Source organism: Helianthus annuus, chromosome 1 (assembly GCF_002127325.2).
Source record: "Helianthus annuus cultivar XRQ/B chromosome 1, HanXRQr2.0-SUNRISE, whole genome shotgun sequence".
In the NCBI taxonomy this organism is placed as follows: Eukaryota; Viridiplantae; Streptophyta; class Magnoliopsida; order Asterales; family Asteraceae; genus Helianthus; species Helianthus annuus.
Genome location: NC_035433.2, coordinates 115,336,662 through 115,408,496, shown reverse-complemented (window position 1 = coordinate 115,408,496; position 71,835 = coordinate 115,336,662). Strand labels below are relative to the sequence as shown.

The window sequence follows — 71,835 nt, the reverse complement described above, 5'->3', positions numbered from 1 at the left end:
TTTGTTAGGAGGTTAGATGTCACTTTCATGGTGACGTCAGCTAAGATGCTCAGTAGTTTTGCAAGTGCCTATAAATAGTTCAGTACTTTGTACTGTTCTATTAGCTCTTTGCATCATTCGTCTTCTTTGCACGAACAAACTATTGAGCTCTGGCTGAGGGGGAGTTTGCAATCATTCATCAATCATTGTAATCGTGTTTGAAATAAATTCAATCTTTCGGTTCATTGTGTAAAGATGTTTGATAAAAGTATTACTCTCGTTTGATTGTATGCAAAGTTTGTGTTCATTATAATTTCCGCTGCACACTCGTCCATTTTCATCTTATTTACAAACATAAAATACAATCAAAAACAAACTCAGATCCAACAACAGCAACAACCGCAGTTTCAGTCAGTCTTCTTCAGTTAATGAAGGCCAGGGCAGCAATTAGAATCAGGGCGCTTATGTTGGAAAGAAGCCACAGTGCAACAAGTGTGGCTATCATCACTATGGACAGTGTGTCCGGACATGCCGTAGATGCGAGAAAGTGGGCCATGAGGCCAAGGACTGTAGAGCCCCACAGCCAAAGCAGCAACAACAGCAAAATCAGCAGCACCTGCGACAGCAAAGGCAACAACCTCAGTAGAATCAGGGTTTTAAGAAAGGGTGTTCCCAGTGCAGGGACGAGGGCCACACCAAGCGGGATTGCCCTCAGCTGAATCAGAATGCCAATAACAACAACAATGCTGGGAACAATAACAACAGGAACAACAACAATGGGGGCAATGGGGGAAATGGTGCACGCGGGAGGGTGTTCAGTATTGGAGATGGGGAAGCCAGGAATGATGGCAACGTAGTTGTTTTAGTCAAAAATTACCGAAGCAATTAAGTGATCAAATTAGTTAAGTGAGGTAGTGTGCTAAAAAAAATGTGTTGAAAATATGTTGGTTAAGTTATTTAGAAAAACAGTATTCAGGATACGGCTCAGGAATGTAGGGCTCAGGATGTAGAGCAGTATCAATGATCAAACAATGAGCAAAAAAAGTAAAGGTTGACACGTGATGTACGAGGAAAGCCCTTGATCAATCTAGATCGCCGGCATAAAACCTCGGGAGCTGACAATCTCAGCTGCCTTGTTCTTCTTATTGCTTCAAACTTCAGGATACAGTGCAGGATGTGGTGCGGATCGACTAAGTGTTACAATGTAATTTGAATACAAGTGTTTGAGTGTGGTGTTTGCGGTGAGCTAGAGAGTAAAAGTGTTCGAGAGCGTAAGTGTAAAATTGTGTGCCTTAAACTGATCCGCCCCCATCTATTTATAGTAAAGATAATGTAACAAACTATCCTAAACTTCCGGGATCCAGCGAATATTCCCACTCGAACGTTGAGGACCAAGTCTTTCGGGTTCAACGGCTTCCTCATAACAAATACGCCCGAGTCTTGAGGAGAAGAAGTCCTGATGACCGTTAGTAGCTTACAGCCATTAACACGTGTTTAATTCACTCAACCTTAGGATATCGCCCAGGATGTTAGCAATATCCCCGTCCAGTATCCTGGTCACAAATAAACAATTAAAAGCGGGATATTAGTCAGGATATGTATACTCAGAAAATGACCCATAACAGTAGTGACTGGTACGTTTTCGATAAATGATTTATCGACTCGGGTGCCGATTGGAGTTACGTGTCCTTGAAATTCAGTCGTCAGTTAGGGTTGACTCCCACACCTCTTGTAAATAAGCATGTAGTAGAATTAGCTGATGGTAAATCGATAGAGGTTCTCATCTTCTGGTTGGTTGTAAACTTGATCTCATGGGTCAAGTGTTTGACATTGACCTACTCCCTATTACTCTTGGAAGTTTTGATGTGGTCATTGGTATGGGTTGGTTGTCCAAGCACCGGGCGGAAATTCTCTGCAAGGAGAAAATCGTGCGTATTCCTCTCCCTAGCGGAGAATCTTTATCGGTTCAGGGTCATCATAGTGGTGCTATGGTTGGTATTATCTTAGTTATGCAAGCCCAGAAGTGCCTACGAAAGGGCTACCCTGCCATTCTAGCTCTCGTCACCGATTCGCAACCTGAAGAAAGGAAGATCGAGGATCTTCCAGTTGTTCGAGAATTTCCCGATGTATTTCGTGAATAACTCCCAGGTTTACCTCCACATCGTTAGGTGGAATTTCAGATTGACCTCGTACCAGGAGCAGCCCCGATTGCTCGTGCTCCTTATCGTCTCACACCAGGGGAGTTGCAGGAGTTGTCCAACCAACTCCAAGAGTTGTTGGAAAGAGGTTTTATACGACCTAGCTCTTCACCTTGGGGAGCCCCAGTACTATTTGTGAAGAAGAAGAATGGGTCCTTTCGGATGTGTATAGATTATCGCGAGCTCAACAAGGTGACGGTCAAGAACCGTTATCCTTTACCCTGTCTCGATGACCTGTTTGACCAGCTGCAAGGGTCAAGTTTTTATTCCAAGATTGACTTAAGGTCGGGTTATCATCAGGTACGAGTCCGCGAGGAGGATGTACCCAGAACGGCTTTTCGAACACGGTATGGCTACTACGAGTTTTTGGTTATGCCGTTTGGGATGACTAACGCACCAGCAGTCTTCATGGATCTCATGAATCGCGTGTGCAAACCGTATCTCGACGACTTTGTCATTGTTTTCATCGACGAAATCTTGATCTACTCAAAGAGCGAGGAGGACCATGAGCGAAATCTACATCTTATCTTGGAGCTCCTGAGGAAGGAGCAACTTTACGCGAAGTTTTCTAAGTGTGATTTCTGGATTCGAGAAGTACACTTTCTTGGGCATATTGTTAACGAAAAGGGGATACACGTGGATCCTGCTAAGATCGATGATATTAGGAATTGGGCGGCACCGAAGAATCCTTCGGAGGTGCGACAATTTCTTGGTCTTGCAGGGTACTATCGTCAGTTTATTCAGGATTTCTTGAAAATCGCTCAACCTCTTACCTCCTTGACACAGAAGAACGTAGTTTATTCTTGGGGAACGAAGCAGGGGGATGCTTTCCAGCTTTTGAAGCAGAAACTATGTAGTGCGCCGATTTAATCTCTACCTGAGGGTACTGAGGATTTTGTGGTTTATTGTGATGCATCGATTCAGGGTCTCGGTTGCGTATTGATGCAATGCGACAAGGTGATAGCATATGCTTCTCGACAGTTGAAAGTACATGAGAAGAATTATACGACTCACGACTTGGAGTTAGGAGCCGTGGTTTTCGCGTTGAAGATTTGGAGGCATTATCTGTACGGTACCAAATGCACTATCTACACCGATCACAGGAGTCTCCAGCATATCTTCGATCAGAAGGAATTGAATATGCGTCAACGTCGTTGGATAGAGCGTTTGAACGATTATGAATGTGCCATCAAGTATCATCGTAGCTGATGCCTAAAGCCGAAAGGAGACGAAGCCTAAGCGTGTTCGCGCTCTACAGCTTACTATTCACTCTGGTTTACCTGCTCAGATTCTTTCCGCTCAGATCGAGGCATTGAAGGAAGAGAACATCGAGGCTGAGTACTTGCAGGGCATGGAAAAACAACTTGTGGAGAGATCTGATGGCATTCGTTATTTTATGGAGCGAGTATGGGTTCCTCTGTATGGTAATCTTCGAGAGCTTGTGATGGACGAAGCGCACAAGTCTCGGTATTCTGTTCACCCGGGCTCAGACAAAATGTATCAGGATCTAAGGGTCATGTATTGGAGGCCGAAGATGAAGGCTCACATAGCGACATACGTGAATAAGTGTTTGACTTGTGCTAAAGTCAAGGTGGAATATCAGAAACCCTCGGGTCTACTTCAGCAGCCAGAGATACCCATGTGGAAATGGGAGCAGATTGCTATGGATTTTGTCACAGGGCTACCAAGAACTCAGGCCGGAAACGATACTATGTGGGTGATTGTTGACCGTCTCACGAAGTCAGCGCATTTTCTAGCGATTAAAGAAACAGATAAGTTCTCACAGCTTGCGGCAGTTTATCTGAAAGAAGTGGTTTCTAGGCATGGAGCGCCAACTTCTATTATCTCTGATCGTGATCCGCGTTTCATATCTGATTTATGGCAGTCGATGCATAAATCGTTCGGCTCCCATCTTGACATGAGTACTACATATCACCCACAGACGGATGGTCAGAGCGAGCGGACTATCCAGACACTTGAAGACATGCTACGAGTGTGTGTGATTGATTTTGGTAAGGGCTGGGAGAAACATCTGCCGTTGATCGAGTTCTCCTACAACAACAGTTACCACACTAGCATTCAGGCAGCTCCGTTTGAAGCATTGTACGGACGGAAATGTCGTTCTCCTCTCTGTTGGGTTGAGGTGGGTGCCAGATTACAGGTCCGGAACTTGTTCTTGAAACTTCAGAAAAGATTATTCAAATAAGGAATCGTATGGCAGCAGCGCGTGATCGCCAGAAAAGCTACGCCGACAAGCGTAGAAAGCCTTTGGAATTCGAAGTTAATGATCGTGTCATGTTGAAGGTCTCACCCTGGAAGGGTGTGGTGCGTTTTGGGAAACGCGGCAAGCTTAATCCACGTTACGTTGGGCCATTCAAAATTTTGGAGCGGAGCGGTAAAGTGGCTTAAAAGCTTGAGTTACCTGCTAAGTTGGGTAATGTTCACGATGTCTTTCACGTCTCGTAGTTGAAGAAGTGTTTGTCTGATGAAACACTGGTTGTACCGTTCCAAGAGCTAAAGATTGACGATAAGTTGCAGTTTGTCGAAGAGCCGATAGAGATCATGGACCGGGAGGTCAAGGTGCGTAAACATAGTCGTATCCCGATTGGGAGAGTTCGTTGGAACTCAAGACGTGGACCGGAGTTCACGTGGGAGCGTGAGGACCAGATGAAGCTTAAGTATCCTCAACTTTTTTCCTGATGACCAATCTAATTCTGGTAAAACTAGTGAATTTCGGGACGAAATTCCTCTTCAAGTTGGGGATGATATGGCACCTGAGAAAGATCCGCAACACTCTTGATTTATCACTTCACTCTGCTGTGCTTATTCGTCAAATTTCGTGACGAAATTTCTTTCAAGTTGGGGATGATGTGACAACCCGAACTTTCAAGGTCCGTATTTCTTAGTCACGCAATCCTGTTTCTCGTTATTCTTCTTTCATATTCATTGCGACGATAAAATTAGTAAACATTTGTGACGATAATGATATTACTAAATGTTAATACGTACGAGTATGTGGATGAGTGTGTATAGTGGGCCGATTAGTTAGATTAGTTGTTACTTAAACACATGGGTTGATTACTACAAATGTTTTATTTATCCACATACCAAAATCAGATTGGGCAGAGTGAAGCCCAAGTAAGCCAATGGGTTGTTTTGTTTGGGGGGTCGGTTCTTGTAGGATATAAACACACATAAGGAATTACGTAGATTATTAGCACAACACTAACAAACCCTATAGCTCTCATAATTTACAAACGACAACTGAAGAAACCCCCCACGGACGCAACATCCCATTTAATCAACGTCTGAATCAAGTCAAAATCTCGGTTTGTATATGCTTTATATTAATATGAGTTTATCCCTTGCTAAACATGGATTGCATGATAAAGTAATGGTGTGGTTAATTGTTTAAGTGTATAGAATTCGTATATGATAAGCTGTTGATTCATGGTATATAATATTGCACAAGTTCATGATGTTTAAGTGTTAGAAGGAATGGTATGATAATATTAGCCAATGCTTAGAATAAATTGTTTGTATACATGATTGGGGATTAGCCTGTTATATGTAATAAAGAACCTATTTAAGAATCTTGAACCGATTTATTATTGATGAGAAATTAGAGGGGTTTTGTTAATTGTTTTTGATTGTTAGTAGTATTATAATTGGTCATTGTTAATAAAAAGAAGGGGATACATGGCTGGCATGTTAATCAGGTGTACAGTTAATTAGTTGGGCTTTAAGGGGCTGGGAGTTAATAATTAAACTAATCTAATTGATATGATGGGCTGATGGGTGGCCTGTTACGCATATGCACATGATATGGGCCCAAGGGAGTGTTGGGCCACCCAGTGAACACTTAGGAATATGGGGCATTGGTTCATGTACTGAACATGGGCTGTGAAATAGAAATTTGGCAAACTAATTATAGGCTTAGGTGTAACAGTGGCCGAACCAACTAAAAAGGGGCCACACTTGGTTGAGGGTTTAGGCTCGGTTGGTTGGGCACCAATTAATGAACCACAAACAGATATGAACTATAAGTTCGATTCTTGGGTCGAGCACTTCCGGGTGGACCACTAACCTGTTTAGATCGCACATGGTGTGAATAACGAAATGATATATTAACTGATATGAGATTCCATGATGATAACCGGCGGACATGCTGCATGATAAACTTTTATGGTTTATAGGACATGTGTGATTCTTGTATGTCACTACGTATACGTGATGAAAGCTATGAATACGTGAATTACTGTTATGACACGTGAAACGATGAGTGTAAATGCGTGTACGATCCGTGTTTATTGCATGTGTGGTTAATTACATGTAAAACTGATTTAATGGTAACCATATTAGGACTTGATTGACCAACTGTGAACGTAAACGAATATCTAGTCATACCGAGCAACCTAAGGTGAGTTCACTGCCTTTTTCCAAGCATGCATCCCAGGGAGGGATGTCGGGTAACGTTCCGGGGAGGAACGCTAGTTTATTGGGATGTTTGTTATTACACTCATTTTCTATCACATAAGACCCCTTACATCTACCGACAGTTGCCGGGGAGGCAACGAGGTTATTAGTTGATAGCGCTATTAGGTTTGGCACCCTCACACCATACCGGGGAGGACAGGCATGAACTAATTTCCTTAAAGCATGACCAATGTTTTGATAGAGACATTGGGGTTGGGCAAATACATCTTGTAGCCATTTTGGTAATCGAGTTAATTACAACATCAAAGCAAATTGTTAAACTATTTTATACATATATCTGGTAACTAAACTCGGTAACAAAACTTTGAACTCACCAGCGTCATCTGACACACTTGTTTGCATGCTTGTAGGTCGTTAGATGTCTTGCATTGGAACCTGCTATCTGGAGTAGCTGGAGTAGTCATGGGTCGACTGGAGGGATTTATGTTATTGATTTCTTGATACTATATATTGGTTTGAAACTGTTTAACTTTGGTTTGTCATTTGCTTCCGCTGAACATGTTGGTTTTCATTTAAACTCGTTGATGGTACTTTTCATTAATAATTAAGAATCTTATTTGAAACTTGTACGCGTTCAAAGTAATTAGTGGCTCGTTATTGGTATGTCACACGCCTAACAGGGACATTCCCTAGGCGGTATTTTGGGGGTGTGACAAGTTCTGATTAAAAATAAATTCTCCCCCAGATCGAAGTCCATGGACTGATCCTTGAACCTCCACGCCATATCAGCCGGAAGACAAAGATCGTCCAGCCAAAAGAAGTTATCCTTCCAGTATTTCAAATTGGACTTCTCATCTTTGGATGGACCAGGGATACCCTTTCGGTGGGCAAAGGTATACCAATCTCCGGCGGTAATAAACTCGTAAAAATATCTAAACACGTTCAGGTCTGGTTTCTGAACTTGATAATCTGGGGGACTTCCTAATATAGATATCCCATTCAAGTACAAAACTTCGTCCTACTTTCTCTCTCTATCAAATACTTATTCTCACGCCGGAGGGTGATCGCAGAGAGACCCTCTCATCTCTGCGGCGAGCCTAACGGTTTTTTCTTTTGTAGGTTCAGATCCTCGATCATAATTAAGACCCAAACTAAGATTACAGGTTTCGGCCCTAATCTTTGGATCTTCAGGTACCGTTAGGGTAATGGATAGCTAATAAAACATAAATAATGTATGCCTAATAATCAACGGAAAATAAGTTGAGATTGTTTGTTTGACTTCTCCATATTAGTTTCTCCGGTCAAACTGCAAAGTGGGCACCGTATCGGGTCATGGTGGGACCGTATCACTGCACGTCAGTCGGTGATTCCAGATCGGTTTTTTATAGTTTCCAAACGAATTTTGATACTATATACCAGTTGAATGGTTTAATAAAGCATACATGTTGATGCCTGATTAGTTTTGCTAGTACATGTGTGGGTTTTAACCAGTTCGATTTAATACTTCTTCGACTTTGCGTGTACACATATGATAGTTGATAGGGCAAATTAGATGAAACGATATGCTTCTTTTGTTTTTATTTTAATAGATGGTTGATTATTAATGCTACTATGAATACCGACTCTTTCAATTTAACCTGAATGTGATATATGTATTTTAAATTTTCATGTGCCTAAAATCTTAATACATTTTAATTTTTAATCAAGCAAAGTAGTGTTGTAGATTTGGATATTAGAATCTTATTTGTTTTATTATGAACTCGTCTTCTCGTTGTCCCAACTTGCATCAATCCGGAGTGTACAAGCATTTGATGAATGAGGAGGAAGTTAAAAACTTGAAATGGTGTCAATTCTTCAAGTAATCTTGATTAATTAATCGTGATTAGTAAACGAATATTTGTATTCTAAAGACGTGTAATCAAAAAATGAACAAATGGCTGCAAGAAGTATGATCTTTAGATTAAAAGCAAAGTCTGGGATGATGAGTGTGAATTGTATTTTGTATAATTGTTACTCCAAAAGCTCGATATAAAGAAGAGTATATTAAACTTAGACGAAAAGATAAAAAAAGGCATTAGCCGAAACAAAAAAAAAAACATTAAAAAATAAAGTTGTTTAAAAAAAAAAACAAACTACTTAAAATAAGAAAAATTCAAAGTTTTTGTGAAGTTAAGAGTAAAATAGTCATTTTATATTTTAGTTTAATAAAATAAATTAAAATGAATAAATTTGTAATTGTTTTGTTTAGGAAGTAGATATATGCAATTTTGGTTTTTGATTGGATAAATATGCAATTGATGAAAGAGGAAATATACAATTGGTCCTTTTATTAAGTGATTGAAATCTTTATTAAAAGTGATTGAAATCTTTAATGACACTAAGTGTCAAAGGCGTAATGCGTTACAAAAAGTTATTATAAATAATTTAAGCGTAACTTGTTTCGAGTCTCATTTAACATGGGAAGGGGAAATGGAAAGAAAATGAATTCACAGAGAAAAGAAAGGAAAAGATGTGATATTTTCCGTGTTCCGAAGTTTAATGAAAAGTAAAGGAAAAGAGAAGAAATCAAACATTTTATGTGTTCCCGATTTAGGAGGAAAAGAAAAGGAAGAAACAATTTTACCATTATACCCTTTAACATAAAATATTTTAATTAGATATGAGGGTAATTTAGTAATTAATAAGTTTTTCTCTCCTAATCTCTCTGATTTAGAAGGATAAATATACGTACAAATTTTCTTCCATTTTCCATCTTTTCCCCTCCCTTCTATCCTTAAAATATCTAGGAAACATGGTTTTTTCATATTTTCATCTTTTTTCTTTCATTTCCTCTTGTTAAATAAAACTTAGAACAGAAAGACCAAGGAAATGGAAGAAAATAGAAGGTACATAAAAGTATGTTTTTTCTTGTCTACTGCTATCTTTCATATGTCGGTATTGGATTCATTTTAGACTAAATTTGGTAAAACGAGCTTGGCGGGGACGGGCAACCGGTCAGTTTGATTCGGGTCAGAAAAGGTTCTGATTAAATTGGGTAAGGGCCGAACCAGGTAGGGCATGCCCAATGTTTTACTGGCTGTGTTTGTAAGGATTTTTGAGAGTTTTCTTCCACTTTTTTTAATTCTGATTTATTAAATTTTATTGGTTCACTTTCTTCATGTTACGCAAGCTACAAATCACTGAATCTTCTTCAACAATGGTATCAGGCTCGGATTTTGGGTCTGTCATTTGTCTCGGGTGATAGATAGAAAGGGTTTCCAAAACCTTAGTTTGTTCATATTTCTGTGTGGCAACGAAGTTCTTGGTTCCCGTGGACATGTTTTGTGATTTCTTGTAGTGTGTGAGGAGTTTAGATACGTCTCTTGTTGATTTAGGAGATTTTCATTATCAACTTGTTCTCTGGTTTCGGGTCTTGCAATTCCTCCGCATTTCGTCACATCATCTTTTTCCATCCATTCTTGCTCCATCTCTAAACCCTGGAAATGGATCTTTCTCATCCTTCCCATCTCCAACTCAAGGTGGTACAAGTAATAAAGCAATAGGTACAACAAGATTGAAAGATGGGCCTGACCGCCACCGTTTTTTTCCTTGTCAACATCGCCTGAACATTCCAATCAGCCCTGTAGAGTTGGTTTTTGGTTCTAAGCAAGGTTGGAGACTCTTTAGTTACTAGTCGGCCGGTGAGGTGGGAACTGGCGATTACTCGAGGTTACTCGGAATTAATCGGATCGGAAATTTTATATGTAAATTTATTATTTTTATAAATATGTATATATATACTCACACATCCATATCAATATAATACTTAAAAAGATAACAGTAGTTCAAAATACAAACTAAAGTTACATATAAGTCATAACATAACAAGTCTCGATACTTAAAATTCAAACATTAACAAATAGCTCAAATGTAGTCGTCATCTCCGCAGTGTTCAATGATTTCGACACCATCCGACTCGTATTCAATCTCCTTGTCTACTTCATCCTCTTTGTCCGACTCAAATTCTTCGTCATATTAGGGTAAGGGATAAGGAAAATGGGCTAAAGTTGTAATCTTGGGCCTGTTTTGTAAGGGTTTTAAATGGGCCGACTAGGGCGACTAGGGCCAACTAGGGCGGCTTGGACCGGCTTTTACCAACTAGCGAATTTTTGACTGATTAGTGAAAAATTACTCAGTAGGAGGCCGACTAGCGACTAGTCAGCAATTAATCGCCGAGTAATCGCGATTTTTGCAACACTGGTTCTAGGTAGGGTGAGCGGATTTCGGGTAAACCCAGACAGAACCTACACAAAAGCCAGACCGTGTAAATTTGATTTGGATAATCAAGGTTACTAACTTCAAACAAAATTTGCTCTCGGGTCAGTCCTCGTCCATCCATACCCAAGGGTACCCAAAATAGCAGGTCATCTAGCTAACATAGATGGCAACAATAAAAGTAATGTCAATCTCACCTATGATGTTATTTTAAATTTAGATCGATTATCAAATCAATCATACAAAACCATATTTCATTACCATTTAAATTAAATGAATATGGATTTTATGTCAAATCCAACAAAATATCGATATATGCTTAACCTAGTTTATTGCTATAACGACCAATCATCATGTACTATAATCGTAAAAACAAACATGAGGAAAATAAAGAAAAAAAAAAAAACAGTGGTTCCTTTGTAAATTCAATCTCCCAAAAGCTACCAAATCAAGTCCGTTTTGATCATCAGGGCTACCCTGCTGCTGAGAGATGTCTCTTGAGGACCCTTAGTGCTCATGGTAACTCCTGCCACCGAAGAACCTCTGTTCCGCGAGTGGGTATAGATTCTTACCCAACATCTACAATATCCACAAGTCACACATATATCAAAAACACAATAATATTTGTTTTCAAAGAAGGTAAGATGAAAAGGACTTACAGTCCTTTGCTCTGTTGGGAAAGCATTTGCAAGTGCAGAGCTTCCACCAGCATCACTTAATTGCATCACATTCCCAGCATCATATCGATAAGACATTGGTGCGTGATGAGACATTCGTCCATATGGCACCGTCTATTATTCCCAAAAATTAGTTATTAATTTTAGGGTTAAGTTATTATAAAAATCGGTGTTAACATACACTATATACCCTTAACGTGAGAAGTGAGGACTTTTTTTTGAAAATTTTCCCCCATCTTATTAAGCACGTATTTTAGTCCCAAAATCCAAAAAAATCTCTATTTTTTATAATTACTCTACAATAATTACTTTACTACTATAAAATCTCGATTTTTTTTTTTTTAACATTTTGGAATTAAACATCATCCATAACGAGTAGGGAAAAAAAGTTCAAAAAAAAAGCTTCCTTCACTTCATACGTTACGGCATTTTTTATGTTAAGACCCATTTATATTTGATCTTTAAACATTAATTTTAGCCTTCGATAAAACATAGCAAGAGCAAAATACAACAAACCTGTTGCTGCATAAGAAAAACAGGATGTTGCTGAATCTGCAGCCCAGGAACACCAACACGGCTTCCACGTGGACGCGGTCCATGCTGACCTGGTTGAATCATTGGCATGTAAAAGTTTGGCATTGGGCTTCCATTTGGGCTCATACCTGGAACAAGTTGATGCTGGTGCTATCCAAGTATTACCAAAAAAATATAAATAACTCCAAAGTAATTTTCAGTCTTTTAAAAGTGTTATAGATAATAACAGAAAAAATCCAAGTATTAGAGCATTCACATCCAATCCACTAAAAATATACATACATTCCACTAAAAAACAACTCAGATAAACTTGGTAATCAGTAATTGTATTACGTATTGAATTGTATAATTACATGGTATATATAAAGACTAGAATAATACATTCTAGACCCTATACAATTAGATACTAATTAAATATGAACTAATGTTTGTCTAATATCCCCCCGCAAGCTAAGGCCGGGGAGCGACTCTTAGCTTGGACCGTAGAAAGAGAAATTTTGGAGAAGGCAAAGGCTTTGTAAAGACATCTGCGATCTGATCATCTGTAGTAATAAACTGAACTGATAGCTGACCCCGAGCCACCTTTTCTCGAACAAAGTGATAATCTACCTCGACATGTTTTGTACGGGCATGGAAGACGGGATTAGCTAATAGATATGTTGCACCCAGATTATCACACCATAATTTAGGGGCAGATCGTGTAGGGACATGTAGCTCACGAAGGAGAGTTTGCAGCCATGTCAATTCAGCAACAGCATCTGCGAGTGCTTTGTATTCGGACTCTGTGGATGACCGAGAGACAGTCTTCTGTTTTCGTGCAGACCATGAGACAAGGTTCGAACCCAAATAGATAGCATAGCCCCCCGTGGAACGACGGTCATCCGGACACCCGGCCCAGTCCGCATCCGAGAAGGCCGAGAGATTGGGATGTGTGGAGTCCGCATAGGCATGTAACGCTGACTCGGAGTGCTGTTGTATGAGAAGCCCGTGGGAGATAGAACCTTTTAGATAGCGCAAGATACGTTTGACAGCGGACCAGTGATTTTCGGTGGGAGAATGCATAAATTGGCATACTTTGTTAACCGCATAGGCAATGTCAGGTCTTGACAAGGTGGCATATTGAAGGCCACCAACGAGCTGTCGATATTTTGCGGGGTTGTCAAATGGTGGGCTGTCTCCCAAGGCTAAGTTAGCCGTTGTGGCGATAGGAGACGAAACAGGTTTGGCATCGGATAGGCCTGCTTTCTGTAACAGCTCAGAGATGTATTTCTGTTGTGACAGTACAATGTCCGTGCCTTTGGAGGCAACCTCAATACCCAAGAAATAAGATAGACGACCCATGTCTTGTACGGGAAAAACGCGGCTCAGGTGATGAATGACAGAGTCAATAGCCTGTGGATCATTACCTGTCAAAATTATATCATCAACATAGACAGGCATGTAGAGTAGTGTGCGCCCTGATGAGAGAATAAATAAGGAAGGGTCGGTCTTAGAACCATGAAACCCAAGCTTGTTGAGTGTTGTAGATAACTGATGAAACCACGCCCGGGGTGCTTGTTTTAACCCGTAGAGGGATTTGTGTAGAAGACAAACATGGTCCGGTTTAGTCGGGTCAAGGAAACCTGGGGGTTGCTGTAGGTAAACGGTCTCCTTGAGGTCACCATGCAAGAAGGCATTTTCTATGTCAAGCTGTCGTAGTGGCCACTGTTGTGTGACAGCGATAGATAACACAAGGCGAATTGTTGTCGCCTTAACGACTGGACTGAATGTGTCATCATAGTCAATACCGGACTGTTGTCTAAAACCCCGTGCACACAACCGTGCTTTGTATCGTTGTATTGCCCCTGTGGGATCACGTTTGATCTTATAAACCCATTTGCAATCGACAACATTGGAACCAGGAACACGAGGAACCAGAGACCACGTACCATTTTTCAACAGGGCCGAGTACTCAGTTTGCATGGCAGCCCGCCAGTGTGCGATGTCGTTGGCAACGGTAAAGGATGCTGGGACAGTGTTTGGGTCATGGGCGGTTGTGTGAAAAGAGGCTGGATTGAATGGGGTTGTAGGTTTGGGGTTGGGTCGTAGGTTAGGTGGGCGTTGTCTGGGGCTTGTGTTTGGGCCGGCTGGTTGGTATGAGAACTGGCAGTAGGTTGTGGGGCTGTTGATGGCTGATCAGGAATAGTTGTGGTGGTGTTGGAGGGTTTCGGGCGGCGTTGATAGGTTTGGAAGATGGGAGGTGGTGGTGGTGGGGGTGGTGTAGGTATAGGTGTAGAAGGTGTAGGGTTAGGAGAGGATGGTGTGGCATGTGGGTCATCAGGTGGGGAAGATTCATCCGGTGTGTAAGGATCCGGATAGGTAGAGATGTAGGGTTCGGGTTCGGTTGGGGTGGTTGTAGGACGAGTAGGTCGACCGAATGGGAAGCACAGTTCGTTGAACCGAACATGGCGTGCGATATAAAGACGGTCGGTTTGAGTGTCAAGGCAGCGGTAACCGTGGTGGTCCGGGCTGTAGCCTAAGAAGACACACGGTGTGGAACGGAACTCGATTTTGTGTTTGTTGTAGGGACGAAGATGAGGAAAACATTGAGAGCCGAAAACTCGTAGGAATGAGTAATCGGGTGAACGTTTGAAGAGGTGTTGGAAGGGTGAAACGGAGGAGTTGTTTCGGGAGGGCATGCGATTGATGAGGTAAACCGCGGTGTCAAAAGCATAGTTCCAGAATCTGTATGGAACATGAGAATGGGCTAGGAGTGTGAGGCCCGTTTCCACAACATGGCGATGGCGCCGTTCCACGGTGCCGTTTTGTTCGCTCGTGTGTGGGCATGAGAGGCGGTGAATGACCCCTAGGGAACGAAAAAGATTGGAGAGGTTTCGGAATTCGCCACCCCAATCTGTTTGAACTTGTTTGAGTTTTGTACCAAATTGGCGTTCGGCCATAACAATAAATTGTTTAAGTATCGTAAAAACATCTGATTTCAATTTGAATGGGAAGAACCACATGAATTTGGAGTAATGGTCAACACATAAAAGAAAATAATTGTGACCCTCAACAGATGTCACAGCAGAGGGGCCCCACACATCACAAAATACAAGATCTAACACATGAGAACTTTTAAAATTACTGTTCAATAAATGTTGTTTGGAAGATTTGCCAATAGAACAAGAGTCACAAAACGAAGAGGAACAATTGTCATTTAAAGGTAAATGAAAAGTAGATAACATTGACTTCAAAAGTTGTGGATGAGGGTGTCCCAATCTTTGATGCCAAATGTTGGAGGAGGCCCGAACTGCAGAAAACGCGACTTTAGGGATTGTTTGAAAGCGAGGAATGTTGAAGGAGTAGAGCCCATCAGTGCTTGGACCCGTGAGGAGGGTAGTATGTGTAGCCTCGTCCTTCACACAAAAGAAAGAAGCATGAAATTCAAAATAAACATGGTTATCATAACAAAATTTTTGAACAGATAGAAGATTTTGTTTAATTTGAGGGACATGAAGGATATTACGAAGGTGGAAGGTACGGTTGGGTGAGTGGAGGTTTTTGGAACCGATATGTAAAATGGGTAGACCCTTACCATTACCAACATGAAGGCTGTCACTTCCGTAGTATGTTTCGGAATTGTCGAACCCCGAGAGATCCGGTGCAACGTGGTGGCTGGAGCCTGTATCTGAGAGCCAAGTTGACGACTCTTGTGACCTGTAATCTGCATAATTGGCCGAAGGTTGTTGTCTTGGACGAATGGTTGTTGGATCACGATTCGGGCACAGAGATGGGATGTGTCCGATGCCGCACCTGTTACACGACCCATACACAGTGTTCTGATTAGTTGCCCAGCTAAACTGATTTTTGTTGCCTCCATTGTTGCGGTTAGTTTGCTGAGAGAAGCCTCCTCGTCCACGGTTGTTGTTGGACCTGTTGTTGCGGTTGTTGGATGAGCGATTGGTGTAGAAGGCTTGCGGCTGTGAGGGGATCTGTAATTGCAGCCCCAGTTGAGCCGCAAGCTGTTGAACCGCCTGTACAGCAGCATCAGAGGGTTGAACAGATTGCACACTGCCAGAGACAGGTGGTGGCTTGAGGGCTGCCGTGAAGGCCTGTGTTGGAGGGACGATATTGTCGTTCTTTTGATGCATGTAATCGTGGTCTGCAAAGAGGGCATGGAGTTCATTGAATGCTAATTGCTTTGTTAGGGCAGCAGTCTTAAGTCCGTTGTATTCTGGACGGAGACCGGAGATGATAAGCATTACAAGATCTTTTTCCTTCATCGGTTCCCCTATATTAGCAAGGGCGGTGGCATACTCTTGGGCCCTTGTTAAATAGGCAAAGGAGGATTCATCAGGCTTCATCTCGATACGCAATAACTGTGTCTTCAACGTATATTCTCTAGAGGAAGTATGGGGAGCAAAAGCTCGTTCCAGAGCGAGCCATAGTTCTCTCGAGGTGGTAGTACCTTGAGCATGTTGGATAGCGCCTTCGGAGACCGTGGATAGGATAAGCATCCGTACGTGAGCGTCGTTGGCCACCCATGCGAAGTATTCTGGGTTCGGCAGTCTTGTTTCTGCAGCCGATTCTTTTTCTTTTCCGGAGGTAGAGGAGGTCAGAATAGTAGCCTCCGGACATGGTATTGTGCCATCTACGTAACCGTACAACTCGTTGGTTACTAGGAATGGTTGCACCAGAATTTTCCAGTGACCGTAGTTGTCTGGATTTAGGAGAAAGCTGAACTTGTGAGAGTTGTGGATGGCCTTCTCCTTTGAATCGAAAGTTGTGATGGTGGCCATTGTTGCAGATTTGTGAGGGTGCGGCGGTTAGGGTTTATTGGCGGCAGCTAGGGTTTTTTTTTAGGGTAGGCTCTGATACCAAGATAAACTTGGTAATCAGTAATTGTATTACGTATTGAATTGTATAATTACATGGTATATATAAAGACTAGAATAATACATTCTAGACCCTATACAATTAGATACTAATTAAATATGAACTAATGTTTGTCTAATAAACTCCTATATCAATATATTTTCACTAAAAACAAATATTTTTTCTCTCTCCTTTTCAATATATATTACATTTTCTCTCTCATCCACTCACAACCACTTTCAATATATATTAAAGAAGTATAGGGGGTGAACAGTGTCCCCCCAAATATACAGATGAACAGTAACATTTTCTCTCTCCTCCACTCACAACCACTTTTTATACTTCTTATATTTTAAAAACCCCCCACACAGATTTGATGGTTTGGATGAGAATGCTCAAAGAAATATAAAAAAATACAACAAACCTGTTGCTGCATAAGAAGAATAGGCTGTTGTTGAATCTACTGCCCATGAAAACCAACATGGCTTCCTCCTGGACGCGGTCCATGCTGACCTGGAACAAGCTGATATCGGTGCCCAAAACCAAGCTATCCAAGTATTACCAAAAAACGGTAACAATTACTCCAAAGTAATTTTCAGTCTTTCTTAAATGTGTTATAGATAATAATAGAATTGAGATTACCTGGGGAGGAATGAAGGTAGGTTGAGCTTGACCTAAAGCGGGAAGGAACATTGGCACGCAACTAGCTCCAGCAGGTGCTGCTCGAGTTGGACCCATTTGTGAACATTGTGCCTACATATATAAAATATTGAAATCAATCTTTTTGTTGGGTTAATCGAGTTGTTCACGGGTCACCCAAGACAGCAGGTAATTAATGGTTCAGCAGAAGAACAGGACTAGGTTAACAATATTTACAGGTCACACATATATCTAGAACATAATAATATAATAAAGAAACTAAGATCAAAAGGGCTTACAGTCCTTTGCTCTGTTGGAGAAGCATTTGTAAGTGCAAAGATTCCACCAGCATTCTCAACATCATATTGAACAGAACCCATTGACACATTACCAGTGTCACTACCAGGCGGGTGAGGATACATTAGTCCATATGGCTCCATCTGTTATTCTCAAAAATTAGTTATTCATTTTAACCTTCAAGAAAACAGAGACAGAGAAGAGTACAACAAACCTGTTGTTGCATAAGAGAAAGAGGTTGTTGGTGATTCAGTGGCCCAGAAACACCAGCACGGCTTCCACCTGGGCGCGGTTCCTGCTGACATGTTGGAACCATTGGCATGTAAAAGTTCGCCATTGGACCTCCATCTGAGGTCATACCTGGAACAAGAGCTTGACCATCAAACGTTTGTTGACCTAAACCTTGTGGGAACATAGGCATGCAAGGAGCTTCAGCAGGTGGCATTGCTGTTGGACGCTTTTGTGAACACTGTGCCTACATGGATAAAATATAAAAATCCAATCTTTTTTGCATTGTGAGGTTTTCAATCATGTGATGAGAGAAGGGTTTAGGTGTTTAAATGAACCTGAGACCCAACTATTTCAGACTTTTTTGTGGAAAAAGCTTTAAACATCACTTCCTTTTCTGAAAGAAAAAAAAAAAGATAAAATTCTTTTACGTTATTTATTTTAGCTATGATCTTACAAAACATAGTAATACACAAGACTTAGCTAAATTTTATACAGAGAGAGCACATTTACCCTTATGGCTGCCTTCTTCACCAATGAAAGGATCATATTCGTCAGTGGAATCCCGCGTAAAAGCCTTGTTACATAGGTAGTATTCACCTGTTGTAAGTTGAAAAGCAGAGAGGTCTCCACCAATGATGTGATTCCATGACTTGTAATAACTCAACACATCTTCTTCCATACTACCATCATTATACACAACATCAACCCCACACTCTGTTTTATAATCAATTATGTAGTAGCTATCTTCTTCCTCTTCCTCTTCCATATAACACTCTATTATAATGTTATCACCAGCTTTCATCTCATTTGGCCCAAACATCCAATGGCTTAACCAACTAATGTAGTCCTTTCCACCTAACCAGATGTTTTCACAATAAGGATTATAAATCCAGGTTTGCTTTTTTGTAATATTACTAATTTTGATCGTTGGCACGGGAAAACTTAATGATAGAGGCCAATTCACACAACAGAAATTCAATCCTTGGAGCTTCTTAGGAGATGATGGGATGATAAATGATATTGATGGGCCCCGACTTCTACACCTAATCCACTCCGGCATCCCTTTCCCCCCATAAAAGGTGCTGAATATTCCAAATTCATAACACATCTGCCAAATAAATACAACATTAATCACCTTTCATAAACACATGTGCACAAATAACAAGAGACAATTAATTAGAGGATACCTGGAGGTCACGAAATTCCAGGTGTCCTTTAATCAAGTCTGACCTTTTCCAGCCCAAACTATGTAATAACTTTTCCTCAACATCTGCCATTGGTTCAATTTTGATTATGCCTTCAAATTCAATCGACGAATGCGATGCCAATAAAGGAATTCCTCTTAATTTGAGTGGAGGAAGTTCTGGATCAAATTTAATTTTCCTAGTCGCACATCCAATATATGTGAGCATGGAGAATACTCTTAGGGTACATGGAAGATGCTCAACTGATATCACATCATAGCAGTTGTCAATACTAAGTTTCTGAATCCTTGGAAGGGTTCCCACACAAATGGGCAGCGACACAATTGGATTTTCATTTAAACATAATTCCTCTAACATGACTAGACAACTCAAGTCCATGGGAAATGATTCGTTTGACAAATTATTATTTTCAAGTGACAAAATTCTCAACGAGTTTGGTAAAAAAGTCATAAAGAACTTGAAATCACTTGGTATAGCCTCCCTTACAATGGCTGATGAAGAGGTTTGTGAGCTTATGCTAAGATCTGATGAATCCATAATGGCAGATTCAGATAAATTACAACCATTTAGCAATAGTGTTTGAAGCTTTTGTAACTTGCCTAGGGATATTGGAAGCTTTTTAATCTTGTGGCAGTAACTCAGATCAATGTGGACAAGTTCAACACATTGCTCAATTGATTCACACACCTCCATCAAACTTATGCACCTTTTAACTGTTAACTTCTCAAGTGCAGGTAGTTCAAAAAAACCACCAACACTATGAAGCTGTTCACAGAAACTCAGATTTAGAATCTTCAATGATCCAAGCAACGGTTCGTCGTTTGAGCATGATCCAACCAACTGATGAAACATAGATAAGTTAAAATAAGTAGAACATGCATTTACTCAATATGAAAGAATAATAAGAGTCATCTTATGTGGCGATTCTAGTGTCATCAGTCATGTTAAATGATTGAAATTTAAGCGAGACCATAGGATCCTAGTGTATGTGTTTGGTTTTATACCTAAGACCTGAGCGTGAATCTGTATCATCTGATTGTGATTACGTTTAAGCCTAGGCAATTTTTGGGTTAAAATTCTACATTGTAATTACGTGTAAGCGGATTATTGATTATTCAGAATCTCATATACAAGTATCTAAAATCTTACCTTTTGCTTCTCCGCAGGTGGTTGTGGGTCACTGTATGACATGTCAAAAGATTCAATATTGCTGCGAGAGATGTCAAGAACAACCAAATTCTCCATTGGTAGGTCTAAATGAATAGACTTTGAAGGGAACCCGTGCATACACAACCATCTTAACTCCTCCGGAAAATTGGGGAAACACTCATTTAATTGCACATTATTTAGTTGTAGTAGCATTAGATTATTCATCTGACTTAATGACTCGGTTTTCAGCTCAAATGATCCACGCAACTTCTTTTTGTCAAGCATCCTCATGTCAAGGGCAAGGCCTAGAATATTTTGGGTTCCCTACGATGAAAAGGAATACAAACAAAATAATATATAAAGGTTATATACATGTATATAGACAATAATAATACTTAGAACATGCATTACTACTAAAATATAAATGGCCTCTTACTTTTTTACATTTCAACACATCGAATGACTCCTCGTGACACCATAATCGACTCCTCTCCCATGGCTTGTTAAGTGATTCTTGACGTACTAAATCTCTTCCCATCTCTTGAATCAATGAATGCATCGACAATTCATTATTCCTTCTGACACGAAGAAAGCATTTTTCCATGAGATTTGTAATCCCAGATGTCGTGTTTATATCACAGGCTTTTAATATTGTTACGGTAAGATCCCTATCTTCTCCCACAAAGAAACAAGCAATATGCTTAAACAGCTCCTTATCATTTTCGGATGACAAAGAGTCAAAGCTCAATTGTAATGCCTTTTTTACCTTTTCTATACCCAAAAGAGGTTCTTTCTTTAGCTCTTTTATGTGCTCTTCCCAATATGCTACATCTCGCTTATGTAGAGACCCACCCAGAACTTCTAGAGCCAATGGATGTCCATCACAATATTTCGCAAGCTCTATCGAGACATCTTTATAACCTTCTTTGGGGGTATGGCTCTGGAATGCATGAATGCATAAAAACGTTAGTGATTCATACTTATTTAAGCCATCAAGTAAGACCTGAGTATGCTTGGGATGAACTTGTGTCTTGAATAATTCACACCTTTCTGTTAAAGATGTATCCTTGGTTGTAATAATGATTTTGCTTCCTGGATGTAAACCTTTTTTTCCAAGTAAAGCGTTCAGCTGGTGAAGACTACCAATGTCATCAAACACTATAAACACCTTTTTACGAGATAACACATCCTCAATTTTAGAGGTGTACTCGTTGACAACATTAACATGTAAGTCGAGTTTTTTTGAAATGTCTCCGTGAAGTTGCTTTTGTAAATCAAGCAATCCATTATGGCGTTCTTCGCATCTTGTATTGATATCTTCGATAAAGCTGCTTTTCTGGAATTTACTAAAGTGTAACATGAAAACATACTTAGCCAAAGATGTTTTTCCAATCCCACTGATGCCTACAATTGTAAGAATGTCGACGTTGTGAGAAGATCCATCTGTCAACCACGAAGTAATGAGTTCAATGTCATGGTTCCTCCCCGTAAGGGATGGTAGAGTATTACTTAAGGGTCCACCTAATCTATGATGGATGTTGGTAACAACTTCTTCAATCAGTTTTGTCTCCTTCCTGAGAATTGATCATTAAATGAGAAATATGAAATAGCAATGTGAAGACTAGACAACCTGATAATGGAATATCGAAACCAAAAATGGCATATTCAGCTTAGCCTATCCTATCCTTTGCGTCTCTCTTTTAAATCAACTTGTATATGCTAGTCCCTCTGTTTTCAGTAATTATTTATGATACATGTCACGCAACACGTTAACAAACCTAGTTTGTTTTACATTATCATTTGTTCTATTCCGCCCCAATACGCGACGTAAACAAACCTATATATATATATTAGAAAAAGGTGATGAATAGTTATTTACGTTTTTTAAGTGTTTGCTTTTATTTTTTTAAATAATATATTAATAACAATGTATATTATTTTAAAAGGTTTATGAATAGTGACTGCTTCTAATTGATCCAAAGTAGGCGCGACTCCACTGGTAATCTGGTATAGTGGGCATGCAACTTGGTTTCCATCCTTCGAGGTTAGAATCTTGGGCAATGGAGGTTTTATTCGGGTATTCTTTTACTCGTTTTTCTTATTCTTTTTTTTTTTTCATTTCCCTTTTATCCCGCTTTTCAATTTGTTTTAACGTTTTGTTTTAACTAGCACAAATGTACATGCTATAAAAGTCATGTCACATCTTTTTAGTAATATAGTATATCATGTTTATTAAGATTGATTCTGATTATACTGTTGCAATATGCTTACTTTGATCCATGTTTCGACAAAACTTCTATTCGAACGAGTCAAATACAGTTGACTTTTTTAGTTTTCTACAGTGAGGAACTAAACCAACATTGTTCGAATAAATTCAGGACGGAACATGTATAACATTTGTTTATCTTTTTTTATGTAATCTATTATTTTTCGGTTTTCTTTGGTAGTACAATATAGTGTTTTACAAAACTTAGAATATACCATTGCGATTCGATAAAAGATATAGATTTTCTTGTTCTTTATTGACACGAACCGAACCAAACAGGTCCCGACAAGCAATACGGTATCAGTACTATACTCAGCATTATGGTTTTCTCTATGTGGAGGTATATAATTCGTTGAATATAGAGTTGTATCTACAATATAATACTTTTTGGTATTGTAATTTGTATCGAGTGTTGTTAGTGTATCGATATCGTGGCGAACTAAACCAATACCGACTAAACAACACCGGAACCGATATCGTTTTTATGTTATTTGATAGATGTAAAACATGTATTATAATTGTTATAATGAGTGTCAGTATTTGATCGCCGGGCCTGGACAACCCCCATATTAAGGAAAATAATATTTGATTCTCATGATTGTTGTTTCTGTTTATATGCTAGAGTTATTTTTAGATAGCATTTTATTATTATTTTTCTCCACATATTTAGCCTTCACCAAAGCCTTAGTATTTTCCTTTCCATTCATGTATTGTATCAAGATCTGTACTGGCTATTTAAAGCCATTGTATTCGATGTGTTCAATATGCCTTTTGATAATACAATCAAGCATTTATATGGTATTAAGAGCATTGCACTCTAATGAGTCTTGATCCTGTCCGTTTCTTTTTTCCGGTCACCACCAATTCTGATCATCACCATGGCCCCACAAACTGTTGTTCAACTCAATGCCTCTACCAATTTCAACATCACCCTCACCACCCGAAACTTCTCAATCTGGCGCAAACACGTTCAATCAGCACTCATCGGTATTGACCTGGTCCACTTCATTAAAGGAACCAAAACGGCACCCGCTGAATTCCTTGATGCGGAACGAACTAAACCTAATCTCGATTACTATCTCTGGTATTGGCAAGACCAGGTGATTTTAGTTGCTCTTCTTGGCAGCTGCTCACCCGCAATTCAACCGTTAATCGCATCGGCTGAAACGTCCCGACAGGCTTGGGATCGGCTCGTAACGAGCTACGCAAACTCATCTCGTTCTAGAATTATACCGTTGAAATCGAAACTTGCTTCCAATCCAAGAGAAAACCATCTCGTTGCTGGCAGGGCCGGCCCTTAGAATTCGTGTACCCTGTTCGAGCTCGAGAAAATGTGCCCTTAGTCCTTAACGAAATTAGGTATTGGGCTCACTAAAGGTCTAAACCTAATGCCAAAGGGGTCAATAACTAATCTAAACCATAAGATTAGTTACGTATGTGGGCCTATGTTGGTATCTGTATGAGTGTACCATATTAAAAAAATATTTTATATATACATATCGAGTTTTTTTCATAAAAAAAGTGCCCTCAAAATATCGGGCCCTGGCCGGTGGTCCTCCCCGCCCACCCCCAAGGCCGGCCTTGGTTGCTGGGTATCTCCGTGAGATGAAATTGATTGCCGATGACCTCGCTCTAGTTCAAAGTCCAGTGAAAGATAAAGATTTCATGATACATATACTTTGTCAGTTGGGTTAGGATTTCAAACCCATTGCTACTTCTTTACGCCTACTGGGATCCCAAATTACTTTTCATGAATTGTTTGAAAAGCTTGTGGATTATGAAAGAGAACTCACTGTTACAGCCATCTCACCATAACCAATTATGGCCACAGCCAATTATACTCAAAGACAAGCTAGAATCGGACGTCGTGGAAACTATGGCAATGTCAACACCAAATCTCGCAATCAGTGGTCCAATGGTTCAAATAATGGTAATCGTGAAAACCGTAACAATATTTATTGTCAATATTGCAACTTTGCAGGACATGAAGCCAAAGAATGTCGGAAACTTGCCCGATTCCTTTAGAGAAAATCAAGTAACCACCGGAGGTTCAATAACCAATAAAAAAATACACCAACTGCTAATGTCACCACCTCGCCTCTCATGTTTGATACTGGAGCATCCCATCATGTTGATCCCGATTGTGCGTCTTTCCACTCCGTATCCGAATATGGTAGCCCGGATGAAATCATCCTTGGCAATGGGAACACTCTCTCTATTACACACATTGGTCAACAATATATTAAAACGTCCAATGGTTCCCTTTCTTTAAAGTACGTTTTATGTGTTCCACATTTTAAAAACAAATTAATTTCCGTTGCAAAATTATGTAAAACTAATCAAGTTTCTGTGGAATTCTTTCCCACACATTTCTTTGTCAAGGATCTTCGCACGGGGGCACGTCTAATGCGAGGAGAGGATTACCTTGATGTCTACTATGCAAATCCTCCATCGTCACCGCAAATAAATGTGGTTTCAACCATAACGCCTCTCGATTGGCATCACAAACTTGGGCACCCTTTCAATCGGATTCTCAAGAAAATAACCAAGTGTTTAGGTTTACAACTTAATTTTCCGAATTTTCATTGTAATTCATGTTCAACCAATAAAAGTCACAAAGATTCATTTGGCATAAACTCATTTACACTACTACAAAACCCTTACAATTGATTTATTTGGATGTTTGGGGACTAGTTGAACAGTCTATTGACGGCTTCAGTTATTATGTGATTTTATTTGACTTTCATACCGAATACATTTGGCTATATCCCATAAAACACAAATCTGACGTGTCTATCCTGTTTCCTCAATTTAAATTGCTTGTAGAAAAGTTTTTCCAAACACCAATAATTTCTCTTTTAAGTGACAACGGTGGAAAATATATTGGTTTAATTCCTTATCTACAAGCTCAAGGTAATTCTCACTTCACTACACCTCCACATACTCCTGAACAAAATGGCGTGGCCGAACACCGTCATCGTCACATTGTGGAAACCGGCTTAGTTCTTCTCCACTTTGCTAAATTACCTCTCTCATTTTGGACACATGCTTTTCAAACCGCGGTGTATCTCATTAATCGTCTCCCTACACCAATCTTAAATTTTCAAAGTCCATATTCCATCCTCTACAAGAAAGCTCCATTATACACCAAATTAAAACCGTTTGGATGCCTTTGCTATCCATGGCTTCGCTCGTATGCAAAATTCAAACTTCATACATGTAACAACCCACAAAACATCCTAAAACTCTTCGTAAGTGAAAACCCGAACCCGTATAACCTTATTTTTTATAAAAAAATCAAATAAAATAAATTTCCCTACATGTCGCGGGCCGCGACAAGCTTATATGAGTGGGTCGTGGGGCGCGACAAACCCCATGTTGACCAGATACGTTGATTGACACATGTTGTTCATGTGTCAAGGCTACAAGTTGACAAGGCAGCCCTAGCCGTAGCTAGAGTGCCCCTCGCAGGGCGCGACAGACAGCCCTAGGCCAGCCGCGGGGCGCGAGAAACCTGTGAAAATGCTATAAATTGAGCTTCAATTCGACAGTTCAATTCGCTCGAATTCCTTTTTGTTTCACTAACATCATGCACAAATAATATACCCCAAATATACCCGAAGTACCAGAACTCTGCTACGATATCAGGGTAATAACTCGATCACTGCTACGGTACTATATCCTATCGATTAAAACCGATCCAATGGATGTTTATGTGCTGCAAATATTTGGCTATACTTTATCATTCGTTGTGAGGGTTTCGATATCGTGATTATCGTAAATGTTGTATTAAGTTAATAACCTAGTTCGTTTGCATTGTATATTTAATTAGGTTTATCAGCTTAACCAATAGGCAAGCTTTGATAGTCTAAAACTGCAATGTGAGTCATTCTCTTTTTTTATCAAATTGTTCTCAAAACCCTACTTGTTTTCAAATTTGTAATTACAGTGATTAAGTCTTTCTAATCTACAATTACTGCCGGTATGTGGGGTTTTGTATACACTACTTCATAAGCTTCACCATTGGACAACAGGTTAGCCAATGTGTGATTTGACCATAGTCACAGATCCAGTCGAGTGACAAATACCGATTTGGGGTAATTGGTTGATATAAACATTGTAATAGCTCTTAATACTGTATATTATAACAATGTGTCTTTTGTACAAATTGAATGCACTCGCCACTATTTTTCACTGACCAAATTGTGACACCTGTGTCACTCCAACCATCAAACGAATGCCAAACCAATAAAATGTTTTATTTCATACTTGGGATTTGTATAATTATGTGTATGTTTTGCACATATCAATTCTAGTTCAATTTCAAACTCTACAACACTTTCTGGGGAATTATACGCAAACTAGTGCGTAAACGTACTCAGTTTAGTGCGACAAATACTCCGGAAGACCATCATACACTTAACATACCTTAAATAACCTTTACATAACTTAGAAATAAGTTTCGAAGGCTTTGGTATGGCAAAAACAAGTTAATTCGCTTACAGGGACTAAACTTGACAAACTACGAAAGTATGCCAATTTGAACTGTAACAAACATTCCGGAACATGTCCATAAGTTAAACATACCATAAATATCCTTTACATAGCTTAGAAATAGGCTTTGAGGTGTTTGGTATGCTAAAACAAACTTTTGGATCATTCAGGGACTAAAAGTGTCAAAAAGTGCACAAGTTTGCACTTTCGCGCATAACTTACGTTCTGAATACATCCGGACATCCAAAAATTTATGTAAGCATCCTTATATTATGCCTTAGTGTTTGGCATGAGAAAAATCCATTCGTCGCGTCATTTGGATCGTTTTTCGCGCTTATGCGCATTCCGTCGTCGTAATTAAGCGAACATCGCGTTCGTACGACCAAACGAACCAACATCCGGAACATTTTTGAGCATGTTTCATGTCCACAATGTTTAGGCATCATTTTAGGGCCTTAAAGTTGGCTTTACGGGCCTTAGAAGTGTCGGAAATGGCTTAAATACGCAACAGGGACCAAAACTGCCAATTTTGAAAGTATGTGCAGATCAGAAGCTTCAGGCGGCCCGCGTGAGTTTTGCCTAAATGTTGAGGCGGGCCGCGTCAGACTGTCAGACCAGATTCAATGTTTCTAATCAATGCAGTTGGCCTTTCGTTCGATCAAGGGGCAATGCCCTTTCACCCAATCAAAGGCCAAATGCCATTTTCAGTAACCACCACATTTTTGACAAGTGTACGCACGAGATCGCGGCACGATATTCGATAAACGATCCTAACAGTTCCACTTTTCCTATAAATACCCCCCCCCCTTTCTGTAAAAATCACAAGAATCAGATCTAAAAGCTCTAAGTTGAAGTATTGCTTCATACCTGAGTTTCTCTGATCTAGATTAGCATTCGGGGACCCTCCGTAAGTATTCTTTCGTTGTTTTATCGCTTTTCGAGTCCGAAAGTCAACGTTTTGTTCACTTTCTGCATTGACCAGCTTATGGTCGATGCGAAGTTCATGGAACTTCATAACGTGAGCGTGATCACGATGGTTATAGTCCGTAGTGACTATACCTACTGGTCACCACGTTATCTAGGCTCAGTGACGAGTCGTAGTTTCGGCCAAAATGCGCATTCTTGCGTATTTTGTAACCAAACTACTCGTGAGCATCAAAGCCGTTTGTTTTGATGCCAAACCTGTTTTCTAAACTTAGTTAAGCATGTTCTAACATGCTTAGCTCGTCACTTTTAGTTTAGTGCTTATATAGGGTCGTAAGGTAAGCGATCTAAACCATCGCTTATACTTTCGAACCCGACCCATTCAGTCGATCATTAGGATCTGACCAAACACATTAGGTGACCATAGCTATAACCTCCCGAGGTTATACCTTGTGGTCACGATGTTAGGCGTTCCAGACGCGTTCTACGCGAACGACGCGTAAGGTAGCATAAGCTACCTAAACGGGTCGTGATGGACCGTAAGCACTTAGGTTAAGTTTCATTTTAGTATGTAGGCTTTGTTAAACCATATTACACGAGTCTCCATACTCGTTTGGTTTACGAACCCGCGTACTATCCGATCCTTCCATTTTGGTCCGGTATATTAACATAGCTACCTATTAGGTGCCGTTTGATATCCCGTGATCTTTAGCTTTATCTGGTTATTATACAAGAACTCCAAAGCAATCTCAGGTGAGTACATTGAACCCCTCTTTACTGTTTTCCAAACTGTTTTGGGGTGAAGCATGTGTACCTATCTGTTATTTTCATGATTTCAAAGTATAATTGATTATACATGTTTGTATTTATCTTTTGACAAACTAAATGACTATCTATGGTTTAAACACTGATTTCTCAAAGATTACAAAAGTAATCGTTGGAATAGTACTTATTTTGTTCACCAGACCGATTGGTAGTATGATATAGCGCTATAGGACTAGACACCCCATTCCTGTTGTCATGGAATGTCTGAAACCAATTTATTTCTCCATCCAAATAGGGATTTCCTTTGTGGTATCCTTATAGTCTCAAAGGTGTAGTTTGATGCACTAGGTCTGAATGAATTCTTAAATCGCACCTTTAAAGTATATTTTGATATACTCCCAAAAAGTATAGTTTGATATACTCTCATGTGTGGTATTGTACAGAACCAACATAAGCATTTTATCAACAAACCAAAACATATTTTTAATATGTTATTTACAAATCCAAAGTATATTGTTAATATGCTGCTATAAGGTTATTCGATTAACCTTACATCATTTCACTTACCATACATAACTTTTGTTTATACATTACGTGGTTTACATTTAACTTGAGTTATACAATAACCTTGGACTATTGGTTTAAACATGAACATTCTATATTGGTGGTTTGGTTTGCGTAAGTGACTTAAGTAACGAGGCGTGTGTAATATGATACAAGCATGGTGGATACGCCGCTGGTACTTCCTATATATAAGTGTTTGTATGGTATTACATATCGTAGCGTTATTTGAATCATTTCAATTTGAGACATATGGCATTTTATACAAATAACACACTTTTCACGAGACATTGTTTTACAAACGACTTATCTTATACAAACACATTTTTACATGGTTATCCGTTTAACAATACAGTGTTCTCTTATTTATACATATCATCCAATCTTATCGTTTTTCAAATGATTTACAAGACAAAGCAAATTACAAGGTTCATGACTAACTGTTATTAAACGTTTTCTTTAAACTCAAGTCATGAATCCCATTTTCACAAAACCTATGTATCTCACAGGCATTTTTATGCTGACGTACCTATTTTTACACATGTTTCCGGTGTTGACTTGAGATGATTGTTGATACATGCTACATTTAGGATGGACTCGTGCCTTAGCAACTTTAAAACTTGGAAGATCATAGTAGTACTTATGTGATTGTAATAGAACTATGAGTTCATTTAATCAATGAAACAATATTTCAATTTCCATGTGTTATGAAACAATGATTCTGTTACAACACTCCCCGACGTTTCCGCCACGTTTTGTTGTTCCACGTGGTCGGGGTGTGACAGAAAAGTTGGTATCAGAGCTCATGGTTATAGGGAATTAGGTTATTAGTAATGCTTTGACCTAGTCTATAACCTTCCTAGGACCCTAACGCGAGTTTACTTACGTTTAGTCATTAAACAACACCGTCACCTATCCTTAGGCGACGACCGCAACAAGAACATAAATTTCAAAACCGCTTTGAAAACTAATCATCTGTTCTAGGATGATTGATTACTAGGTTTTGAACCCTCTGTTATAAGGTTTTGAACCCCTTTGAGTTTTCAAAACTCTCGTCAAAGTTGGTCTAAATAATGTGAACACGTGCAATCCGGAAGAGTGGATGCCTGTACCCTGAGTTTTCTGTCTAAGGCTAGAGTGTTCGTACAAATCCACATAATCGGACCAGTCACTCTTACCTGGGAACTCTTGGGGTGAGTGTCCACTTATAGGCGAGCATGTCTTCGCGATACATTATTTTTGGCCTATTTACTTTGATTAATCACCAAGGTCGTTTGTTGCTTTGTAGTAACAAACAAATGACCACTATCCTTGTTTTCATCAGATATGTTTCATCTCATTCTTTTCGTCTAATTCTCTCACTCGTTTCCTCTCATGTTTCCTCTTTTAGAATGCCTCCTCGACGCGACAATCAAATGGCGAATGCCAAACTGGCGGAAATTATCGCGCAGCAAATGGCTGCTGCCTTCCCAAATCTTTATGCTCAAATAACCTAAGCCATCAACAACAACAACAACAATGCTCCATGCAATTTCAAGATTTTTAACTCGGCTAAACCACTCAAGTTTAGTGGTTCTGAGGGAGCAACTGGGCTTCTTCAATGGTTCGAGAGCATTGAGAATACTTTCCGTCACGTTCAGTGTCCTGAAAATCGCAAGGTCGAGTTTTCTTCGAGTGTGTTTCAGAAGAGGGCTCTTACGTGGTGGAACGGGGTTATGAGAGACCGCGGTGCAGAGGTTGCATTAGCACAGACTTGGGCCGAGCTTAGGGCTCTTATGATGAAGGAATTCTGTCCTCGTCATGAGCTTAGGGCTCTAGAAAGGGAATTTGATGATTTAAAGCAAGACAGTGGGGAACATCGAGCCTATACTGATCGCTATGAGGAATTGAGCTTGTTATGCCCTACTATGGTTACGCCTCTGGATAAGGCGATTGAGAAATACATTGATGGGCTTCCTGACGTAGTTCAGGATATCGTTACTGGCAGCAACCCTACTACTGTCAGACAAGCCATTGAATTGGCTGCCACTCTGACTGAATCCCAAATCAGGAAGCGCAAGCTGTTTCGGAAGGGCGACTTAAGACCATCTGACAAGACTGCTCATGTGGAACCAAAGGAAGAAAGTGCTGAGGTGTCCAAGAAGAAAAAGCGCAAAGCCTCTCAAAGCTACGCTGTAACTGCTCAAGACAAATAAGTTGCACCAAACCAACCAGCACAACCTCGTAAAAGACAAAACTATGTTGGTACCGCACCTTTGTGCAACAAGTGCAACCGTCATCATCTAGAGCAAGAGCAGTGTCACAAATGTACCCACTGTGGACGGTTGGGACATTTGATCAATGTTTGTCGTTATGCAAATCAAGCTGCTGCAAACCCTGCTGCTGTTCAAGCACGGTTCCCTCCAGGGTCATGTTATAACTGTGGTGACCTTACCCACTACAGGAACAATTGCCCAAGGCTTGTTAACATACCTCCAGCGCGTGGACGAGTGTTCAACATCAATGAGGCAAATATGAACAATGATGCAGCAGGGAACAATTAGTGTTTTGTGTTTCCTTGGTTGTTATCTTTTGACACTTCAAGACAATTCCGTTGTTACATAAATAAAGATTTATTGTTTTTATTTCTGCAAAATTTATGCGTTTGTATGAATGCTTGATGAAACCTTATGATGTCAACCCAAAGACAAACTACTCGTATGGTTCTGTCATATTATGATCACTTGTGATCCCCCCAAGAACCTTAAACTCTCGTTTCTTTTAAGAATCAAAGTTAAACTCTTATTGAGAAACCCTCTATCTTTATAGATAGATCTTTATAAATCATTAAAGTGCCAAATGAAATCCATAGATTGGATTCTTAGTGTGCTTTAATATCCATACCTAAGGATAACAAAATAAAGAATCAAGTTAACTAATTTTGTGCTTATATGTTTTCTTACATGTTTTGTGGTTGTATGTGATCCATCCAAATCCTCATAGACTCTTTCATATCTCATACGAGAGATTCGTAATAGGATATCCAAAGATACTATCTTAAACCCTTAATGGATTTCAACATTGTAGTTAAGTCCCTCTGGTTATAAAGTATTATTCTACAATTGGACCTCTTGAATGGTCTGCTTAAACAGATTGATTTTGAAAATCTGATTAGAAATATCATGTGATGATATAACTAAAAATGATCCCTTAAGTGGTCTATTTAAAGAGATCGTGCGACGGTCTAGTTAAGAAGATCACGTGTTGATCTAGTTAAAAAGATCGTTCGTTGATCTAATTAAAAGGATCCTTTGGTGGTCTAGTCGAATCGCTTCATGTTTATTTAGGTAATTTTTCCTACACAATATGAAATGGACTGTGCGGACTGTGCAAGGAATTACGTAATTATGGAGGCCTACATAATTATGGAATTCAGTGCACAGGAGCCACAGGAAGCTTCATCTTGCGTTAAGACCTAGTGACAAGAATAATGATACGGGAGAAGTCTCGGACCTCGACCAATGTCATTTGTTCTCACGCTCCCCCAATTCTGATCTCAATCACACACCAAGTTTCCTATGATAAGTCTTCATAAGAAACATTCTTCTATTCGTAGTTCAAAATTCCATGTTTTATTATTACTAGGAATTCGCTTGAGGGTTAACAAATTTGCTAAGAGTCCTAACATGGCCCCGAGTTTTACTTAAGGGTTCAAGGGATCTATTAGAAGGTTAAACCGTCACAGCTGTCTTCACAAGTTTCCTCTAGAATTTAATTTCGGGACGAAATTTCCTAAAATAGGGGAGACTGTGACACCTGTGTCACTCCAACCATCAAACGAATGCCAAACCAATAAAATGTTTTATTTCATATTTGGGATTTGTATAAATATGTGTATGTTTTGCACATATCAATTCTTGTTTAATTTCAAACTCTACAACACTTTCTGGGGAATTATACGCAAACTAGTGCGTAAACGTACTCAGTTTAGTGCGACAAATACTCCGGAAGACCATCATACACTTAACATACCTTAAATAACCTTTACATAACTTAGAAATAAGTTTCGAAGGCTTTGGTATGGCAAAAACAAGTTAATTCGCTTACATGGACTAAAGTTGACAAACTGCGAAAGTATGCCAATTTGAACTGTAACAAACATTCCGGAACATGTCCATAAGTTAAACATACCATAAATATCCTTTACATAGCTTAGAAATAGGCTTTGAGGTGTTTGGTATGCTAAAACAAACTTTTGGATCATTCAGGGACTAAAAGTGTCAAAAACTGCACAAGTTTGCACTTTCGCGCATAACTTACGTTCTGAATACATCCGGACATCCAAAAATTTATGTAAGCATCCTTATATTATGCCTTAGTGTTTAGCATGAGAAAATCCATTCGTCGCGTCATTTGGATCGTTTTTCGCGCTTATGCGCATTCCGTCGTAATTAAGCGAACATCGCGTTCGTACGACCAAACGAACCAACATCCGGAACATTTTTGAGCATGTTTCATGTCCACAATGTTTAGGCATCATTTTAGGGCCTTAAAGTTGGCTTTACGGGCCTTAGAAGTGTCGGAAATGGCTTAAATACGCAACAGGGACCAAAACTGCCAATTTTGAAAGTATGTGCAGATCAGAAGCTTCAGGCGGCCCGCGTGAGTTTTGCCTAAATGTTGAGGCGGGCCGCGTCAGACTGTCAGACCAGATTCAATGTTTCTAATCAATGCAGTTGGCCTTTCGTTCGATCAAGGGGCAATGCCCTTTCACCCAATCAAAGGCCAAAGGCCATTTTCAGTAACCACCACATTTTTGACAAGTGTACGCACGAGATCGCGGCACGATATTCGATAAACGATCCTAACGGTTCCACTTTTCCTATAAATACCCCCCCCCCTTTTGTGTAAAAATCACAAGAATCAGCTCTAAAAGCTCTAAGTTGAAGTATTCTTCATACCTGAGTTTCTCTGATCTAGATTAGCATTCGGGGACCCTTCGTAAGTATTCTTTCGTTGTTTTATCGCTTTTCGAGTCCGAAAGTCAACGTTTTGTTCACTTTCTGCATTGACCAGCTTATGGTCGATGCGAAGTTCATGGAACTTCATAACGTGAGCGTGATCACGATGGTTATAGTCCGTAGTGACTACACCTACTGGTCACCACGTTATCTAGGCTCAGTGACGAGTCGTAGTTTCGGCCAAAATGCGCATTCTTGCGTATTTTGTAACCAAACTACTCGTGAGCATCAAAGCCGTTTGTTTTGATGCCAAACCTGTTTTCTAAACTTAGTTAAGCATGTTCTAACATGCTTAGCTCGTCACTTTTAGTTTAGTGCTTATATAGGGTCGTAAGGTAAGCGATCTAAACCATCGCTTATACTTTCGAACCCGACCCATTCAGTCGATCATTAGGATCTGACCAAACACATTAGGTGACCATAGCTATAACCTCCCGAGGTTATACCTTGTGGTCACGATGTTAGGCGTTCCAGACGCGTTCTACGCGAACGACGCGTAAGGTAGCATAAGCTACCTAAACGGGTCGTGATGGACCGTAAGCACTTTGGTTAAGTTTCATTTTAGTATGTAGGCTTTGTTAAACCATATTACACGAGTCTCCATACTCGTTTGGTTTACGAACCCGCGTACTATCCGATCCTTCCATTTTGGTCCGGTATATTAACATAGCTACCTATTAGGTGCCGTTTGATATCCCGTGATCTTTAGCTTTATCTGGTTATTATACAAGAACTCCAAAGCAATCTCAGGTGAGTACATTGAACCCCTCTTTACTGTTTTCCAAACTGTTTTGGGGTGAAGCATGTGTACCTATCTGTTATTTTCATGATTTCAAAGTATAATTGATTATACATGTTTGTATTTATCTTTTGACAAACTAAATGACTATCTATGGTTTAAACACTGATTTCTCAAAGATTACAAAAGTAATCGTTGGAATAGTACTTATTTTGTTCACCAGACCGATTGGTAGTATGATATAGCGCTATAGGACTAGACACCTTATTCCTGTTGTCATGGATTGTCTGAAACCAATTTGTTTCTCCATCCAAATAGGGATTTCCTTTGTGGTATCCTTATAGTCTCAAAGGTGTAGTTTGATGCACTAGGTCTGAATGAATTCTTAAATCGCACCTTTAAAGTATATTTTGATATACTCCCAAAAAGTATAGTTTGATATACTCTCATGTGTGGTATTGTACAGAACCAACATAAGCATTTTATCAACAAACCAAAACATATTTTTAATATGTTATTTACAAATCCAAAGTATACTGTTAATATGCTGCTATAAGGTTATTCGATTAACCTTACATCATTTCACTTACCATACATAACTTTTGTTTATACATTACGTGGTTTACATTTAACTTGAGTTATACAATAACCTTGGACTATTGGTTTAAACATGAACATTCTATATTGGTGGTTTGGTTTGCGTAAGTGACTTAAGTAACGAGGCGTGTGTAATATGATACAAGCATGGTGGATACGCCGCTGGTACTTCCTATATATAAGTGTTTGTATGGTATTACATATCGTAGCGTTATTTGAATCATTTCAATTTGAGACATATGGCATTTTATACAAATAACACACTTTTCACGAGACATTGTTTTACAAACGACTTATCTTATACAAACACATTTTTTACATGGTTATCCATTTAACAATACAGTGTTCTCTTATTTATACATATCATCCAATCTTATCGTTTTTTCAAATGATTTACAAGACTAAGCAAATTACAAGGTTCATGACTAACTGTTATTAAAACCAACTGGGGTGTCCCAGTTGGCCAGTCCCACCTCTACTCTTCACAGAGACCCGGGTTCGAGTCCAGGCAGGGGGTATTCTGCCACCTTCTTCCCAGAGGGAAACGGACTCAGCTCGGGATGGGGTATTCACTGCCAGGCAGCATTGGGACGTTGCTAGCTTGTGGAGTGGGATCACTCCAGCGGCCGGGAGGTCCGTGCAATAACCCCCCCCCCCCCCCGACTAACTGTTATTAAACGTTTTCTTTAAACTCAAGTCATGAATCCCATTTTCACAAAACCTATGTATCTCACAGGCATTTTTATGCTGACGTACCTATTTTTACACATGTTTCAGGTGTTGACTTGAGATGATTGTTGATACATGCTACATTTAGGATGGACTCGTGCCTTAGCAACTTTAAAACTTGGAAGATCATAGTAGTACTTATGTGATTGTAATAGAACAATGAGTTCATTTAATCAATAAAACAATATTTCAATTTTCATGTGTTATGAAACAATGATTCTGTTACAACACTCCCCGACGTTTCCGCCACGTTTTGTTGTTCCACGTGGTCGGGGTGTGACACAAATCTTTCTAAAACACGTTTCAAGTGATTTACTGTGAAGAAAGGAAAAGTGTCGTGAAGCACTTCAGCTTAAATAAAGTGGCTCAGTAAATTAGAAATAAAACATGTTTTCTATAATTAAAGGATTTCCCCAGTGAAATTCATTTTCTGTAAATACTGGGTTTACCCCACGATTATAAAATAAAGGGTTATTGGATTTTATCACCCTTAACTATTGGTCATTGGCCGCTGCCACCCCCAACTATCACTTTGACTCCCGTCACCCTCAACTTAACACTTAGTGTGTTCTGTCACCAGATCACTAACTTTTGATCCTGTTATTATACATTTGGGGGTGTTGTAAGATCCCTAAAACCTTCCCAAGATCCCTATGACACCCCAAAAAGTGTAGTAACAGCTTCAAAAGTTAGAGATCGGTTAACGACGTGGTGACAGAACACACCAAGTGTTAAGTTGGGGGTGATGGGCGTCAAAGTGATAGTTGGGGGTGGCAGCGGCCAATAGACAATAGTTGAGGGTGATAGAATCTAATAACCCTAAAATAAAATAATTTGGTGTTTTGAAACTCTGATATTATTTTCCTGACATCCGGGCCTGATGAAATTTCTGCTGCTAATTAATAAACACCGGTACCACTGTTATCTCTCTCGCGGCGCCAGAACCGGGGTACGGGACGGGGGCTGTGACAATCCACGTTCGAAAAGATGTGTATTTTTAGGCTACTCGCCATCAAAATCGGCTTACAAATGCTATGATTATAATAACCGACGATTATATCACTCTCGTTATGTGGAATTCATAGAGTCTGAATTTCCAACAAAATCTCTCACCATCCTTAGCAAACCCCAGTGTTGATGAATTTCTAAGTCCCTCGCAAGCCTAATATCATCCCTTTCCCCAAAAATCTACTGCTCTTCCATCACTCAATTCCACACCATCATCCAGCCCGTCTACAACCCTATCAAACACCACTTCATCGCCGCCGACCCAACAGTTTTCTGCCACTTCTACGGGCCTTCAACCCAACCAGCCTTCCACCGAACCCACAGGCCCAACTGTGGCAACCCAATCGCCTGCATTCCCATCTCGCCCAACCAGCTTATTCCTCCATTCCAACATGTCCCATCCTCCCACCACCAGGCCCAATCGTTTATCTCTACACAACGCACCACACCTACTTCTACCGAGCCCACTTCCTCCTCAACCTCCTCTGACTCTTCCACCGAATCAACCACCACCTCATCGATTCCTACACCTCCTCCACCACCTACCCGCACCCGCAAACCAAACCCAAAATATTACAACTCAGCCTTCGTTAATCAAACCACTTCTCATCCAATTCCTCCCACACTCGAACCATCCACTCATAATCAAGCTTAAAAGACCCGGACTGGCGTAAAGCCATGGATATTAAGTTTAATGTTTTAATAACGAATGCCACGTGGGAACTAGTCCCTCCCTCACATCACAAACCTATCGGTTGCAAATGGGTATTTCGTATCAAACGACGTCCAGATGGGTCTATTGAGAAATACAAGGCGCGTCTCTTCGCTAAAGGCTTTCTCCAAGAATATGGGAAGGATTACTTTGGGACATTTAGTCCGATTACCAAACTCATCACAATCCGTATGGTTCTTGCCATTGCGTTATCTCAAAATTGGCCACTTCGGCAACTCGATGTCACCAACGCCGTCTTACATGGCACTTTGCATGAAGATGTTTACATAATCCAACCCCCGGGTTATGAAAATCCGGATTCACCTAATCATCTTTGTCACTTGAGGAAATCCCTTTATAGTCTCAAGCAAGCACCACGTGCTTGGTACATGGATCTCACAAACTTCCTTCTTGAACTTGGTTTTCGCAAATCCATAACGGGTCCATCTCTATTCATCTATAGCCATGATGCGATCATCTCATATTTATTGGTATATGTTTATGACATTGTCTAACCGGTAGTAGTGATATCTTTGTCCAACACATCGTTCACTCATTATCCAAAAAAATTTCTATCAAAGATCTTTCTTGGCATGCTACATCATTTTCTTGGTATAGAAGTTATATCCACTACTAATGGTTTATTTCTATCCCAGCATGCTCATATCCAAAATATTCTCACCAAGTTGAAAAATGGATGGTGCTAAACATGTTACCACCCCTCTCAACTCCACTGAACCACTCTCTCTTGTTGATGGTTCGCCTCATGTTGATCCTACACCTTATCGTCAATTAGTGGGTTCTCTTCAATACCTTGCCTTTACACGACCCAATATCTCATTTGCCTTAACAAACTCTCTCAATACATGCACAACCCCACTCAACTCTATTGGTAAGCCTTAAAATGAGTCCTTCGTTACCTCAAAGATACAATCCACCACGGCTTATTTCCAAACCGTGGTTCTCCCATCATTCTCACTGCTTTTACCGACTCCGATTGGGGTGGCATTACCGATGGGGCCGTTCAACTACTGCATATATCATATATATTGGTTCTAACATTATCTCCTGGTGCTCATCGCGTCAAAAATCGGTATCCAGATCTTCCACGGAGGCGGAGTACAAGGCATTAGCAAATGGTGTCGCTGAACTTTCTTGGGTCCTGAACCTCTTATTGGAACTTGGTTTGAAGATGGCTAAAACCCCCACATTACTTTTTGACAATGCCGGTGCTACTTATGTATGTGCAAATCCAGTTTACCACTCGTGTATGAAACATGTTGCACTCGATTACCACTTTGTTCGAGAGAAAGTCACTAATGGTTCACGAAAGGTCCTTCATGTCAACTCGGCCGACCAACTTGCTGACATGCTTACCAAACCACTGGGTCGGGGTCCCTTCCAACGGTTACGGTTCAAGATTGGAGTCTCCGATGGATCATCCATCTTGCAGGGGCATATCAAAGAAAATAATATTTGATTCTCATGATTGTAGTTTCTGTTTAAATGCTAGAGTTATTTTTAGATAGCATTTTATTATTATTCTTCTCCACATATTTAGTCTTCACCATAGCCTTAGTATTTTTCCTTTCCATTCATGTATTGTATCAAGAATTCAAGACCTGTAGTGGCTATTTAAAGCCATTGTATTTGATGTGTTTATTATTTACAATCAAGCATTTATAACCTACACCGAGTGGCCTTAGGTAGTATTTGTATTATTCCTTATTTTCTGCATTCCCACGTTCTCTTGTAAACTACCTTTGTATAGCCAGCTAGCTATGGAATGAATAAAGTAACCTACCTTTTCTTTTCTTTGCAGTACACTTTTAGTCTTCATATTTAAGAGTTGTTTATTTTCACTTCAGCTAAATGACGCTTCATCAATTATCATGTATGTACAAAATTTTGTTGTGTAATGAAAAGATTCTAATAGCTTGACATCTAAGTAATTTAAGAGGGTGTTTGGGATTACGTTTTGAAGTGATTATTTGATTATTGCGTTTGTAAAACATAAATAATCTAAAAAATGTGATACGATCACGTAACCCACGTAAACAAACCCATGAAGCCCAACAACCATCACACGTTCTCATGCACCATCATTTACACTGTGTTCCAGAGATCTACTTAACAGGGGGAGGGGAGGGGAGGGGAGGGAAAATGGTGTTCCAGAGATCCACTTAACAGGGGGAGGGGAGGGAAAATGGGGTTTTTTTTGCCTGAAAATAGTCTTTCCAATTTGGAAAGACATGGAGGGGAGGGGAGGGGAGGGGAGGGAAGGGGAGGGTTTTTTAACTCGGGAACACACCGTTAGTTTGCACGTCACTTTGTGTTTCCATTTATTATTTCTATTGTTTGCATATTTTCAGTAGTTAGTGGATAGCATATTTAGTGGTTAGTTTATTTCCATACTTGCATTGTATGCCTACATAAGGCTTTGTGTTTTTAGCAACTATAATGAGAAAATTATTGAAAGAAACTTTAGTTTATGTCTCTCTTCTTCTCTTGTGTTTTTGGGAGTTTGTAGGTTTTCTCCATAAACCTATCATTTGGTGCTTTCATTGAGCCTTAGCCTCCATGGCTTTGGAAGAACTCGAGGACGCCACGTATCTATCTCGCTTCACCGGTTACAATCCTGCCCGGTGGATTTGTGATGCTGAACGGTTCTTTTCCTTTTATGCAATTTATGAGGAAGAACGGTTTCCTTATGTTGTTGACTCGTTCGATGATGAACCTTTTTCTTGGTTCAATTCATGGTATCGAGGACCGGAACACCTTACCTTGAAGTCTTTCACTATTGCAATGCTTCATCGTTTTCGACCACCACCGCTTAGCCACGTACCACCACCGTCACTTCCATGCCAAGAACCGCGAATACCACCGACATCGTCTCTTAGAAGGGTCGCTTCACCACCGATTCCTACATCATCGCCACAACAGTCACCATTAGATTCCATCTACCCTCAAGCTGCCATTCTCACCAACAAGGCCTCCATACCGGTGTTGTATACATTCGTCTTGCTCGATGGCCATGTCTCATTCGAAAACCGGTGCTCCAAGTTCAGTGATGCAGACCCAAACGCCATCGACAGAAGGGAATGGAGACCACCATGGTTCCCATCGTGCCTCTATGTTGAGACCGATCCTAATGCTGTGGTACGACTCGAATGGCGACCCCCATGGGATTTCATACCGTCCTTGAGGACAAGGACGTTTTCGAGGGCGTGGCATTGATACGATCACGTAACCCACGTAAACAAACCCATGAAGCACAACAACCATCACACGTTCTCATGCACCATCATTTAGTTTGCACGTCACTTTGTGTTTCCCTTTATTATTTCTATTGTTTGCATATTTTCAGTAGTTAGTGGATAGCATATTTAGTGGTTAGTTTATTTCCATACTTGCATTGTATGCCTATATAAGGCTTTGTGTTTTTAGCAACTATAATGAGAAAATTATTGAAAGAAACTTTAGTTTATGTCTCTCTTCTTCTCTTGTGTTCTTGGGAGTTTGTAAGTTTTCTCCGTAAACCTATCAAAATGTTTGGATGAAAAATTGATTATCTGCCTTTTTGGAGAAGCATGTACTTACATGCTTTTTCAAAACGCAGTTTTAAAAACGGATAATCTATTTTGAAAACGCAACACCAAACACCTCTAACTAAGTGATTTACCTGTTCTTTGCATCTTTTCCTTTTAAATCAGCAACTTGTGTGAGTGCCCTCCCCCATAACTCCATCTTTCGACCCCATTCACTTCTTTTCTCTGCATTGGTTTCTGCCTCCATCCTCTCTTTATGCTTCCACATTGCTTCCCCGAAGCTGCTTTGTTGCTTCCTGACATCCGTGGGCTCCACATGATAGAAAATGGGGATAACAATTTGGTTAAAGCTCCTCTGTTGCTCAAGGATTAATACCAATTCATCTAGGCACCATGTGGAGGAAGCATAATTCTGGGACAGCACAATAATAGAAGCTCTGGATGACTTAATCGCACTCTCCAGTTCTGGTTTCAGTGGCTCTCCAGTTTCAATCTCTTCATCATCCAAAAACGTGTTAATACGGGCATCCAAAAGGGTGTTGTAGAGGTGATCGGTGAAACCATTACGAGTGTCGGCACCTCTGAAACTTAAAAATACATCATATCTATGATTATGATCATGAGCTGCTGATGAAGATGAGGATCCAGGTAAAGATTCATGTTCAGTCAGAACAACCATTGTGAATATAAACTATTGGAAGGGTTGAGTGAAGAGATGAGTAGATAAGCTGTGAAAGACGCCATGTGAAAGGTTATAAAGAAAGAACTAAGAAGTCTTAATTGTGGAAGTTCCCTGTAACTTTCCATGGTTGGAATGCCATAATTTCCATGTTAAAGTCAACAACCAACTACTTGGTTGAGTAGTAATTATATTTGTAGACTAATTAAATTATCCAAATAAATGAATGATGAGAAGGTTGCCACGTCACTTGAAATTAAATTTGTTATTATTTAATTAATTGATCTGTATTTAATTGTTTATTTTCTTTTAAATTAAACTTAATTTTAATTTTTTTAATTCTTTTAGAATGCATCATTACATTGCTTCGTATAAGTAAAACAAGTGAGATACCTTGCATTCTTCGTCGAGTTTTCGTTTGATATCGGTCTGATTTAGGGGTGTTCACGATCCGATCCGATCCGATCGAGGGTCTGCTCATGCTCGGATTGAATTACAACCGATCCGATCCGAGCGGATCAAATTTGTAAAACCGATCGCAAAAGTGATGCTCATGCTCGGATTGAATTTGAATCGATCGGCTCGGTTTCGCTCGGTTTTTATCAAATCCTAAAAAAAAGCGAGCGGATCGTTTTCGCTCGATTGAATAATAAGGCTTCGTTCAACAAAAACAAATTCTAACTTAAAGTGCGAATACAAAAGCAACACAAAATAAAGTGCGAATACATAAGAAACACAAAATAAAGTGCGAATACAAAAGCAACACAAAATAAAGTGCGGTGGAGACTGATTAGGGACGAGAATAGAGAGCGGTGATTGAATATACGACTGATTAGGTAATTCTCTTTTAGGAATAGATTTAGGGTTAGAATATTAGATACTAGATTTATATATTAAATATTAAGTTGAATGTTATTCGGGCTTTTAGTTTTTTTGGGCTATTTATTTTTTTGGGTTTTTAATCTGTAAAATCTATAATATAAAAAAAATATATATTAATTATTAATAAAAATAATTCGAGCGAAACCGAGCGATCGACGAGCGAGCGGAGGTATGCTCATGCTCGGATTGAATTTGAATCGAACCGATCCGATCGGCTCATTTACAAACTGAGCGGGAATCGAACGAGCATTTTTCGAGCATTTTTCGAGCGATCGTCGAGCGATCTTCGATCGTCGAGCAGTTTGGACAGCCCTAGTCTGATTCATTATGGTAACGAGTTATACATGGAACAAAAACTATAAGAACAAATATCGGCACCAATGTAATTTGGCCGCTACCAATTTTGTTAAGACGAACTCGATTTGGTTTGTCACGACAAATAACAAAAAATCAACTATACCTAACCTATTTAAATAAAAATGGTATTATAGATATTCAAAATTTTATAAAACAAATATTGAAATCAGAGAAATGGTAAAGGACATCACTTTCTCTGTATCTCTACTACTATATCAAGGAAACATGGATGGAGAACATAGTAAATTGCCACAGTTGGGACTGTTCGGTTGCTTCGCTTTCTTCAGTTTCTCCATCCAATCATTCTCTCCAAGTATCTCACTTTTACCCTAGGCTGATTCTAAACACACCCCCACCCCCTCCTGATTCCCCCCCCCCCTCTTGTGAGAGGAAAACTGCCGGTCTCACGCGGGCCCCACCTCTAAGTATGTGAGAGGAGGGGGGTGTAAAAAGTAATTAGGGGTGTAGAAAGTAGCACCCACCTAAACACTGTATAATTCAGATTATGATTTGTGTCGTTTTATATCTGTTATATAGATTTTTGTTAATCGATATGTATATTGGCTTGCCTGTTGATAAATCAATGATTTTTCTTTTTTGGTTTTTTTATGGAACGATAATAGATGTTGCTGAATAGAAACGGTGTTTGAATCCGTTATGACTGAACTAGTGATGATTCGATGAATTAGTGTTTAATACTGAAAATGTGAGAGTTAATGGAAGGTTGTAGATGATTAATGATAGCATATACACAATCAATTAGAGGGGGTAATCTTGACCCAAAACCTTCCAAGTGGGTTAGGGGCTGTTTGGTAGCCTGTTAATGACCATTCAGATGCTACCTCTTAATGGTTTAAAACCTCTTAATGAATAAGAGGTAACCTCAAGTCTGAATGGTTAAGAGGTAACCTCTGAATGGTAAATCATCACATGTCACATTCTTCTACCTTCTCATTGGTAAAATTCTTAATGGTTCCATTAAGAGGTAGCCTCTTAATGACCATTCAGAGGCTACCAAACAGCTCCTTAGTTTGGGTTGCTTTTAAAATTATATGGGTTGGTTTGGGTAAAATATTTTAATTAATTGGGTCACAATGGGTCACTTGAAATTCTATCTTGTTATTTTGGGGTCAAAGCGGGTCGACAACATTAAAGAAATGGGTCAATGTGGGTTAGTGTCTTAAAGAAACGGGTCGATGTGGTTAGTGTCTTAAAGAAACCATCACCTCCGCAACAATCACCATCAACCGAAGCCACCACTGTGTAACCGTCAACCATCGCCACCACCGCAGCCACAGTCACCCAACGCCACCACCGCAGCCACCGTCAACCATCATCACCACCGCAGCCACAGTCTCCAACGCCACCACCGCAGCCACCGTCAAACCATCGCTAGTTTGCCACCACCACAGCCACCATCAACCGTCATCGCCACGCGACGCAACCACACCAACCATCTCTGCCGCCGCAGTCACCAACAACCAACGCCACCAAAACCATCATAAGTTGTAGTCTTGTAGACACAATACACTACACAAATTCACATCTGCGATCGTTGCTAGTGCGGTTCATATTCTGTTCAACTAAAATACTATATTTCATATTGAAGGGGTATGGCCCCAAAAAGCTGCGCAATCCTTCATTAAGGGTGCGCAAAGGCCATACTCCTTATTCAACAATACTCTTGCTAAGGCAACCTCGCGCGCATATTGGCACATCCCACGAAGAGGCGCGAGGTCCAGGCAGAATAGAACTACAATTACGACACTTAGCAATCTGATAAGAACCTTCACTACCTGCAAACCCGCGCAACTCACACAAAGGTTGTAGCGCAGGACCAGAGTATGAAGGTACAAAGGGTACAAGTGGCAGAGAAAAGGAGCCAATGAACATCCACCAGGCTCTGTTCAATCGTGCGCCACGATCGTCTGACGTACAGAGAACGAGAAGTACTTAAGGACGCCTACGTGGCACCAATCAGAGGACGGAGACATCTGTCCCACAATCTCCACTTGTCTGCTGATGGCAGAAGGATGACAGGGTCGACAACAATGACACGTGGCTCCAATCAAGGCGCGCCAGCGCCGGAGAACTTCTAGAAGCCACTAACGGTCGACACCAGTGAGACAAAGAGCATATCCATTATGTTGTCAATTACCGGCCCAAGGCCCATCAGCCCATATCCTCTTACACCTCTTCGGCTATAAATAGAGACCTCACTCCACAGGTTAAACATTCTACTCCCTCCAATCTCACTCTTAACACTTGATTATCCTCCCAAAGCGGTCGCTTATTCTCACGCCGGAGCCTGGTTAAGAGGGAAAACCCCACTTTCCCCTCTTAACGAGTAACGGTGTTCTGTTTTGCAGGATTAAACATCAAAGACGGAGCTCAGATAAATCATTAGAAGATTAACCTCTATGGTAGAAACATAAACCAAGCTGATTAGTCTCATAATTAGTCCAGTGTTTCTTCATTGGCGCCCACCGATTTTTCTACAACCATTTTCATCTTCTTTTTTCTGAGTTTTCGACATCTTTCTTCCTTCGATCATGACTGGTCAAGGAATCATTCCCGAGTTTGGCTTCGGAGCCGACTCTAATGTGGCGTTGGGCGAAGGAATCCAAAACATCCAAGCCCAGCAAATCGAAAAAATTGGTGAAGTCGACGTAACCAATACTAGGGCCCGCGCGGGAGCATCACCCGCATCACTCAGACGGTCACCCCAGGAAACAACGGCGAGGGACCTTCAAACCCAACACCGCCTCAGAATGTTTCGGCATTGCTAGGGCTACCAGAAGGCGAAACTCCAACCTCATGGTACGCCAAGAATATCGCCACAATCAACGCAGCGTACCAATCTCTGATTGCACAGCAAGCAGTTGTCACACCCCAACCAATGGCGGAACATCGGGATGAGACGAAGTGTGAAGATTGCTTGAGACATCATAACGCTAATAATTGTGACAAGTATTTAGATAATCCGATTTCATTTCATAAGATAAATTGTCAACATTACAAGAAATTCAAATACAACAAGTTTAACAAAATAACATAACAACATAACAAAATTGATACAACATATTAAACCCTAACGTCTATATGTGTATCTAGGCATCAACGTTACTTCTTTTCTTAGCATCATCCTCATCAACCTGTAACATGTTTAAAATAATTCAATGCAAAAGCAAAGGCGAGTATACAAGTTTGTTACATACATAGCAAAAGATAAGTTTTAAACAATTCCTCATAGCAAGCATGTGATTCAAGATAAGCATTTAAAAATGGTATGTGTCTAACATATCAAACCAAGGAAACGCAATATGCTCATGACATTACCGAGATAAAGGGGCGGGTCGTTAATCCTATAGCGCTACATATGTCACGGTTTGGCTCGTACGAAGTTAATGATAAATTCAACACATAAGATAAATCCAAGTTTAAAGCATCAAGCCGTCACGTATACAAGCATGTTGTAGGAATGTTCATGTGTTTAAGCAAAATGTTCATGTGTAAGTTGATAGATAAACATGTTACACCCAAAAGTGGTAAAAGTAAAAAAGGGGAAATACGAGTATACTCACCTTGGTTGCGTATAAGAAACCCTCGAAATAACGCACGAGTAAAGGTGGAGAATTCCAAGAGAATGAACATACGGTTTATCCTAGATGTTAAAATGCCACATAACGATCTATTCAATATTTATACGTTAAATATAATTCCTAATACTTTATGGTTTACAAATTAGTAATTGGTATATTATATTTTATCTCAATAACCTTTTATTGTTATAGAAGAAATATATTTGATAATTTACGTATATTATTAACTTATTTGTAAAAAAGAAATTTAAATAAAACTAGATTAAGTGGACAACAAAAATTACTTATATTGAACCAACATTGATTCATTTTAACACATGTGAAAAAAAAAATTTCGATTTTTTTTATTGCATAAGTATATATTAATTAATAACAAGAAATTCATCTTACTTTAAAAAATATATATATATATATGATACTGTTATCAAAATAGATTAGAAAAGAAATATATTCCATTCCTATTATTCACCTTTTGAGATTTCTAATCCATTTTTAGCTCAAACTAAAAAAAATATGAACATTTAAATATTTTTTTTTGAACGGACAAGAAATAGAGAATGAACCAATTGCAATTTTTTTTTCTTCCTTATATGTTACCAGTGAATAGAAAGGAATAACCCAAAACAAAACCCAATTTCAATGTTATAATTTCCAACGAACACAAAAGTTCAAGTTTTTTTATTTTTTTATTTTCTTTGAATACCAAAATATCATCATCATCTTCATAAGTTAACAACAACAGTGACTTATGTAACACCAACAAAAAAAAAATAATAATAATAAGTTAGTTATTTTTTAAAGTTGGTAATCTAATAACTAAATATATGTTTCTATGCAAAATATACATTAAGTTGTCTTGTTTCATTTTTTTTTTCTTTGTTCTACGTTCAACACAAAGTTAAAAAGGAAGAAATTTATGTACTAATAACGAATAATTATGTGTGTTTCTTTAATTGCTGGCATTCAAGAAAATAGAAATAGTATAACATTTATGATTTGACCCTTAATTGGCTTGTACGATTTGTTTTAGTTGGTTTTTGTATAATCTCTAAAATAAAAAAAAAGGAAACAGATCAGCCTTTGATTTGGGGATTACGATTACTCATTCTAATCAATTTTTTTTTCTAATAAAAAAAAAACCCTACAACATTGTTCCATTCAAAATGGCATTCCAATCTTCCCTCTGTTACGACGGATCGGGCCACCCACCTTGCCACCATTGTTCTAGCTTCACCGGTTACACAATCATTGTCACACACCACCTTTGTTCGATCCCATCAGTTGGGTTACTCGCGTTCTTTGAGCCATGAACAGCCACGGTCACCGCTCTTGTCTCACTCTTTAGTTTGTTCGGGTTCGATTATTGAGGTAATGAATTCGATCTTCCCTAAGTATGTGTTCTGTAATTGTTGTACGAATTGGGTTATTGTTCCGGCGACTAGAAACCTACCCATCTGCAAGATAACAAGAAAAAAAAAAGCTCATTACATAATAAATTGAATGATGGATGTGTTATTTTCTTGTTCCATTTGTTAATTTTGATTATGAAACCAACACAACTGGTGGTTGGAATGAATTAATTGCTACACTTTGCTAAGCTTCTAAAATTTATCAAGATTAACCTAAATTGTTTCTGGAATAATATTATATCATTTATTTGTAAGTGTAAAGTTTTAATTAACTTTTTATATGGATAGTTAGGATCAGATTATTAAAAAGAATTACATTCATGTAGTGAAAATTTGTTATTATCTACCCTAAGTACATACACACAAATGCAAAGGTAACGAAGGAACAACAGTTGTGCTTCATATTCAATCAACTGGTGGTTTAATTAAGTTGAGAGGTAAATGCACGTAGCAAACTAGTGACCTTGTTGGACCAGCTTAATATATACACATATCACTCCATATTATTATAATATTAGCTATGGTAGAAAGACCTTGACATTAATAACAATTACATGTTTTATTTTGAGATCAAGTTGATAAACGTACTATAACACACCTATTGAAATCATTAACCGCAAATCCCAAAAGTATCCGTCGCCGGAACCGTAGTTAACGACACATAAACAACTAGACCAAAAAAAAAAAAAAAAATAAACTCGTAAACCTGATTTAAGAAATTTAAAGTGTAGGTGCTAATATGGTCGTGCTACATGACTTTGCTTACTTTTGCTTCTTGGTTAAGGTACGGATTCTGTTTTCTTTTCATCGTAGTATACTTGTATTTTTTTTTTCATTGCTCGTTGGTACGGATTCTGTTTTGATTACCTCGTAGTATCTTTATTTATTAGATTCGTTACTCTTTGGTACGAATTCTTTGGTCTTCTCATCGTAGTATTTATCTTTATCATATCCGTTACTTTGTAGTACGGATTTTTGTCTCTGTCTTATAGTGTTATTTTCATGATTCGATACCAATATTCGTTTGATATGCGATACATTATAGGAGTCGGTTTGTATTTGTTTGTTTGTTTATTAGTGTGTTGTAGCATGCCATACCTCAGACTTGTATCATGGTCGCATGTTCCTGTTAGTATCATTTTCAGTTGCCTGTAAATTATTTATAAGGCCTTCGTATTTGTACTCTGTCACCCAAGCATGTCTGGCTTGTCGTTTGGGCGTCAACGACATGGCACTTATCGTGAAAGTGCGTAATAAAAGTTCACGACGTCTTTAGCTTGTGCTTGTGTAGCACCTTGGCCACTAGAGGCGTATAGATCGATCTTAGCTCTGAGTTTGAGTTTGTTTGTCTGGAGATGGAATAATGGGTGCACGCCACACTCACCATCTCATAGGTGCATGGACTAGCTAGCTGTGTACCAGTCTGTTTCTGTTTCTGGCTTTGGGTGCTTCTGTGTTACACGACTTATTTTGTTGATATATAGTTGTCGTGTAAGTTAGTATATGTTTCTGTATGTGAATATGTTAAGTATCTGTTCTGATATGTCTGATATGTTTGTATGCATCTGGTTATGTTTCCGATTGTGTATGGGGTTAATTATGCTTTTGATTGTGTTCCGTATCCGATTCTGTTATGTATCAGCTATGTCTCTTTTGACTCAGCATATGTACCGTTTTGTATCAGATTTGTCTTGATCAGTATCAGTCTCAGTTTGGATTTAGATTCCATGATATACGTTTAGTTTGTGTCCGACAATATCTGTATTCAGTATTTGATTCGGTGTCTGTCGATATTTTTTTGTTGAATCTATCTTTGTTCCCTGTCCTTTTTTTCCGATCGGTTTAAGAAATTTCGTAAGGATTAAATTATTCTACGTTTAAAATCAAGTTATCGAGATTATTTTGGTTATTAAATATAAATCTCCAAAGCTATACAAATAGTTATTTTAATTAAATAATAATTTATGAAATTTGATTAAGTAATAGAGATGGTTTTGAATCTGAACGTTATTTTAAATATAATAGCTTCAACAATCCTTTCTTTTAAAGATTATATTATTTTTAATGGTATTTAACATGTCCAGGCTTACGTTTTTTTTTGTTTTGTTTCTGTATCGGCTTTCCATGTCTGTTTACGTAACTTTTATAAGTATTGCATTTGAAATCCGGTTTATTACATTTATTATATTTCTAAATTATAAGTTTTCAAAGTTAGAAAATTGTTCTTTTTGTCTAATGTTGATTTGCTATGAAATGTGATAAACTATTTTATTTTGATAAAATTCAAACACTCAATATAAGAAAATACTTTTGCCAAGTATCTTATTTTAAAAATAATAGCATTATTAAACGTTATTTAAAATATTCGATAGTTATTATTTCTTGGATTTGTATAAACGTTCCATTTAAAAACTACAAATGATAGGTTGGAAACTTTTCTGGTTATACAGATACTAGATTAATTAAACAATATTTTCAATAAGTTTGTTTATACAAGATAACATATTTTAGTCATCGTGGTCAACGATGTATCAGTCTCTACAACGATTTTGTGTTGACTTTTGTTTCCGTATCAGTTTCCGTTACAATTTCAGATCGGTTCGTGTATCAGTTTTTGCATCAGTCATGAGCCTCCATTTGTTTTCAGTGACCGTTTCAGTTCAGTCTTAGTTCAGTTATGTTCTGTTGTGTTTTGCTTCCGCTGATATGACTTTACTTGTACTGTTGATTTCTCCGTTACTGGGCAACTTTTGGCTCAGCCGTATTTTTCTTTTTGTGTTTGTCTTATTTTTTTACAGGTAATCTGGGATAATATGGGATTTCAGTGAGGAGCGTTAGGAAGTTGTTGAACAAGATTCTTTATTCCAGTAACGTAATAAAATGTAATTAAGATCTTTTATTTAATGCTTTGGATTGGTTTTTAGTTTTGATATCTGTAAGAGTGACACGTCAGCCCTAGACGGGTTGGGGTGTTACAATTATGGTATCAGAGCAAAGGCTCTTTCCTGTAGAAAACTTAAACCATAATAGCTAAACCCGTGAGTTAATGGGTAGACGTTGGGTTAGGGTTTCGACTTTCGATCGATCTTGAACTCGTCACTTTTTGGTCTTTAGAGCTACCTGTTTGAGAGATTTATGTTGTTAACTACTACTAGCATATAAGGTGCTTTCTTCCTGTTGGATAATAAAACCTTTCAATCATCATTGCGATTTCATTTTCAAGTTCTAAAATAAAACGAAACTTGGTGGATGACATGATTGACGTGGGTACGATATGGAACGAATTCGACTATGTGTCACAAGGATCTTGCTATCATACGCACTTCTAGAGGTGTTTCACATAAGTTATATATATTCTAGCATAATCGACACATATTCTTTAGTTATTATCTCATGAATTTTTTTTTGAGTTAATGCATTTGACTATGTTTCATTTATCGTCATTTTTTTTTTCTCTACAACTTGGATAGATCGTTGAGAGGCATGTCAGGTGGACCGTTAGGGCACCATTGTAAGGTAATTAACGATTATGGTCATGAACATAATCGTGAATTACAGGTACATTGGTGTGCTTTTGGACTCCTAATATGTGGATTAGTGACTATCTGATTGTTTTAAGAATCTTAAACTCGGGCGCACAACTATCAACCTCATCATATATGTTCTTGATAGAGTTGCTATCGGAAATTACTACCTGTTGAGTCAAACAACCATCATTAAATCATCTGATCACCTACTGTAATCCACCAATGCCCATCGTTTGGGTATCGACAACGTGATTCAAAGATTTTGATTAGGTTCCGATTAACTACCTAGCCACCCTCCCGCATCCTTGTATCTCCGTTACTGTCTCGTTCGCATATCTGTCTCTGTTCGACATTAAGGCTTAACAATTTCAGTTCTAATACGGCTACTTTGACCCGACGACTTGAACTTTCAAAACGAAAGTTGAACTTTAAGAGATGGGAAGATTGTGTTCCTTTCTAAAGTGACAAAACTTGACTTTAAAAAAAAATTATACACGTACTGGATGAAGTCTGTTCTTAGGCTACTAGTTTACTAAAACTCTATGATTGGTTCACCTGCATGGACGCCCACAAATTCATTGACCGCCCTGGTAGGCTGGTACCTTACTTGGCTGCTACATATATGATATGCTCGATCAAGGCTTCTAGACTACCAAACTTATATTTTAAATCCTAACATAAAATCTAGAACCATGGACATGTTGGCGGTAATATAATCAGAATTAATTATATTGTAGTATGGAGTAAAATAATATAAAAAAATTAAATTTATGAATTGTTATTCGAATTAGAATTAGAATGAGCGTTGATTATTTGAAACCATTTGCTCTAAAGCAATAGCAGTATGTCATGGATGGTAATGCATAGGGTTATACACACAAGAACCAACCAAATTCAAACTATAAATAAAGTTTACCCTCTGGTACAACGTGCAACGTTGACTTCGTTTGTTTATGCATCATATGTATCCAAAAGGGGGTGGCGGCGCAACTTGTTGCCCGACTACCTGCCATTGCTTTGTAATTGCCCTTTTTCATGTGGAATGATATTAAATAGTTTATCTTAAAAAAAAGTATTTTAGTCTAACAGATGTTGGTACATACAAATTTAGATTTATTAAGTTTTGGTACCAATTTACCTTTCATCTCAGAAACTTCGTACTTTAGTATTGCTTTGTGCAGGATTATATAATGTTTTACTCTATACCGTATCAGGCTATCAGTTATATCCTAATTGCTTGTTATCCGAACTTTACAATTTCGAGGACGAAATTTTTTTAGGAGGGTAGAATTGTAACACCAACAAAAAAAAATAATAATAATAAGTTAGTTATTTTTTAAAGTTGGTAATCTAATAACTAAATATACGTTTCTATGCAAAATATACATTAAGTTGTCTTGTTTCATTTTTTTTTCTTTGTTCTACGTTCAACACAAAGTTAAAAAGGAAGAAATTTATGTACTAATAACGAATAATTATGTGTGTTTCTTTAATTGCTGGCATTCAAGAAAATAGAAATAGTATAACATTTATGATTTGACCCTTAATTGGCTTGTACGATTTGTTTTAGTTGGTTTTTGTATAATCTCTAAAATAAATAAAAGGAAACAAATCAGCCTTTGATTTGGGGATTACGATTACTCATTCTAATCAATTATTTTTTCTAATAAAAAAAAAAACCCTACAACATTGTTCCATTCAAAATGGCATTCCAATCTTCCCTCTGTTACGACGGATCGGGCCACCCACCTTGCCACCATTGTTCTAGCTTCACCGGTTACACAATCATTGTCACACACCACCTTTGTTCGATCCCATCAGTTGGGTTACTCGCGTTCTTTGAGCCATGAACAGCCACGGTCACCGCTCTTGTCTCACTCTTTAGTTTGTTCGGGTTCGATTATTGAGGTAATGAATTCGATCTTCCCTAAGTATGTGTTCTGTAATTGTTGTACGAATTGGGTTATTGTTCCGGTGACTAGAAACCTACCCATCTGCAAGATAACAAGAAAAAAAAAGCTCATTACATAATAAATTGAATGATGGATGTGTTATTTTCTTGTTCCATTTGTTAATTTTGATTATGAAACCAACACAACTGGTGGTTGGAATGAATTAATTGCTACACTTTGCTAAGCTTCTAAAATTTATCAAGATTAACCTAAATTGTTTCTGGAATAATATTATATCATTTATTTGTAAGTGTAAAGTTTTAATTAACTTTTTATATGGATAGTTAGGATCAGATTATTAAAAAGAATTACATTCATGTAGTGAAAATTTGTTATTATCTACCCTAAGTACATACACACAAATGCAAAGGTAACGAAGGAACAACAGTTGTGCTTCATATTCAATCAACTGGTGGTTTAATTAAGTTGAGAGGTAAATGCACGTAGCAAACTAGTGACCTTGTTGGACCAGCTTAATATATACACATATCACTCCATATTATTATAATATTAGCTATGGTAGAAAGACCTTGACATTAATAACAATTACATGTTTTATTTTGAGATCAAGTTGATAAACGTACTATAACACACCTATTGAAATCATTAACCGCAAATCCCAAAAGTATCCGTCGCCGGAACCGTAGTTAACGACACATAAACAACTAGACCAAAAAAAAAAAAAAAAATAAACTCGTAAACCTGATTTAAGAAATTTAAAGTGTAGGTGCTAATATGGTCGTGCTACATGACTTTGCTTACTTTTGCTTCTTGGTTAAGGTACGGATTCTGTTTTCTTTTCATCGTAGTATACTTGTATTTTTTTTTCATTGCTCGTTGGTACGGATTCTGTTTTGATTACCTCGTAGTATCTTTATTTATTAGTTTCGTTACTCTTTGGTACGAATTCTTTGGTCTTCTCATCGTAGTATTTATCTTTATCATATCCGTTACTTTGTAGTACGGATTTTTGTCTCTGTCTTATAGTGTTATTTTCATGATTCGATACCAATATTCGTTTGATATGCGATACATTATAGGAGTCGGTTTGTATTTGTTTGTTTGTTTATTAGTGTGTTGTACCATGCCATACCTCAGACTTGTATCATGGTCGCATGTTCCTGTTAGTATCATTTTCAGTTGCCTGTAAATTATTTATAAGGCCTTCGTATTTGTACTCTGTCCCCCAAGCATGTCTGGCTTGTCGTTTGGGCGTCAACGACATGGCACTTATCGTGAAAGTGCATAATAAAAGTTCACGACGTCTTTAGCTTGTGCTTGTGTAGCACCTTGGCCACTAGAGGCGTATAGATCGATCTTAGCTCTGAGTTTGAGTTTGTTTGTCTGGAGATGGAATAATGGGTGCACGCCACACTCACCATCTCATAGGTGCATGGACTAGCTAGCTATGTACCAATCTGTTTCTGTTTCTGGCTTTGGGTGCTTCTGTGTTACACGACTTATTTTGTTGATATATAGTTGTCGTGTAAGTTAGTATATGTTTCTGTATGTGAATATGTTAAGTATCTGTTCTGATATGTCTGATATGTTTGAATGCATCTGGTTATGTTTCCGATTGTGTATGGGGTTAATTATGCTTTTGATTGTGTTCCGTATCCGATTCTGTTATGTATCAGCTATGTCTCTTTTGACTCAGCATATGTACCGGTTTGTATCAGATTTGTCTTGATCAGTATCAGTCTCAGTTTGGATTTAGATTCCGTGATATACGTTTAGTTTGTGTCCGACAATATCTGTATTCAGTATTTGATTCGGTGTCTGTCGATATTTTTTTGTTGAATCTATCTTTGTTCCCTGTCCTTTTTTTCCGATCGGTTTAAGAGATTTCGTAAGGATTAAATTATTCTACGTTTAAAATCAAGTTATCGAGATTATTTTGGTTATTAAATATAAATCTCCAAAGCTATACAAATAGTTATTTTAATTAAATAATAATTTATGAAATTTGATTAAGTAATAGAGATGGTTTTGAATCTGAACATTATTTTAAATATAATAGCTTCAACAATCCTTTCTTTTAAAGATTATATTATTTTTAATGGTATTTAACATGTCCAGGCTTACGTTTTTTTTTTGTTTTGTTTCTGTATCGGCTTTCCATGTCTGTTTACGTAACTTTTATAAGTATTGCATTTGAAATCCGGTTTATTACATTTATTATATTTCTAAATTATAAGTTTTCAAAGTTAGAAAATTGTTCTTTTTGTCTAATGTTGATTTGCTATGAAATGTGATAAACTATTTTATTTTGATAAAATTCAAACACTCAATATAAGAAAATACTTTTGCCAAGTATCTTATTTTAAAAATAATAGCATTATTAAACGTTATTTAAAATATTCGATAGTTATTATTTCTTGGATTTGTATAAACGTTCCATTTAAAAACTACAAATGATAGGTTGGAAACTTTTCTGGTTATACAGATACTAGATTAATTAAACAATATTTTCAATAAGTTTGTTTATACAAGATAACATATTTTAGTCATCGTGGTCAACGATGTATCAGTCTCTACAACGATTTTGTGTTGACTTTTGTTTCCGTATCAGTTTCCGTTACAATTTCAGATCGGTTCGTGTATCAGTTTTTGCATCAGTCATGAGCCTCCATTTGTTTTCAGTGACCGTTTCAGTTCAGTCTTAGTTCAGTTATGTTCTGTTGTGTTTTGCTTCCGCTGATATGACTTTACTTGTACTGTTGATTTCTCCGTTACTGGGCAACTTTTGGCTCAGCCGTATTTTTCTTTTTGTGTTTGTCTTATTTTTTTTACAGGTAATCTGGGATAATATGGGATTTCAGTGAGGAGCGTTAGGAAGTTGCTGAACAAGATTCTTTATTCCAGTAACGTAATAAAATGTAATTAAGATCTTTTATTTAATGCTTTGGATTGGTTTTTAGTTTTGATATCTGTAAGAGTGACACGTCAGCCCTAGACGGGTTGGGGTGTTACAACTTATGTATATATTATTGTTTAATTGTTTTTTTTAGCAAACTTGACTGTTGTTAGATGAATGATTATAACTGTCATAACAGTTATAGCATTTCTCAGCGGATTAAACAAACAAAAACAAAAGAATAAGAAAGGTAGAGGGTGAAGAACGTATACCGTACAAGACGGGTGAGTCTCCGGCGAACCGTGACTGAACCGGGACTCGACTCAGACAAAACAGGCTCGAAGCCCAAATGGACCAGAATCGAGACACCCACCATTGCCGAAACCGCCACCGCCATCGACGCTGTCGTGGCTCCGGTACCGAGCAAGGCCTGAACTGAACTAAACCGGCTTGTACCCGTGTTAACTGTCAGAGAATCGAACTCGAGATCACTCGGGTAAACCATCAACCTACAAAACTAACTGGGTTGCGTCTCTGCCGGTCGATCATCAAACAAACGGGAGAGGGTGAGATCGAGAGGAAGTGGAAGCTCAGAGGGGTCTTGTTGTGAAAGGAAGATGTGGATGAAGGTGCTTTCTATGTGTGTGGTGAAGATACATCAGTAGAGAAAGAAAAAAAAGGGGGTTTGGGAGGGAAAACTTTGAGAAGAAGATGGAGAGATCCAAGTGTCTTGTGCGGCCGATCAAAAAAGAAGGGTATTAGGGTTTGTAATTTATAAAAATAGGTATGATGGTTAGGTTTTTAACTGGGCTTGGGCCCCGGGCCTACAAGCCTATTACTAGTGTTTTTAGGTTGTCCAGAACACATTTTTAAAATCCGTTTTCAACTGTGTTTCTAAAAATAGGAAATGAACCCGAACTTTATAATAATAAAAAAAAAGAATTACGGAAATACGAGACGTTACAGTCACCCCTCCTTTAGGAAATTTCGTCCCGAAATTTATTTAAGAGGAAGACTCGAAAGGGTTTCTGGCAAACCGAAGATGATTGTTTAAAATTGAGGTTTTGGAGTTGATACCACAGAGGATAATTGAGGTATAAGGGTGAACGATTGATCTAATAAACGATGATGAGTATAAGAATAGCATAAGTATCGGATAGACGAAAGTAATGAGTTAAGAATGAAGTCTCGTCAGGGATAATCGGATATAGTGCGTTTGTGAGTTGTTAAAGTTTACGTATTAGGTCTAAGTAGGTCTGCAAAACACTGAATTTCTTATGGCACGTTTTACGAAAACTTAGCAACATAGTGAAAAACACTTATATATAGGAAGTACCAACGGTGTATCCACCATGTTTTAACCACGTTACGTCGATCTCGTATTCGGTGTCATGTTACATTCCATGTCTTACCATACGCAGTAGCACACTCTATGGTTCTCATACGTCCATTACTATAATCCCGTGTGCACCCGCGATTATACCAATCGTCGCATGATTTGCATAGCTTGTACTAGTTGCGTATGAATCAAGGTATGCATAAATTTTAAAAATAACATTGCGTGTTTCAAGAAATGTAGCATGTAAGCATGTTTGCGTTCCAAATAGTATAAGACCAACGTAAACGAATCCCTCGGGTTTCGCCCGCGTATAGGTGCGAAAGTGTAAATTTTGTGTAAAAAGCATGAGCATAATATAAGTCTAAATACGAACACGCACGAAAGCATAAACACAAAAAGCATGCCAGGAGTATGAGTAAAAGTATAAGCATAGCGTGTATGAAAAATGAGTATAAATGTGAGTACAAATTTGAGCATAAACGAAAACGTGAGCATAAACGTAAATCGTATAAATGAGAGTATATATATAAGTACGAGTCTAACATAAATTGTATAAATGCGAGTATAACTATGAATTTAAATATAAACATAATTGTATTGGTATGAGGAAAATATATGGATGTGAATATAAGTTTAAGCATAGTTGTATAGGTACAAGTACAAGTAGGATATATGAGTATAAACACGAATATGAATATTAGCGTAAACGTAATTGTGAGTGTAAGTATAATTGTATTATTATGAATATAACCTTGGACATAAGTATGGCGTAAATGTATAATTTGTGAACATGAGTATAATATAAAGTGTAAGAATATGTATATGATTATGAAAATAAACATAAATGTGTAAGCGTAAGATGTATAAATACGAATATGGATATGAGTGTAATAAGTAAAAATTTTGTATGTGGTATTAATCGTAATATACGAATTTAAGCATGTAAAAGGCCGAGAAGTTTTGAGTATAAAAACAAAATGAGGGGTATATGCGAATTTGTCGTGAGATATAAACTAAAACGCGTAAGATAGTATGCATGTATAGTTGTTTGAGCAAGCGTGAAGTTTAATTAAAATCAAAATAGATTGAGTTGACATGAAATATAGAATCTAGTTCATAAATGTAAAGAGAGTATAAAATATCTATTGGTTATGTGTGTTATACTTTGTGAAAGAAAGGAAATGCTACTCTTGTTTTAAAAAAGGATTTACACTCGTTGACGATGGTTGGTTCTTATGAAGTTTCATTGCCCACACATTTTAAATTAAATTGACGTATTGAATAATGGTTGAAAAGGTTCTAGAAGTAAATAAGTTTGCATCGTTTTAAATGATCTTGCATTAAAGAAGAAATTCGAAGTTTAAAGATTTTTGTGACAACGTTGATTAGAAAAAGGATTTTGGTATACGATCTTAGTGATTGTTGAAAAAGCGTCTTTAATAAAACATTTTACTGATTTTGAAAGAAATTTTAGTAAATGATTGAATAACATTGGTAGTATTTTATAAGTGTGCGTGAAAAAGTTGGTTTGATTCCTAATTGAAAATAGAAAATCTTTAGTTTAAGAATATAAGATGAGCCTTTTTTTTCAAAGTTACGTTGAATACAAAATTTCGTGGGCAATGGATTTCGTGAATTTTGAAAATCGAGGAGTACGCGTTTATGGTAAAGGTTAAGAATTTTGTGTGTGTGAGCTATATAAAAATAGATTGTAGAATAAGAAGTTCATTCATATAAACAATGCTTTTTGAAATAATTAGAGATTTGACTAATGATAAACGATTTAGATGTATAAATGATCGTGTTTATATAACATAGTCTATTAAAAGAAAGTATCGGTAATGATCACCTAGGTAAGGGAATCACCCCTAACCCATTGGTGAGGTTGTTGTAAGATGAGAAAAAGAAGCAGAGTTAATCGTCAAGGTAAGGAAATCACTCCTATCTCGACGATATGTCTCCACTTGTTGTTACAAAAAGAAAAATGTAAATAAAATTACGAGAAATTATGCATGCTAGTGATGTATAATCGTATGATGTATGCGCGAAAGTGAAATCTTAAAAATGGTTCAAAACTGACAAGAAAGAGTTTCATCATAAAAGATCGAAGATAATAAAGCGTACATCTGATAAAAAGAGACTTGGATGGTTCCAAAACGGAACGTTGACTAACCAAAGTGGTCGAAAGGTCTTTTGAATCTGAGAGCATGCTTTGGCCTGATAGGTGGTATACTCTCGCCGACAAGTCGGTTAACGGTATTCACCCTTCCAGTTACTACATGCCCCAATTCAATCGAAAATTCGAGACTTGGCGAGATTTATGTAAAATCAAGGAGTGGGACTAGTCGACGAGGTGCGGGTTTCACCCCTGACTTGACGACTTCGTGCCCTAGGTGTGGTTGGTACTCGTCGGGTCAAATTAAATTTTGAGACGTTGACGAGGGTCCACTAGAATTTAAATTTGAAATTTCCATTAAGATGTGGGTTTCACTCCCAACTTAATGGTGAATTTCATGCAAAAATAGAATCGAGCGAGATGAGAGTCGTTTACCAAATTGTGGGTTTCACGCCTATTTCGGTAAACTCGTCCCGTTTGTGTAATATGAGTGTTGTCAGATTCAGAATAATCGAGTAAAATGCATGAGGTAAGAGTATGTTAAAGGAATGAACAAACAAATATAAACGCACAATGGAGTATATCAAGAATAGCACATAATGAGTGGGACAATAAAACATGTATTAGCACATAATAAAGCAAGTATAACATGTCAAGTGTTAACACATAAGCGACATATATGCTTAAAAGATCAAAAGAGAATAAATAAGAGCAAATAAGGTAGCATGCAAGTAGTTTCAAGTAAAACATAAGAATGAAGCTCTAAAACTATAGACTAGGTTAAAGCATTCCTACTTTTCCTAATTCCCTATAGTTATGGCTCTGATACCAATCTGTCACACCCCAACCAATGGCGGAACATCGGGATGAGACGAAGTGTGAAGATTGCTTGAGACATCATAACGCTAATAATTGTGACAAGTATTTAAATAATCCGATTTCATTTCATAAGATAAATTGTCAACATTACGAGAAATTCAAATACAACAAGTTTAACAAAATAACATAACAACATAACAAAATTGATACAACATATTAAACCCTAACGTCTATATGTGTATCTAGGCATCAACGCTACTTCTTTTCTTAGCATCATCCTCATCAACCTGTAATATGTTTAAAATAATTCAATGCAAAAGCAAAGGCGAGTATACAAGTTTGTTACATACATAGCAAAAGATAAGTTTTAAACAATTCCTCATAGCAAGCATGTGATTCAAGATAAGCATTTAAAAATGGTATGTGTCTAACATATCAAACCAAGGAAACGCAATATGCTCATGACATTACCGAGATAAAGGGGCGGGTCGTTAATCCTATAGCGCTATATATGTCACGGTTTAGCTCGTACGAAGTTAATGATAAATTCAACACATAAGATAAATCCAAGTTTAAAGCATCAAGCCGTCACGTATACAAGCATGTTGTAGGAATGTTCATGTGTTTAAGCAAAATGTTCATGTGTAAGTTGATAGATAAACATGTTACACCCCAAAAGTGGTAAAAGTAAAAAGGGGGAAATACGAGTATACTCACCTTGGTTGAGTATAAGAAACCCTCGAAATAACGCACGAGTAAAGGTGGAGAATTCCAAGAGAATGAACATACGGTTTATCCTAGATGTTAAAATGCCACATAACGATCTATTCAATATTTATACGCTAAATAGAATTCCTAATACTTTATGGTTTACAAATTAGTAATTGGTATATTATATTTTATCTCAATAAACTTTTATTGTTATAGAAGAAATATATTTGATAATTTACGTATATTATTAACTTATTTGTAAAAAAGAAATTTAAATAAAACTAGATTAAGTGGACAAGAAAAATTACTTATATTGAACCAACATTGATTCATTTTAACACATGTGAAAAAAAAACTTTCGATTTTTTTTATTGCATAAGTATATATTAATTAATAACAAGAAATTCATCTTACTTTAAAAAAATATATATATATATGATACTGTTTTTTTTTTGAAAGGCGGATTTCATTAACAAACAACAAAACTACGGGAAATCTCCAAGATGGAGACACCCGAACCAACTTACATCACATCGAAACTAAAGGACTGCCAATCCTTCCAACCTACCATAACCTGTTTACACCGATTAGAAAACCAAAGAAAACTTAAAGCTTTAATATCCGCAATAATTTCAACCACGTTCCGCCTTTCGTTCTTGAATATTTTCTCGTTCCTCGCCTTCCATATACGCCAACAAGTGATAATCATAATACCATGCATCTTCAACCTCTTGATCGCCGTCCAAGAAGGGCTAGAAAACTCCTGCACTATATCAGCCACCGAAAAAAATAGAACGGATTATGTTTAACCCACCTAGCAATACCGTTCCAAACACCACACGCCACGATACATGCCGTAAGGATGTGATCCACACTCTCCTCATGATCCTCACAAAAACTGCACATACCATCCCCACAGTTTATATTCCTACGAATTAACGCCTGCTTAGTAGGAATACGATCCATCAACATTCGCCACATAAAAATGTTACATTTAATCGGCACCCATTTACACCAACTAAAAGACACAAGACTAGGACTAGAAGACCCACTTTCGATCCATTTTTTTACCTCTTTAACCGAAAACCCATCGGGAGAACCTGAATTCCAAAACCAACTATCATTCGCATCGCCCAAAACCTGACCTTCAATCATTTGCATACAATCCTGGAGCTGCTGAACTTCCAGAACTGTAGACGGAGGACTTCTCCAAACCCATTGATCACCATTAAGCCGCTCCCAAACCATACACCCCTTGTCTAGTTCTAAACGAAACAAATCAGGATACAACACTTTTAAAGGACTGCTGGACACCCAAGGATCAGTCCAGAACCTTATACTCCTCCCATTCCCAAGACAACCTCTAATCATGCTGACACTGTTCACTTCCGCCACCTTCAACCGAGTCGCACTGTGAATCAATTTAGACCAAGTACCATTATACATCGAGCTCTTAGGATACACCTCCTATCTCCTATTTGACCCATGTATGGCGTCTACCACCCTTCTCCAAAGAGCTTCCCCTTCATACCGAAATCTCCAAAGCCATTTAACCAAAAGCGCATTATTGCAATCATCTAGTTTACATATACCTAGACCACCATGTTTAATAGGTTTAGTGACTATGTCCCAACCCACCCAATGCGCTTTCTTAACATTCAAATTACCTCCCCATAAGAACTTCCGAATCAAGCCTTCCAAGGTATTCACCACTCCCACCGGGGCCTTGAAAAGCGAAAAATAATACGATGGTAAGCTTTGTAATACTGATTTTATTAGGGTTAACCTGCCACCAATGGAGAGAGTATTCGATTTCCACTTTGACAGTCTAGTCTTGAACACCTTAATCACTGGCTCCCAATTATTAATTCGAGACATATTGGCCCCCACCTGTATTCCCAGGTAAGTAAATGGCATATCACTCTATCGACACCCCAAACTCCGAGCCATAACCCCCACCTCTTCACTATCAACTCCCACCCCGTATAAAGAAGATTTTTGAATATTGATTTTAAGACCCGAGCACATGTGGAAAATCCTAAGCATGCGTCTCAAACACACGAAATTACTTTCCGACCACTCCCCCATAACCATCGCATCATCAGCATATAGTAAATGAGATAACACCGGACCATTCCTAGGTAAGACAATACCACGAAAAGTACCAATACTACATGCTTTGTTGATAATACCGGATAAAGCTTCCATGACCATAATAAATAAAAACGGCGACACGGGATCTCCTTGACGAATACCTTTCCCACAATCGAACTCAAACGTCGGGGAACCATTAACCAAAACTGAAGACCGAGCCGACTTTAACACACCTTCGATCCACATACACCACTCACGGGGGAAATTCATTTGCCTCATAACTGATATCAAAAAAGCCCAATTAACGTTGTCATAAGCCTTTTCGAAATCTATTTAAACATAAACATCTTCTTTCCACTCCTTTTCGCCCATGTTAGAACCTCGCTAAACACCAAGGGACTATCAAGGATATACCTTCCCGCCACAAACGCGGATTGTTTCTCATTGATTACACTATCCATCACCGCCTTTAATCTATTAGCCAACACTTTAGATATCACTTTACTGACCACTCCAATTAAATTTATAGGCCGATACTCACCTAAACTCACCGGGTCTTTAAGTTTAGGAACCAAAGTAATAAAAAAAGACGCGACGCCACGATTAATCTTACCTGTGACTGCAAACTGGCGCATGATATCAACAAAATCAGCCGAAAATAAATCCCAATACCTCTTTATAAATCGGAAATTAAAGCTGTCCGGACCCGGGGCTTTATCACTACCACAGTTAAACACCGCATCTTTGATTTCATTTACCACGAAGGGAGATGTCAGTGAAGTCGCCTGATCTTCACTAATCTTCTTTAAACCAAAACAAATCAAATTCGGCCTAACCGGCATGTCTTCCACAAAATGACTACTGAAAAACCGAAGCACTTCTTTTTTGATCTCCTTTGGATTGGTCACCCACTCACCCATCACCGATAACCCCATAATGTTGTTAGAAACTCTTCTAGCATTAATCGCCCCATGAAAGAACTTAGAGTTCTCATCACCCTCCTTCGCCCACAAAACTCTAGATTTTTGTTTCACATCCTTAGTCTTGAGATAATCTATCTGCTTAAGTCTCGCACTCGCTTCCTGAAGAATCCAATTCTCATCTTTATTCAAATCTCTTTCCTCCAAAACCTTTTCCAATTCGTTAATCTCAGCAACCAAACACTCATATTCCTCCATCTCTTTGCGTTTGACATCATCTTTCCACTCATTGATTTTGGCTCGTAGCTCTTTAAATTTTTTCATCAACTTAATATCCGGCTCCCCAGAAACCGCTACATCACCTTTTGAGAAATATATTCCATTCCTATTATTCACCTTTTGAGATTTCTAATCCATTTTTAGCTCAAACTAAAAAAAATATGAACATTTAAATATTTTTTTTTGAACGGACAAGAAACAGAGAATGAACCAATTGCAATTTTTTTCTTCCTTATATGTTACCAGTGAATAGAAAGGAATAACCCAAAACAAAACCCAATTTCAATGTTATAATTTCCAATGAACACAAAAGTTCAAGTTTTTTTATTTTTTTATTTTCTTTGAATACCAAAATATCATCATCTTCATAAGTTAACAACAACAGTGACTTATGTATATATTATTATTTTAATGTTTTTTTTAGCAAACTTGACTGTTGTTAGATGAATGATTATAACTGTCATAACAGTTATAGCATTTCTCAGCGGATTAAACAAACAAAAACAAAAGAATAAGAAAGGTAGAGGGGGAAGAACGTATACCGTACAAGACGGGTGAGTCTCCGGCGAACCGTGACTGAACCGGGACTCGACTCAGACAAAACAGGTTCGAAGCCCAAACGGACCAGAATCGAGACACCCACCATTGCCGAAACCGCCACCGCCATCGACGCTGTCGTGGCTCCGGTACCGAGCAAGGCCTGAACTGAACTAAACCGGCTTGTACCCGTGTTAACTGTCAGAGAATCGAACTCGAGATCACTCGGGTAAACCATCAACCTACAAAACTAACTGGGTTGCGTCTCTGCCGGTCGATCATCAAACAAACGGGAGAGGGTGAGATCGAGAGGAAGTGGAAGCTCAGAGGGGTCTTGTTGTGAAAGGAAGATGTGGATGAAGGTGCTTTCTATGTGTGTGATGAAGATACATCAGTAGAGAAAGAAAAAAAAGGGGGTTTGGGAGGGAAAACTTTGAGAAGAAGATGGAGAGATCCAAGTGTCTTGTGCGGCCGATCAAAAAAGAAGGGTATTAGGGTTTGTAATTTATAAAAATAGGTATGATGGTTAGGTTTTTAACTGGGCTTGGGCCCCGGGCCTACAAGCCTATTACTAGTGTTTTTAGGTTGTCCAGAACACATTTTTAAAATCCGTTTTCAACTGTGTTTCTAAAAATAGGAATGAACCCGAACTTTATAATAATAAAAAAAAAGAATTACGGAAATACGAGATGTTACAGCAGTCTTGACGGCAGAACCGTTCTTGGTCACTCCTCAAAGTCAGGGGGCACGCCAGATGCCCGGACCGTCAAATCTCCAAGGCAGAATCAACAGGCCTCCCCCTACCAGACGTTTAAGCATACATGACACGCGCGGCACAAGGGGAGAAACGGAAAGTTACTACGACTATCCGTCAAACCTTCAAAGAGGTCCTGTTCATAGCCGGCTTACGCCGCGCAACATGAACAACGAATGGGAGGAGACAGACCCGAATGATCCAACTTGGGAAGATGACGAGGGCTCGTCAGTCTTCAACCGCTTGCAGAGGAACCATGAATACTTCAAACCACGACAGTATGTCGGGTACACTGAAGAAGCGGAAAGAGACTTCCGTCTGGCCTACCGGCCAGCGGAAACCGCGGAACATTCAAAGTTTATCCCAAAAATCGCGCTTGCGCCACTTTCAAGAGAGAAGTTACCTCCAACAGTTGGGAAGTTCAACGGATTGACTGATCCTGACGATCACGTCAGAACTTTCACAAGCGTAGGTTGCATGGGAGGTTGGAACATGCCTATGTGGTGTCACTTGTTTATTCAAACTTTTACCGGGGCTGCTCGCGCCTGGTTCGACAGCCTTCCTCCGGGAAAGATTAAGTCATGGGTAGATTTCAAAACTCAGTTCTTGAGTTACTTCAGCCAACAACGACGATACCAGCGCGACACAGCTGAAGTTGAAGACATTTGGCAAAGAGACGGCGAGGGTTTGGAAGATTTCATCACGCGCTTTAACAAAGAATGTTTGGAGATCGGTGGCGTAAGCGAACAGCTCATGCGCTGTCATTTTAAGAAAGCCATTCGATGTGATAGCCTGATCAGGACTATCACTGGCAAAGACGGAATGCCCAAAGAATGGGATAAACTCATGGAAGCCGCGAAGATAGTCGCGCAAACGGAAGAATCGCTCGCTGGAAACAAGAGTTATTACTCTGAAGATCGATTTGCCAGAGGGAACACGCGCGATCACAACAAGCGCAACAAATACAAAGATAATGATTGGAAGTCCGGAAGATCAAGGGGCCACAATGAAAGGCCGCGCTACAGAGAAGACGCGCGTGAAACAATTGATAGAATCGGTTACCGAAAAGCAGTCAAGGATGATAATCGAGACAAGCACTGGACTCCGCTCATAAAAACACCAAAAGAGGTGTTGATGACGGAGAACCATGATTTCAAGGCTCCTAGGCCTATGACAAACAAGAAGGGGAAAGACCCCAACTTATACTGTGATTTTCATAAAGACACAGGACACTTGACTGACGACTGCTATAGTCTGCGTCAAGAGATCGAAAAAGCGCTAAAAAGCGGAAAGCTAAGTCACTTGGTGAAAAACATGCGAAAAGAAACTCTACAGCTTCAACGCCAAGATGAAGGAAATCACAAGAAAGTCTGGCGCCTAGAGACCCATATGGTCAACGGACCAAGATACAGTGCAAAAGAAAAAGGCAAGCGCCCCTATGAGCCTTCATGGCAGGAGCAACAGGTCATTTTCCCGGTAGTGCGCGACGGCCCTCGCGCCACTCGACCCGTCGTCATTACCGGTATTATCGGCCATTATGAAACGGAATATGTCTTCATCGACCCCGGAAGTACAGCTGACATCATCTATGAGCAGTGTTTTAACCAGTTTGATGAAGAGGACAAAGCGAGACTCGAGCCAGTTGATTATCCATTGTCCGGATTTTGTAATGAAATGGTCTTTCCACTAGGCCAAATCAGTTTCCCTGTCACGCTCTCTGACGGGAAACATTCAAGAACAACGAACGTAAACTTCATTGTAATGCCCGTCAAATCGAGGCATGATGTGTTGATTGGGAGAGAAACCCAAGGCGAACTAAACATGGTGACTTCCACTCCCCACTCAGCAATAGGGTTCCCAACCAAGATGGGAGTAGCAATCATCTACGCCAAAAAAGAAGTAATATCAAAAGAAGAGTTGCGCCCAACAAAAGCGGCGAAGGTTTCAACAACTGAGCCAGAGAAGTGGGTGTTGAACCGCAAATACCCAGAGCAAACGGTAACAATAGGCCACGCCCTTTCGTCAGATATCAGAACACATCTGAAGCAACTGCTGTTCCGGAATATGGATATATTCGCCTGGACCCCGGCAGACATGACCGGGGTCCCGCGCGATATTACCGAGCATTGCTTAAACACCTACCCCTCTGTTGAACCAAAAATCCAAAGACGGCGCAGCTTAGGGGCAGACAAAACAAAAGCAATGAATGAGCAAGTATGTGAACTACTCAAAGCTGGAATCTTGCGAGAAGTACATTATCAAAGTTGGGTCGCGAACCCAGTAATGGTGGAAAAGGCGAACGGAGGATGGCGAATGTGCGTTGACTACACTGATCTCAATAAGGCATGTCCTAAAGACTGTTACTCTCTGCCTGAGATCGACAAAAAAATAGACTCCCTCGCGCCATACAAATGGAAGTGCTTCTTAGATTGTTACAAGGGGTACCATCAGGTTCAAATGAAGCTCAAAGACGAAGACAAGACAGCTTTCAGAACCGATTTCGGGATCTTTTGTTATACAAAGATGCCATTCGGTCTGAAAAATGCTGGCGCGACGTACCAACGCCTGATGGACAAGACTTTTGCGGGGGATATCGGGAAACACATCGAAGTTTACATCGATGATCTGGTAGTAAAAAGTCCCGAAGAAGACCAAATGTTGAAGGACATCGAGAAAACCTTAAACTCACTAAGAAGCGTGAACATGAAATTGAATCCAGCCAAGTGTTCGTTTGGTATGGAGGAAGGGAAATTCTTGGGCTTCATAGTCACCAATGGCGGATTTAAGGTGAATCCAGAGAAAGTCTAAGCAATAGAGCGCATGCCATCCCCCAAAACAATCAAGGAAATGCAAAGGCTAGCCGGCCGCCTGGCCGCTCTTAACAGTTTCCTGTCAAACCATGCCGCAAAGTCGTATCCTTTCATAACTACTTTGCGCAACTATGTAAAGAAGCATGAATTCAGATGGACGCCTGAAGCAGAAAGCGCTTTTCAGCAAATGAAGGAATGTTTGATCGAACTCCCAACGTTAACCGCGTCGTTCGAAAAAGAGCCGCTCATCTTGTACTTTGTCACACCCCAATTTTACCACGTGTCACCGGTGGGCCCGGTGGGGAGTACCGTGACGTAATTGATATCATCATAGTCAAACAACACAAATTTTAAATGCACAGCGGAAGCAAAAGATAAATATATTACAATCCGATATGAAGTAATATCCAAGTATTACAAATGGAAAGTAAAAGATCCACAGGCGGATCGCAAAACAAAGTAAAACATTGTTCAACAGACTTCAGGCATCCTAAGCTTGCGAGACTTTTATTGATGCTAAGGAGTGACCAGCCTATTACGCGTAGTACCTGCACTTAGCCTTTTTGGAAAATACGTCAGTTTACACTGGTAAATACAATTTAACTGACTCATTTTGAAAATGTTTTAAAATTGATTTGAATGCCCGCGGCACAAAACTTTTTATAACTTGGGATAATTATTTGCTTATAATCTTGTAAAAGAATTACATGTTTGTTATGCGTTCAGTGGCCCGGGTCGTGCCGGGTTAAAGATTAATAGACACACCACTTAATATAATTCCGCCGCGAGACTCCTCTCGTACCGACGATTATACATGTTATAATGCACTACGGGTGTACGCCTACACCCGTGTGCTAAGGTCGTTGCCATTCTTTGAATGATGCCAAGGATATCCGGGACATGGTCATTAAACCCCCAAAGGCGTTAAACAAACAAAACAACATTTTCAAACGGGTTATTTTGACTACTCTTAACCACCAACCGGTTAAGGTCAATTTCCCGACCAAGCGGTATTTTATATACCGTACCCCAAGCCCGTATAGGGAAAATAAGTTAAACGTATTTACCTGAGCAAATTTATATAATTTATCCCAGCCATATACCACCAAGCAAGTACAGATAGCTTTTACTGGGCTCCTAAATCTGGAACGAAGGTTTTTAATAACCTATTAGATTTCTAACGGGCCTTTGATTAAGCCTAAGCTCAGACCGGTTAGTTTTAATCAGAAGAGTACGGTTCAAACGCATGACAAAGCGAAGACCGATTTAGAATGTGGTTTTGACCCAACAAGCTTGCATGCTTGTTTAAGATGGGTAACTTAAACACATTCTGGAATTTGAGATAAAAACGATATGGTTTGACCCGTTTTGGCTAATATATGCAAACTAGTTACATACGCCGATCTGAATGCGAAAAGTGCGTAACGAGTAACCAAATGAATCATGAACATGTTTCCTAAGTTAGTATGCCCTAAATATGTTGTGATATCAATAGGATACCTTCCGTTATGCCCAAAACGAAATTAAACTCAAACTATGCCCCCATAGGGGCATTTTGGTCATTTTAAAGTTTATAAAAGAGTTTAAATAATAACCTGGGGTACAGGTCTGATTAAATCAGTAATTATACTTAATTTCATATGTTATAACAGTAGGGTATCATATATATGTGAAATTTATTAATTATAACCATACCATGCACCGTAGGGGCATTTTGGTAATTTCACATAGGCTTAAAAGGTCAAAATTGAAAACCTGAGTTTAAAACTTTTCCTTACTGTTAAAATATAAGGATTTACTAAAATATATCAGTAGGCATCAGCCCCTATATGTTTATAATAGTTTTGATACATACGATGCGTTAAAAACGCTTAAAAAGGCGATTTGGAGCCATTTCCGGGTTTCGTATAAAAAGCTGATATTTTTAATATTCCAGAAGGCTAAAAATAATTTATTTAACATATTGGACCAGTAGAAAAAGGTTTGGGGTCAAAAGGATTTGTAAAACTCGTTTTATAGCCCAAAAGGGCAAAACCGGCAATTACCGAATCAAGCCTAGAGCCCTATGTTATGCTCAGCCTAAAAATAAATAAAAATCTTTAAAAATCCCAAAATATTATTTTATATCAGTAGGTAAAAAGTTTGGTATTAAAAATTAGGTTTAGATAGGATATATGCTAATTACGCCGTTTAATTAATAAAAGGCTTTCTAATTACGCTATTGAGCATAACTTCTAATCTAGACCTCAAACTGATGTCAAATTTTAGGGACAAGTTGATAATTCAGTAGTGAAGGTTTCTATCCTTTCACATTTTCAAAAATATCGTTTTAAGGTCAAAAGGGCATAACGGTCAACATTTAGGCACATAACGGAAACTTGCAAATAAATAGGA

At 38.7% G+C, this 71,835-nt stretch overlaps 1 protein-coding gene across 5 annotated transcripts; it reads right to left on the bottom strand.

Annotated features, from left to right (window-relative positions):
- Positions 1 to 11,096: 11,096 nt before the first annotated feature.
- On the bottom strand, positions 11,097 to 42,612 carry LOC110873175 (disease resistance protein RPV1). 5 transcript variants are annotated; one of them, XM_022122104.2, is made up of 13 exons: positions 41,932 to 42,610; positions 20,891 to 22,028; positions 20,455 to 20,778; positions 19,288 to 20,145; positions 18,611 to 19,208; positions 18,436 to 18,494; positions 18,084 to 18,344; positions 17,872 to 18,012; positions 17,576 to 17,686; positions 17,358 to 17,480; positions 12,062 to 12,229; positions 11,528 to 11,659; positions 11,183 to 11,447 (listed from the first exon to the last, which is right to left on the bottom strand). In XM_022122104.2, exons 1-10 carry the CDS (start codon positions 42,474 to 42,476, stop codon positions 17,394 to 17,396), a joined length of 4,122 nt encoding a protein of 1,373 aa, XP_021977796.1. In that variant the 5' UTR covers positions 42,477 to 42,610; the 3' UTR covers positions 11,183 to 11,447; positions 11,528 to 11,659; positions 12,062 to 12,229; positions 17,358 to 17,393. The 5 variants fall into 5 exon arrangements, with proteins under 5 accessions (XP_035846673.1, XP_021977796.1, XP_021977804.1 ...); XM_022122112.2 differs by having other exon boundaries at positions 12,062 to 12,223; XM_022122120.2 differs by having other exon boundaries at positions 12,062 to 12,207.
- Between the last annotated feature and the right edge of the window lie 29,223 nt (positions 42,613 to 71,835).

Coding starts and splice junctions, on each gene's coding strand:
- LOC110873175 (XM_022122104.2), bottom strand. CDS start 42,476: ATGGTTGTTCTGACTGAACATGAATCTTTACCTGGATCCTCATCTTCA. Junction 20,779..20,890: donor ATGTGTTGAAATGTAAAAAA/GTAAGAGGCCAT, acceptor TTTTCATCGTAG/GGAACCCAAAATATTCTAGG. Junction 19,209..19,287: donor TGGAATTTCGTGACCTCCAG/GTATCCTCTAAT, acceptor TTTATTTGGCAG/ATGTGTTATGAATTTGGAAT.